At 34.5% G+C, this 72089-nt stretch overlaps 2 protein-coding genes and 1 non-coding gene across 5 annotated transcripts; 2 read left to right on the top strand and 1 right to left on the bottom strand.

The window, feature by feature from the left end:
• Positions 1–13373: 13373 nt before the first annotated feature.
• Positions 13374–19162, top strand: MEE50 (ARM repeat superfamily protein). 3 transcript variants are annotated; one of them, XM_039032325.2, is made up of 5 exons: positions 13384–13653; positions 13718–13805; positions 13920–13994; positions 17195–17882; positions 18006–19162. In XM_039032325.2, exons 4-5 carry the CDS (start codon positions 17276–17278, stop codon positions 18899–18901), a joined length of 1503 nt encoding a protein of 500 aa, XP_038888253.1. In that variant the 5' UTR covers positions 13384–13653; positions 13718–13805; positions 13920–13994; positions 17195–17275; the 3' UTR covers positions 18902–19162. The 3 variants fall into 3 exon arrangements, with proteins under 3 accessions (XP_090169581.1, XP_038888252.1, XP_038888253.1); XM_090313455.1 differs by having other exon boundaries at positions 13374–13805; XM_039032324.2 differs by having other exon boundaries at positions 13379–13653; positions 13718–13994.
• A 25228-nt stretch (positions 19163–44390) lies between these two features.
• TRNAE-CUC (transfer RNA glutamic acid (anticodon CUC)) lies at positions 44391–44463 on the top strand. The gene has a single exon. It is a non-coding gene; the product is annotated as a tRNA-Glu (tRNA).
• Positions 44464–47415: 2952 nt separating this feature from the next.
• RAB1C (RAB GTPase homolog 1C) lies at positions 47416–50696 on the bottom strand. The gene is made up of 8 exons (XM_039033025.2): positions 50505–50696; positions 49848–49920; positions 49154–49201; positions 49018–49065; positions 48756–48827; positions 48503–48658; positions 48308–48411; positions 47416–47774 (listed from the first exon to the last, which is right to left on the bottom strand). The coding sequence occupies exons 1-8, from the start codon at positions 50516–50518 to the stop codon at positions 47681–47683; spliced, it is 609 nt and encodes a 202-aa protein (XP_038888953.1). The 5' UTR covers positions 50519–50696; the 3' UTR covers positions 47416–47680.
• Positions 50697–72089: the final 21393 nt, after the last annotated feature.

Here is a 72089-nt window from a genome sequence, read left to right as displayed (position 1 = left end):
TCATCCCTTTCAAATGATGTGTTGGTTGGGTCAGAACACATCACTTGCTCTTCTTCTTGGCCTTAATTCAGACTTGCCAAGATTCCTCCAAACATTTCTTGCTCGTCCCTTCGAGCCAATTCTGTTAGTTCTTCGAGGTTTCGCTCTGACGCAGGACTGTCGGAGCTGGGCCTTGGTGAAGTGAATGGTGGGGTGCCAGATGGGGTATGCGGCGACCTAGAGGATGAGATGATGATGAGTGAACACGGCGATTGGCTGGACGCGTGTGCTTCAACTGGGTAGATGGTGGGCAAGGGTTGTATGGACAGTGGAGAAGGTGGACGCACGGCTGACGATGGTGCGTTATGGAGGTAGACTAGGATGGGGTCATGCGTCGCACGGCTGGGAGTGGAGAAGGTGGACGCACGGCTGACGAAGGATGCTGCCTTGGTTTAGAAGGGGTTTTGGGCTGTTGGGTGGTCTTAGAAGAGAGGTTTGTGGTGGGTTTGGTGGGTTTCGACCGAGATGGTCACTGGGAGGTGGAAGATGGCCCGCCATGCAGAGATTTAGTAAGGACGGTGGTTTTTGAGGTCTGTCGAGGGCTTGGGGGAGGCGATGTTGAAACAGACAAGGAAGAGAAAGAGCTTACCGGCGAAACGTCTCCAAAGCTCATTAATTGATTCTGGCTATCAGACGCTGAAGACATCCTTATCGAAGAGTGAGGCGCTAGGTTTTTTTTTTCCTTTTCTTTCGCAGAAGGCTTGAAGGCAATGGAAGAAGAAGAAAATGAAGGGTTTCAACTTTTATAGGCTGGGGAGAGAGAGAGGTGACATCAGGAGGCACCTGATGTCCACATTTACTGCGAAGCCAAAGGGACGTGTCTTGGGTTTCCAAGCACTCTAATGTTTTGCATTTTCGAGACGCGTCCTTTCAACTTAGGCCATACGTTAGACTTAAGTCTAACGCGTCCGTTCATACTCATCCCGATTATACACAACTTTTTTTTTCTTATTTAAAACAAGTAAATCTTTAACTATGAAGGCAATAACAATGAACAATCAATCTTAAAATGGAGACAAACAAACAAAGTAAACTCAAACGCATTGATAAAATACATAATGCAAAAAGAATAAGGAAAGAGGAAGCGTCCCTGGAATATGTGTCGATGCGAACGCAGGGATGCTTCAACGCGAGCCTCAGTTGACTTCGCGTAGTACGAGAGATGACTTTTGACGTTCTATGCCATCTTCAAAGTAAGGCTTCACTCTTTGCCCATTTACTTTGAACGCATTTGTGCCATCCTCCCGCGTTAATTCTACTGCTCCGTGGGGAAAGATTGTTTTGATAATGAATGGTCTTGACCACCTTGACTTTAATTTTCCTGGGAACAAACGCAATCGTGAATTGAATAATAAAACTTTTTGGCCAATAACAAACTCTTTCTTACTAATGCGTTGGTCGTGCTAACGTTTGGTCTTCTCCTTGTAGAGCTTGTTGTTCTCGTATGCGTTCAACCGCCACTACTCAAGTTCATTGAGCTGAAGTTTGCGTTGATCGCCCACGGCTTCCAAGTTTAAATTTAGCTTCTTTACTGCCCAGAAAGCTTTGTGCTTCAACTCTAGGGGTAAGTGACAAGCTTTTCCAAATACTAAAGAGTATGAAGGCATACCTATGGGGGTCTTGTAGGCAGTCCTGTAGGCCCAAAGCACTTCATCTAGCCTCTGTGCCCAGTCTTCCCGCGACTCGTTGACAACTTTTTCCAGTATTGATTTTATTTCCCGATTTGATACCTCAGCTTGACCGTTCAGTCCTTTTTCTGTCTTGAATATCAATGTCAAATTCCTGTAATAGTAGCACCCATCTTATTAATCTTGGTTTCGCGTCCTTTTTACTCATTAGGAACTTTATGGCTGAATGATCTGTATAGATGGTTGTTGATGCACCAAATAAATAAGATCTAAACTTCTCAATGCCAAACACTACAACCAACATTTCTTTTTCCGTGGTTGTGTAGTGTTCCTGAGAGTCGTTCAGTGTTTTGGACACGTAAGAGATGGGATGTATCAAATTTCCTTTCTTCTGCCCCAGCATGGTACCTATTGCAATATCACTTGCGTCGCACATGAGAATAAAAATGTTACGTCCAATCCGGTGCTATTAGTACCGGAGCTATATTAATGAATATTTCAGTGTTTCAAAGGCATCGCAGCAGTCATCATTGAAATTGTAGGGCTGGTTCTCTTCTATTAATGTGCTCAGAGGTCGCGGAATTTGAGAAAATCCTTTAATGAACCTTCGATAGAAGCCAGCATGTCCTAGAAAACTTCGTAGGGCTTTAACATTTTATGGTGGTGGAAGTTTAGCTATGACATCTATCTTGGCTTCATCAACTTCCAACCCAGCTTTAGATACTTTGTGGCCCAAAACTATTCCCTTAATCACCATAAAGTGACATTTTTCTCAATTTAGCACAAGATTTGCTTCCTCGCATCGAGCGAGGACGACCTCCAAGTTATCTAAGCATGTTTGGAATGATTCTCCAAAGACTGAGAAATCGTCCATGAAGACTTCAATGGTCTTTTCCAAGAAGTCAAAGAAAATTGCCATCATACACCTTTGGAATGTTCCAGGTGCGTTGCATAACCCAAAGAGCATGTGCCTGAATGCGAACGTTCCAAAGGGACAAGTGACTGTTATCTTTTCCTGATCTTCTGGGTCAATCAAAATCTGGTTATAACCAGAGTATCCATCAAGGAAATAATAAAATTATTTTCCAGCCAGTTTGTCAAGCATTTGGTCAATGAAAGAAAAGGGGAAGTGGTCCTTTTTTGTTGCTGCGTTGAGCTTTCTATAGTCCATGCAGATGCGCCAGCCTGGGACAGTCCTAGAAGGAATAAGCTCGTTATTGTTATTGACTATCACTGTTGTTCCCCCTTTCTTAGGAATGCATTGGACTGGGCTTACCCAGCTACTATTGGATATAGGATAGATTACTTCCGCGTCCAACCATTTTAAGATTTCTTTTTTGACCACTTCCTTCATTATGGGGTTTAGCATTCGTTGAGGCTCAATCGATCCCGACTTCCATTCTTCCAGCCTGATTTTATGCATGCAATAAGATGGGCTGATGCCACAGATGTCCACCAGCGTCCAACCTATTGCACGCATGTGCTTTTGCAACATCTGCAAAAGAGAATGTTCGTTAGGTTCAGTAAGATTCGCAGAAATAATTACAGGTAAAGTTTTATTTGTTCGACTAGGTAACGGTTTCAACTCGAGTTCTGATGGTTCCTCTAGTGATGGATGCATTGGTTTCATTCGCCGCTCACTTAGACTTAGCGGCTCGGATTCTTTCATGTTTTCCTCAAACGCGAGGACCTCGCACACTTGGGTCACTTCTTCTTCAGGCAACTTTATTCTGTTCAGTTGACATTCTTCACTGTCTGGGAACTTTAATGGGTTTAACACATTAAACTTCACTTCCTAATTGTCTATGTGCATAGTTAATTCTCCCTTATGCACGTCTATTAACACTTTCCCATTGGTTAGAAAGGGGCGTCCAAGAATAAATCGTACATCCCTATCTGCTTCATAGTCCAAGATGATAAAGCCTACTGGGAATATGAAGTTGTCAACTTTTACCAGAACGTCTTCAATCTTCCCTTCAGAGTACTTGATTGTTCTGTCAGCGAGTTGAAGAGTAATAAAAGTGGGTTGTTCTTCACCTATTCCCAATTTCTTGAAGATTGAGAGTGACATGAGATTAATGCTTGCTCCTAAATCACACGACGCATGTCTCATATCCAACCCTCCGATCGAGCATGAAACTATGAAGCTCCAAGGGTTCTTCTGTTTCTTGGGTAGACTGTTGCTTACTAATGCATTGCACTCCTGTGTTAGCGCAATTACCTCCGTCTCACTGACTCTCCTTTTCTTCATTAGAATATCCTAAAAAAATTTGACATATTTTGGCATTTGCTCCAAGGCTTCTATAAGTGAAATATTGATATGCAATTGCCTCAGGAGTTCAAGAAAACGCTTAAATTTTTGTTCATCATTCTTCTTCATCAAGCGTCTAGGGAATGGTGCGTTCAGCGGCATCGCAGGTTTTCCCGCGTTAGACGTGCTTGGCTCTGAATGGCTTGCAGTTTCAGGCATTTTTTTCTTCTTGATCTTTTAATGCCATTGAACATGTGTTGCGTTCTTTTGAAGGACTGTTGTTTCTTGGATTCATGGTTCTTTCTTCAAAATCTTTGCCACTTCGCAATGTCACCGCGTGACATTGCTCCTTCTCGTTGTTATTCTCAAGGGTTTCAGTATTGCTAGGCAAGACTCCAGGCTGCCTATTCTTCAACTCACTCGTTATTTGCCCCACATGTATCTCTAGGTTTCTGATAGACGATGCCTGGCTTTTCAGCAACGCGTCATTCTGGGCAATGTACTCCTTTAATAGGTTTTCAAGCGAAGATGCTGAGCCCGACGCCTGACCTCCTCTATTAAAGAACTGTTGGTGTTGTTGATGCGTTGGTTGGAATACAGGTGGCGTTCCTTGTCTTTGTTGTTGGTTCACCCCTGGGTGGTGCTCCTGTTGATTTCCTGTCCAAGAAAAATTTGGATGGTTCCTCCATCTAGGATTATATGTATTTGAAAATGAGTTGATTTTAATGAAGCATACTGATTGCGGATTTTTTGGGCAATCAGCATATGAATGGGGATCTCTACAACTCAAACAACTAACCATGTGCTGCACGAATGTTTCTACATGATTTACCTTCTGCTGATTTGATGTGTTCCCTAGTGATATGTTCTGCAAAAGGTTGGTCATAGTAGTCACTTGTGCAGAGAGTGTGACTATTGCAGTTGAATCGATAGAATTAACATTCTGAGATCTCCTCTTCCTTTCAGCTCTTGCGTCATACGTATCGTCCACCCATTCCATTTGTGCTTAGCAATGCGGTCTAATATTTCCTTAGCTTCAGTATATGATTTATCCATAATTCCACCAGCTGCAGCTGCGTCGGCTACCATCTGTGATGCTCTGTTCAATCCACCATAAAAATTCTCCATCTGGATAGTTAGTGGTAATCCATAGTTCGGGCAATTTTTTACCAATCCCTTAAAACGCTCCCATGCGGCGCTTAAGGTTTCGGCTTCTTCTTGCTCAACGTTCATGATCTCTCGACGCCTCCTTGCGTTGGTGGTAGGTGGGAAATATTTTTGCATGAATTTCTCCACAAACTTCTCCCAGGTTATGATCCCACCAGGCTCTAGTGAGCTTACCCATTGCTTTGCATCATCACGCAAAGAATAGAAAAACAGAGATAGCCTGATCGCTTCTGGGGTGATTCCAGGAATCACAAATGAGTTACACGTTTCCAGGAAACGCTTCATGTGGGCGTGAGAATCTTCTCCATGACCACCCCCAAATTATTCAGCAGTTTGGAGCATTTGCAGCATCACATATTTCATTTCGTATCTTGTTCTATCTGGCATTGGGTATATGATTCCTAGTGAGAAATCATACAATACAGAAGATGCATACTCCCTCATGGGACGCGTACTACTATTCGCCATTAGGATCGGATTTTGCGCAGCGTGAGCTAGTTATTGAGCTAAGTTCTGATTTGCCTGTTCGTCCACCATCTCCTGTTGCCTGTTTTGTTGTCTGAGAAGTTGTTGCCTTAACCTTCGACGACAATTAGATCAGTTTCTTCGTCGAAAGATCCTTTCAACTTTGGGGTCGTATATAAGTTCAGGAGTGCTCTCCCTACTCATAAACGTTCACAAGCTTCGGCTTAGCTCATAATACTCCCTCGGCTGAAGTGTTTCTACAAAAGATACAAGCAAAATTTCTGGTTAGTTTTGATAGTGAATCCTTAGCAACGGCGCCAAAAACTTGTTCGTTGCTATTGTGATTCGAGGTAGGAGTGTATTGTATAAAATAAATTGGAAAAATAAGTTATAAGTATGAATGATGCGTTTGATGCGTTTATGTATTCGTAATGCATTGGTGCATTGTAGATGTGCAACAGAACGCATGACACTCTTTCTATTGACGTTCAAGTTTTCCTAAATCAGACCCAAGTATAAATTCAATTTAGGTTCCTGGTAAGTCCAAGGTCGAACTCAGGGATTCAGATTAAGCTAACGTAGACCTTGCATTGTAGCTGTTGTAGGGATATCCTAAATGTATGGAGAAAATGTGTTATTTACACTAAGGTGTTGTATGTGTGCAAGAAGACACAAAGGAGTTGAGTAGAGAATGATGGGTCGTGTGGAAATGGATTTTGATGCAAGTGGTATGCGTCGGTCTAAGTTGAGTGTACACGAACTAGAATGTGATGTGAATGAGATGGCTTGCTTACCTTTGTTTATGCGTTAGACTCTTATTTGACATTTCTCAATGTGAATAACATACAAAACCTATCTCTAGGATGCATGCATCAAACACAGGATCCAGTAAAGCACTAGTAAGTTTATCTCTAAATGTACTATGCGTTCTAACTCGATGTTGGCTTACTTATTCTCTCGAATAGTCTAAGCTACGGATGCTTTTACCAATTGATCAAGTTGGCTTAAGTGTTTGAGATGGAATTTTGTATGAAGTATAGATGCATCTAATATAAACAAGAAATAAACAATGGCAAAGTGTGATAGATCAAATATATGAATTTATAAAGAAGTAGATTGTCTTTACAAAAGCAATACTTAATCAGAAGAAAGAATGAAAGCAATAAATGAGATGAAAGGAACGGAGTCAAGCCGTAGAGCACAATCTCTTGTATCTCTTTGGTTCAATTCTAGTTGTGTACAATCACTTGTATAAGAATTGGACGAAGTGTCTCTCTCAAGCTCGGCTTCCTCCGCTCCTTGATCGGTGGTGGCGGCGGTTCTCTTCCCTTCTGCTCTTCTTGGCACCACAACACAACTCTAAAGATCTAAAACTACGTCTAAGCTAATATTGAGAGTGAGAACTTGAAATTTTCTGAACTTCGAACTTTGGAGGGATTTCATCTATTTAGGCATTTATCATCTCCAGCTTGGTGATGGGCAACATTAAAATCCATGCCCTGGTCAGCCGTCTAACACTCAGAAGCTTTTCAGACGCTGCCTACTGTAGATGTCCATGCTTGCAAGTGGTGATTTGACACAAATAGCCTAAATCGATGAATCTTCCTTGCGTTGAATCCCTCCGACGCATGGCCCATGCATTAGAACTTTGCCTGTGACACTTCTTAATCATGCGTTAGCCTCTTGTTGAAATCCTGCAATATAATGCGTTAGTGCTGCAGTATTTTAGTAATAAACATTCTTTTGCATGAGTTTGCTAATGTTTGAGTAATTTCATGCGTTTCTTCTAAAAATAAGGAGAATTTATCATTAAAAACCTTAGTTGTTCCAACTTAAGAGCCAAAATAACTTGTATTTCTACAAGTTATCAATAACCTAAATAAGTCTATAGTATAAGAATTAAGGAGGGATTCCTGATCCTGATGACACTAGAAATATGGCCCACTTTGTAGAGGTTTACAAGTGTTGTAAACTACTATAGATGGTAGATCCTAACCATTCATGTGTAGACATGCAAGCGGAAGTGTCTTATACAATGATTTTGTATAAGACCGGACTACGAGATGATTCGTCTCTGTATATAACGTCGTTGATACTGGAGACTTACATCTCACCTAAACGACCATAGGTGACATGACCTCAATCCTGATTGTTTTGAAAACTCCCGTCTTTGAGGGCGGTTCTTTGATTAGTATGGATGAGAGTGGCCAGATTGCCAACTCAACATGCCTACCTTTTAGAGGACTTGTCTAATTTGGGAGCTGGGAACTCAGTTACATAAGATGAAATTCACTCCTTCCCCGAAGCAGGGGTAAGTAGATAGATTGCTCCCTAAGGGCTGATTCTGGGGCTTGAACATAGTGGCCACAGCTTCTCTTTGGAAGAAATGACTCAGTCATAGTAGGACTATGCCTTATATTCATTAAAGGGATTTGTGGTACTTAAGGAATTAGATGTAACTACAGGGGCATAACGGTTATTGGCCGAGTTGTACTTATGAGCGATCTATGAAGGGTTATCGCACTGTTGATTGTTTGATATGGACACATAATATATCTGTAGTAAGGAGAGTTCAGCTGTCGGTCTTTAGTGGAGTGCCTGGTAGTTAACGAATGGTGGATCCCGTCACTAAAGAGTTTAGTCAGTTATTCACGTACCATTGGAGCTTCGAGCTATAGATTCATAAGGTCCCCTTGGTAGCTCAATGGATTCAAGTTGAGGATCAGTTCTTGGTGTTGATTTGAAATGTTAAAATTGACAAGAGGTAATTCGATTATATATGATATGATCGGTATGATGTATGAGATACATCAAGTGGAAGGTTAATATAAATGAGATTTACATTAAGGACCATGGAATAGAAAAAGAGATATGGTTTCTATGTTTCATAAGATGAAATGTTAAAACTATAGGTTATAAATATACTATGGTAAGTTGGTTATCATGTGTATTTAAAATATTATTAATTATTGGATAATTATCTCTTTTTCTCTAATAACTAATTGAGTGGGAAGTTATTGGTGATTTCATTGTAACCGTGAGATAAAAAGAAAAATGTTTTCCTAAATTTGGTAATGTAATATTTGCAAAAGTTGTTGAATTAAGATTTCCATTCTCAGATTTTTTTCTCACGACGGCTGTCAAGTAAATTAGATTTGCTAAACGGCAGCTGAAGAGAGACTAGACGATCGTGGAGTGTTTCTATACGATAGACACTTAGTTGGCCGCTTAGCTAAACGATCGTGCAGCTTTAGCTAAATGATCACATAACGTTTCTAAACGATTGGGCATCGTCTATACGATAGACCCCTGCAATCTCCCACTTGCTCAATTGCTTACACGATTGTTCCTCCGGTCTCGTCCTCTAACCAAGTTTACACAGAGCCCACACTTCTGAATTCTCACACCGAGAATACCAAGGTAGCCATTGTGGTGGTGTCGTACTCAACTCGACATCAGTCGAGGTTTTGTGAAGGCCATTCGCTGTGTTCGTGATTTTGGTGTTCATGGAGTTCGTGGTCGTTGTGATCGTGTAATGTAGTGGTTGAAGTGATCGAGCGTTCATGATCGAGGGATCTCTGGTTAGTTTTGTGAATGTTCATATATGAATGAAATTTGGAATGATCCTTCCACTGCTCATGGAAATCCTCATGTCCGATTTCCTTCACAAAGGGGCCGAGAAGGACATGATTTATTAGTTGGACTATAAACCAATTATTTAACAGAGGATCCATGTGAGCTTAAGAAGCAAGATGTATTTACAGGGGTAAAACGATAATTTTAACCTAGCTGTAAATATGAATGATCTGTGAAGGATCGACTTACTGATTATGGTTAAATCAAGTGGACAAAAATATATCTACAGTGAAGAGAGTACAACCATCGAGCTATAGTGGTATGCCTTGGTGGTTAACGAATATTGATTGACTTGGATTAAAGAGTTTAACCGATGTTGGAGCTCATGATTTGAAGGTCCATAAGGTCTCTTTTGTTAGCTCGTAAAACATTACACCTTAGATTAGAAATGAGCGAATTTGAAGTGTTCAAAATTCAAAATTAGGGTTTTAAATTTGAAATGTTCAAATTCAATTTTAGGATTTGGATAATTATATTCGATACAATTAACATTTATATTTATCGACATTAAACGTAAATTAGAGAGTTTAAAATATTTAAATATTGATTTAAATATTGATTACATAAATAGGATTCATATTTAAATTAGGTGTTTTATTAATTTAATATTTGATATTAAATTATTAATAATTAATTAATTAATTAAATTGGTTTAATTAATTATTTAAATAAAATTAATTTCAAATTTAATAAATTTAGTTTGAGAAATTGGATTTATTATTTAAATTAATTTGAATTTTGAATTCTTGAGTGGAAAAGTCCCACATTGAGAGTTTGAATGGGGTTTTCCAATTTTTGACACCTAGGTCACGCACTAAGTGTAATTTGAAGTGTCACTTTGCTGAATGAGTGAGTGCTTACATGTTTAAGCTTGATAAATTATCAATTTATGAGATTATGCTTTCATGCAATCTGAAATTTTATGAAATTTCTGCAAAAACTCTTATATTTTCAAGTTCTCTCAAACCTATCTTGATCCCTCTCAATTGAGAATTTCCACCACTAAATCCAAGGCTGAGAATAGTAGAGAAGACTCTCTTGGTAGTTTACTAGAATTTTGGACATCAATTTCGTGTACTTTAGCAAGGATTTGAAGTGTTTCTACAAAGGTATTGAAGGAACTCTTATACAAGAGTACCTCTGAACGGAAGCGAATCGTTCCAAATACATTGTGATAGAATTTCCACATTTACATTCAAACAAAATAGATATGCAATATACTACAAATTACCCACATGCTTTCAAAAATAAATAACAAGAGAACAAGAAAACAGACCAGTTGAAGAACCTTTCTTCACCGAAAACCCGTTCTCTCCAAATGAACTGCTGCTCTCGCTCTCACTGGAACGTCCAAGCAATCGTTCACCAAAACTCTAGTTGTCTACTCACGAACGGCCTCCACATGAACACCGCAACAATGGGGATGACACTACCACTTAGAACCCTCAGTATTCTCGATGTGAGAATCCAAAGAGTAGGCTCTATTCGAATTTGGTAAAGGGAAGGGAGGATATGAAGATCATATACAACGACCAAACAAGTGGAGAAGGCTGAGTCTATCGTATAGATAATGCTTGATCGTTTAGAAGAAGGTATACGATCGTGTAGTAAATAGGCTGCAATCATATAGACGATCGTTTAGTAAATGCTCGGGTGCTAGATGATCATTTAGAAAAACTTATGCGATCATTTAGAAAGAGGCGTGCATGTATACGAACGTTAGCAACGATGAGCTATCGTGCAGTCTCTTAGTTTGCTAAGCAATAGGCTGTATAGACTTTACTTGAGCGAGTTACCGATCTCTTGCAAAATGAAAACGATTTTCATTTTATTCTTTAGTTACAAAAACTGAATTAAACCTCCCACTAACACGATTACGGAGAAAACGCGGCACAATTATCCTATAATAGTTCCATTAAAAAAAATATATAATCATATTATATTCATTAATGTATAGTTTAATATCACATATAAACTATAGTATTTTCTCCTCTATTAGATATAAATCATATTTATATCCATTTTCCTCCAATTAATGCACCTCATACATAAAGTCAATCATATCATATATAATTAACCAGTTCAATCATATCATATATAATCGAACTTCTTCTTGTCAATTTGAACACTTCAAATTGACCCAAAAACGGATTCTCAACTTGAATCCATTGAGCTACCAAAGGGACCTTATGGATCTATGACTCGAAGCTCCAACGGTACGTGAATAACTGACTAAACTCTTTACCCATGATATCCACCATCCATTAACTACCAGGCATTCCACTAAAGACCGATAGCTGAACTCTTCTTACCATAGATATATTTCTGTGTCTATCAAATATAACCAATCAATAGTATGATAACCCTTCAAATATGCTTGTAAGTACAGTTGGGCCAATTTTCCGTTTTGCTTCTATAGTTGCATCTAACTCCTTAAGTACCACTGATTCCTCTAATGAACAATACAATATAGTCCTACTATGTGTGGACACCTCTCAGGCTATGAGAAGGTGTGTGGCACCACATCGTTCAAGCCACGGGATCAACCCTTAAGGGAGTAATCTATCTACTTACCCCCTACTTTGGGGAAGGAGTGAATTCCATCTTGTATAGCTGAGTTCCCAACTCCCAAATCAGACGAATCCCCAAAGTGGTAGGTTTGAGTCGACGAACTGGCTACTCGCACCTATGCAAATTAAAGGACTGCCCTCAAAGGCAAGAGTTCCCAACTCACTCAGGATTGACATGTTACCTATAGTCATCCTAGTGAAGTGAAGTCTCTGTCATGAACGACCTTATATAAGGAGACATTAACACTTCGTGGTTAGGTCTTATACAAACTCTTTGTATAGGACGCCCCCGCTTGCATGTCCCCACATTAATGATCAGGATCAAACCATCTATAGCAAGTCACAACACTTGTAACTTTTCTATAAAGCGGGCCGCATCTGTAGCGTTACCAGGATAACGTTTCCCTTCTATATCCATATACTACAGATCATTTTGGTCATCACTTAAGACATGATCCACTTGTATGTCTCCACATACATGCTTAAATTACATAATGACAACCAGGGATTTTAGTTTATTGGTTTATGGTAAAACAAATAAAACATCCAATGCTTAAAGACAATAAGTGATGAAAATATCGCATATTATACATCACAAGTGTTTGTTCAAAACTATGTGTCTAATATGTAGTGCCATACATTTTTTTTTCTAAAAAAAATAATGTAACTATTGGCTACAAAATTTAAAATTTGAGGTTTAATTATAAACAAAAATAATTTTTTTGTCTAATACAACTGTTAGTTTTTAAGCACTTCTAATATTTTATGAGTTTTAGATACTAAATTGAAAATTTATATAACTATTGGACATTTTTAAGGGATTTATTAGAGTTAAAATTGAAAGTTTAAACTCTATTTTATAACAATTTCATTTTTTTATTTTTGATTTTTGAAAATTAAACATATTTTCTTCCTATTTATTACAATGAATTGCATCTTTATCAAGCCTATAGGCTTCAAATTCTGGTCAACTACCTAGTAAATTTCCACCTCTAACCACTAAAACAAGTCTTGTTTTTTGTGTCGTGAGGGACATGTTTTTAATATATCTGAATATTTTTTATATTTAAGAAAAAAGATATACATATATAAACGACAGATATGAGGGGACACGTGCCCCTGACTTGTTCATAGATGTGCCCGTATGTTTTTCTCTTCTTAGTTTCACTTTGAGTTTTTCCACGGTAACTGATTGTGACATCCTAAATTTCAGGTAATTCTTAATCTTTTTATCTCGAATTATTTGAAGTTATATTTTGGATTGTGGAGTCCAATATTGAATTTATGCGATATGTAAATCAATTCAAATTATGTGATAAAAGATTTGGATTATTGGATAAAAATTTAGAAGTTAGGTTTTAGATTCATGAAAGATTGGAATTTTATGAGGAAAGATGTAAGTTATTTTAGGGTTTGAGTTTGTATATAGACTAATTTTTTAAATAATAAAACTGTTCGAAATATTTTTAATATAATAAAATATCATTTATAAAATATAATAGATATGGATGATATCTTTCGTTCGTAGATAGTGATATTTGTTATATTTATTGATAAATGGACTCGTATGTATGTTGGAAAACAACACTTATGTATATAAATTTAAGTAAAAGAAATAAAGGAAAACAAATTAGGTTTTGTTTAAGCTTCAGCCGCCCTCTCTCTCGTCTCTAGCGTCTGTAATAAGTCCCGTCGCCCAGCTGCTGGTGAGTTCTGCACAGCCGCACGCACCCTGGGGTTCACCTTCGCCGCCGACTGAACTGCCATTCGTGACTGCCGGTGTCGCCGTTCGTCTCTGTGGCTTCTGGTCTGGTCGCATGCCGCAACGCCACAATTAACGTCGCTGTTGTCTTCTGCCGCCTTCGGTTGCGCCGTTCGTGCCGCTGTCTACGGGCAGGTACTCCAGCCAACCCTCGCTCTGTCACGTCGATCTCTCTTTAACCGGTTTCTGTCGACAACAGAACGCCGCCGCATGCCACCACCAATCCGCCGCTGCCATTTTTCGCGTGCCACCGCTCGTTGTCTTCCGTTACGCCGCCGCCGCTGTGGGTTTGTCGCTGCCAACACTAGAGCTCACCGAAATTGCTTTGAGTTCTTCAAGATATTGGTTGCCAAATAAAGGATTTGTCTAATTGTTGCTGTAATCTTGGTTTTGGATGATAGATTTGAGGTTTGAAGGAATTTCGGAATCGTCAACGTGCTGTCCATTGGATTTGAAGTGGTTTCAGCAAGACTTTTGTAAGTATTTGAGGTTTCAGAGTTATTTGGAATGTTAAGGGTGCTGTAAAATTAAGTTTATGATTCTTGTTTGTGGATTATGTTCAAGTTGGATTTGTTGAGTCAATTTTTGGAATGATTTTTGGTCAACCCATATTTTGGTAGGTGGTTTAAGGACACTTGAGGTAAAGTTTGATGTGAAATTATGCTCTATGGGTGAAACTAATTATGGTTTATGTTTTAAGCTTTGGTCAAGAAGTTTCATAAACAAAAGGACAGAATTGCTTGAATTTACATTAAGATAAGTGGCTCTACTACTAGTTTGCCTTTGAGGCAGACACCTTAGCTTATTCAGAATGATTTAGCCAAGTAGATTTTAGAAGCATGCTACAAGAAGTGTATGTGTGGTTGCTATGTTTCATGATCATAGAGCATGTTGAATCCTATGAGTTTTATGATATGTTTATATGGGACCCATTGTCTGTTTGATGCATGCTAGATAAGTTGGTGACTTTTAAATCTCCTATCGGGCTATGTACATCCTATGCTTGTGAACCTACGGGTTCACTATTTTTATGTATGAATGTCTTCGAGATCACTACCTATGTTTGTGTTCCTAGGAGATTACCACCTATGCCTATGACTGTCTTCCTCTGGGATCTCTTATATCCTCCAACATTTTGATTCAAACACTCTGTTGGACCATCACTCTATGGGTGAAAAGTTGTACTAAAATTTGGCACTGATTGGAGACTTCCAAAAAACTAAATGTAAAACGAGGGTCTCTATTAGACACGATAGACACTGGCACCCCATGCAATCTCACTACCTCTTTCATATAAATCTACGTCTACTTATTCACTGAATATGAGGACTTTCCTAGAATAAAGTGCGCTAACTTAGTGAGTTTGTCCACAGTAACCCATATCACTGTATGACCCTTTGTTGTCTTTGGCAAACCCACAATGAAATCCATAGATATATTCTCCCACTTCCATGAAAGTGATTTTCTAGGGTCGATGTGTGAAAAATGATACACACCTAGAGAGACTTGGGGTGTATGAAAGTGATGCATGCCCGGTGGATTGTGTATATGAAAGTGTTGTATACAGAACCATGTGTACAAAAGTGGTGCACACCTCGTTAAAGGGAAGGAGGGGCTATACTCTCGCACCCAAGTATGTGCTTTAAGGTTACTAGCTAATGAAGTAAATGTCTCTTGAGACAGAATGGAAATCGGTGAAAAAGAAATAAAGCAAGTTGTTGGTTGTGAATTGAAGATTTATTTACAAGGAATCTCAAGGTACTGGGATTACATCATACCATTCTTATGATTAAAAGACTCTAGCCTAGTTAGCTAGTTTAGGAGGGAAACTTTTGGGGGGTGTTTGGAGTAAGGGGTGGAATAGTGAGGAGTAAGGAGTTATGAAGTCGAGGGAGTTGTGAACTCCTGGGACCCACAACGTAAGTAGTTGATAAGATATAAAATTGATGCTTTTTAGTAGTGGGATTCACCAACTCCTTGGGCCAAACAAGGAGTGGAGTTCACAACTCCTACTTCCCAACTCCTTGGGTCAAACACACCCTTGGAGTTTAAAAACAATAGAATTCAATGAAGGAAAATCCCACTAAAGAAGGATTATCCAACTCGAAATATAAGATCAATTGAAGAGGTAAATAGGATCATACCTCTTGTATACATAGGTAAATAGGATTATCCAACTTCTGCCATTTTGTGAGATGAAGGAAATTGGTAAGTTGAGACTCGAAATACATAGGTGTGGTTTGATGGTCTACAATTTGTTTTGTGTGATTATAAGTCTTTGGATTTGATATAAAAAGGGGTCTTGCTACATTTTGGAATTTAGAATCATAGTTGTTCTGGTTGATGGAAATGACATAAGCTATTGGTTAGAAATCTCAATAGCATGTGAGTTTTTTTGCCCAAAACAAAAGTCCGGAAGAGATGAACAGAGTGTTGGAGTTGTATTTTGGCCTGTGATAGGCTCCTTAGATTAGTAGATGAATTGGAGGAAATAATATTTTAAGTGAAGTCATTTGGTGATGGTAGTTGTCTAGAAACTATTGAAACGAAATGCTAAGGTTTTATTTGTAGGGAGGTAGATTTTTGAGCTTGTTAGTAAAGTTTGGGAAGAATTTGATTTTGGGATCAAATTGGTACAAACAAGCCATCAATTTGATGGAAAAGGAAAATAATCATCCTTGCTTTAATATAAACTTGGGTCAACCTATAATTACAAAGAATTTAGAAGTGGAGGACCAAGTAGAAGCAAAAAAGAGTGACCTTTGTGTTTTCTTTGTTATAGATCTTACTTCCACTTGTGTTTTCTTTGTTATCAAATACTTCCATCCTTGTGTTTATGTATTTCTTTATTTCTTCTACTTTTTAAAAATCTTTGCAAAAATTTGAAAACTATCAAATTTTTTTAATTTCTTTTCCTAAGAATTCAAATGTATTTTTAATGAAAGGGAAACCATATAAAAAAAAAAATTGAGGAAGCAAGCATAGAGTTCGAAAATAGGAAACTGAAAACAAAATTGTTTTAGACAGGGCTTAGCTATCAGAGATTTATAGGAATTTGGGCAAGGATTGGAAAAGAAAAACTGAAATGACTAAAAACTGTTGTTGTATATATCCTTCCATACTGTTGCCCCATGGTATATTCATTCAGTCCAAATTTGTCTCTCTGATTCGTAAAAAAATTCTCTCCGATCTATTCCAAATTTGACATTTCAACTGTAGTTCTCTTTTTTTTTTTTTTTTTTTTGGGAAAATAATGTGACTTTCCGGGCACCTTGTTGAAGTATTGAAATTTATGGAATTTAAAATTATGGTAAGTCATTCTTGTGAAAGACAGTAATGTAAAGGAATAACTTGGTTAATATGGTGTCAATTAAAGCAGGGGAAAATATTAAGAATTGTTAACATGACCATAGAAACACATTTATGAAAATTTCCTAAAGTCTACACTATGAACAAGATTCAATATTTTGGGCCCAAACAACATAAAAGCAAACAAAATCGGAAAAACTCTGTCCAGTTTTCTCGTGGTAAATCGAACATGATTTAGTTGCTTATTTGACTGTAATCAAATTTGTCCATTGACTCTAATATTCTGAAGTTATGAAAAAATATTCTTTCAACTTGAAAAAAAAAATAGAAAAACACTGCATATACTAAGTTCTTTTGGTTTATTTAGGTGGACTAGTCCCTGGTCAACCTTTCTTATTCAAGAGCTAGCAGCCTTGTTTTGTGGCCTATTGAGTAGTTCTGTCAGCAAATGAAGAATTCACCATCACTTGAGCAGTCCATACCTGAAAGAATTACTCAACGATTGTTTATCGCATCAAACTCTTGCACCCTAGAAGCATCCTTAGAAACCCTTATTGAAGCTTCTAAAAGTATTGAGGGTCGATCAAATTTGGCTTCTCAGGATATCCTTCCTTGTGTGCTAGAGCTGATTCAGTGTGTCATTAACATTTCGGGTGATGTGCTTCTATTGTCATCCTTGAAGCTCCTAAGAAACCTATGTGCTGGAGAAATTAGAAATCAGAATGTTTTCATTGAGCAAAATGGAGTTGGAGTTGTTTCGAGAGTTTTGCAGGACGCTATGCTGATGAATGATCCTGATCATGTGATCATTAGACTAGGACTACAGGTTCTAGCAAATGTTTCACTGGCTGGAGAAGAGCATCAACAAGCAATTTGGCACAGATTGTTCCCTGACAAGTTTCTTTTACTTTCTCGTATTACCTATCATGAGATTTCTGATCCTTTGAGTATGATCATCTACAACATTTGTAGTAGACACTCTGAACTGGTCGCATCACTTTGCGGTGACTCAGGGTTGCCTATTATTGAGGAGATTGTGAGGACTGTATCTTCTGGTAAACTCCTGGATTTTCTTTAACTTTTCGATCTATCATTTGTTTATATATATCTTATCGTTATTTGTTTTCTCTTTGGAATATCTCACTTGTTTCCACACTTCATTTTGGTGTTTTTTGCAGTTGGTTTTGTCGAAGATTGGGTGAAGTTGCTTCTTTCAAGAATCTGCTTAGAAGAACCTTATTTTCCAAGGCTTTTCTCTAAATTACGCCCTATTGATACTTATAAAGATAGCAATAAAGCTGAATATAGAGACGTTTCCTTTTCATCAGAACAAGCATATCTTTTGACAATCATATCAGAGATACTGAATGAGCAAATTGGAGATATTGTTGTTCCCAAGGATTTTGCAGCGTGTGTGTATAGAATATTTCAGAGCTCCATTTCTATCATAGATTCTACCCCAATATGCAAGAGTGGTCTCCCAACAGGCACAATTGCAGGAGATGTTCTTGGGTACTCGCTCACTATTTTAAGAGATATTTGTGCACAAGATAGTAAGAAAGGAGATAAAGATGTCTCTGAGGATGCAGTCGATGTGCTTCTCTCTCTTGGACTTATTGATTTGCTTTTAGGCATTCTCCATGACATTGAACCTCCGGCTGTACTAAAGAAAGCACTTCAACAAGGAGAGAATGAAGACAGAACAAGTCTTCCAAACTCATTAAAGGCGTGTCCATATAAAGGGTTTCGAAGAGATATTGTTGCCGTCATTGCAAATTGCTTATATAGAAGAAAGCATGTACAAGATGACATTAGAAAAAAGAATGGAGTGTTTGTGCTATTGCAGCAGTGTGTTGCTGATGAAAACAATCCTTTTCTAAGGGAATGGGGCATCTGGGCTGTGAGGAACTTACTGGAAGGGAACTTAGAAAATCAAAAGTTAGTATCTGAATTGGAAGTTCAAGGTTCTGCAGATGTGCCTGAGATTGCTGAACTCGGTCTTCGAGTTGAGGTGGATCCGAAAACTCGAAGGGCTAAGCTTGTTAATGCCCCACGACCATTCCAAGACTCTTAAGGTAATTTGGTTTGCTGAGAACTTGCTACTGAATATATTTTTGACAGTGTAATACTTCTGAATAGTGTATGTTGAAAAATCTCATTGGCTTTGAGATGATACAAACCATTTGTTAATTTAAGATTTTGTAATTTAGAGATCTTGCCTATCAAGCTCATTAGATGTACTATAGAGAATTTTAATGTAGGGAGAAAGAATAGGATGTCATTATTTGCCATAAAGAAGTAAATAAACAAATAAATATGGTCTCTTATTAGTTCATTTCACAATGTAATCTGGGTAGAATTTTGTGGAAGTGATAATTTATCATAATATATGGTATGTTTTCATTTGGTCTGAGTCGAGATTCATTCATTGAAAATTTATACAAATGGGAAATTCTTATAATAGAATTCAGTCACAACTAAGTAACATCTCTTTACAAGTTTATCGATATGATAGCAGTCTATCATGGATGGATTGCATATTTTGTGATAGAAGTTTATCGATAGTAGACTTATATAATTAATGATAGATTTCAACAATAAAGAAATTCATTTGCAATCCTAATCTATAAAATATAGAATTTTACTAGTGATAATAATCTATCAATTAAAGGCCCCTCACTTATGGTGGTATGTCAACATTATTGTACCCTTTGTATTTAGTTATTGAATATTTTCAATGATGCAATGGTATATCAACACTATTGAGGAGTTCACCTCCATTTTTGGTAGAATGCAATGGTCACTAATAGACATCTCTCTCTTAATTGTTTTAAAGATGGATTCTCCTCCTTTAGGAATAGTGTTCATTACTCCGTCCAATTGTTAAACAAATAGTTAAGAAACACAAACTAAATATGATATATATCAATATAAACTACGAAGATACAAATAAAATAAAAAAAGAAATTTTATAGTATATTTATTATGACCGAAGTCTATCGGTGATAATAAGTGATAGAAGTTCATTGTCGATAGTCTACATGTTTTGTGATTGAAGTCTATCACTGATAGACTTCAACAATGAAAAAGTTGACTATTTCAACGCAATGATTTGGATTATGCAATTGGGTTTGGTTATTTTTGGCTTTTTAGTCTTTTTATATGGGTTAAGCTGATTTCTTTACCACATTTGCAAAATGTTTTACATTGTGCAATAGTTGCAATTATTTTAGATCTAGTTGTAATTTATGCAATCATCTTTAATATTTAATGTAAAAAAATGTGCATGATTGAAGCTTATGAATAATGGTAGTCTATTATTGATAGACTTTTATTGTTGATGGAAACTATTGATTATATATTGCTACCCACATGTGGAAGTATAGTGATATGAGTCTATCACTGCTAGCAATCTGTAGGAGTCTATCACCGATCTAATTAAACTGAGGGCAACACAATAATTTTTGAATTTTTGAGAATATAGAAACTTATTGATAGAAATAGTATTTAAACCTTACTTATTTAAATTATTACTTTATAATTAAAATAACTTATTGGAGAAAATTGGAAAGATAAAAAAAAAATGAAGTGAAAAAAACCTGAGAGAGAAAACTAAAAGTATGGATCTTAAGAGTCAATGTATCGTCGTCGGAGTTTTCTTTTTCTAGTGTTAGAACTTCTCAATTTAACACGTCGTTTAACCAAAAACAAAAAGTAATACACATACAAAAAAAACACAAAAGATCATATTAGTGATAAGGAAATATTAGTATATAGGCCTATCAATGAGTATGTTCTGCTGATAGAAATTTATCAGTGATAGTGTGCTATCATTGATAGACTATTATATTCCCTCAATGGGATCATATCATCGATATGAAAATACTAGTGATAAAGTCCTATTAGTGATAATTTGCTATCATTGATAGATAATTATATTTTCTTAATAGAATTATATTAGTGGTACAAAAATATCGATGATAGAGAGCTATCAGTGGTAATGTGTTATTACTAATAGATCAGTTATATTCCTTTGGTCGAATCATATCAATAATAGTGGACTATGACTGATAAACTATTATTTTCTTTTGATATAATATCATCAATGATACGAAAGTATCAGAAATAGAGACCTATTAGTAATTGTGTGCCATCACTGATGAACTATTGTAGTCCCTTGATAGAATCATACTAGTGACACAAAAATATTGGTAATAGAGATCTATCAATGATATATGCTCTCATTGATAAACTTTTAAATTTTCTTTATATAATCATATTAGATATACAAAAATATCGATATCGCTGATAGAGACATATCGGTAATGATGTGTTATTACTTGTACATAAATATTAGTGACAATACTATTCCATTCATGATAGAAGTGGTAACTAAAAGAATTTGGGAAAATAATGTTATTCTATTTGTGATAGGAGCATACCAATGATAGCAACACCCTTGTTTTAACATATGGTGAATGGTACGAAGTCATTAAAAAAAAAAAAAATCATGCAATTGCTATTTTTAACCTAAAAGTTTTTTTTTTTTCCACTTTTCAAAGCTAACATTTTTTAAACAAAGAAACAAATAGCAAACTTTTCTAACCTCTTCTTAAATTTTTCAGGTTGCACATAATGATGCACAAAAATACCCTGCGAAAACTAAAAAGATGGGTTTCTTCAAATGGATTTTCCATAAGATTTGGATCGTTCTCTCATAAGTTTTCTCTTTTTATTCTAAAAAATTAAGAATGTAAGGAAAATTATTTCAAATGGTAAAATTGTTGAAAAAATTTATAAAATATAGTAAAATTTTAGAACTATTAATAATAGATGTGGATAAATATTGATATATTTCTATATTTAAAAACAACCCTAAAAAAACTAAATTTGAGATTCAGAACCAAATCTTTAACTCTTATTATTTTCCTAAGTTTTGAGTTTTGGGATTTTTTTTTTAATCTAAAAAATAAGAATGATAATCTTAATAAAAAAACTTAAAACTTACAGAAAAATGTGTAAGATTTGGAACCAAATTCGTAAGAGACGGTTTTTTTTCGTGAGTTTTGAGGGTTTGTTTTTTGAAAAGAAAAAATCTAAAAAAGAATAGTAATTAGGAAAAAAAAAAAAACTTATAAAACTTATTGCTCACGTGAAAACAATTTTTTTCTTAAGATTTGTAACCATTTTCGAAAAGAAAAAAATTGGAAAAAAATCCGTAAGATTTGGAATCGCTTTCTTGTAAGACTTGTTTTCAACTTAAACTAACGGACTTAAATTTAAGTTTACAAAAATTGGAATTAATTTAAGTCTTCAGAAAAACGAGGAAATGGAGTATGTAGCAAGATTTTGAGTTTCATTTGAAAAAATGTCAAAACTAAAAATTAATAAGATTTTTAGTATATCATGTGCAGATCACATAATGGACAATTTTTAAATTTATGATTTACTCTTTATAGGTTTAGAAGGAGTTATAAATACAATGTGATTGTTAAAGCTTAAATAAGTATGGAGTTACGAATACAATGTAATTGCTGAAATTTCAGTTATCAAATTATGACCTAACTAATTCAATAAAAACAATAAACGAGCGTACCTAATGATTTTTCTCTCTCAAATTATATTTGAATTTATCTTTTATTATCAAATTAATTTTATCCAACTAAGTTTCAAATTATTTATATATTTGTCACGGATTCACTTTTTTTTTTTTCATTATTTTATACATATTTTTATCAAATAAATTTTATTTTATTATTTTTTTCTTCATATTTTCATATTTTCAATTTGTGCGTGTATATATATTATTATTATTAGATTGAGTTTTTTTTTTTTAATAATTTTTCAAATTTTCATGTATATTCTTATCATATCTTTTATCTCATACTATGATTGTCGAATCTTGAGTGTCGTTGGCCGAAATCAAGCAAGGTGCTTCTCAATTTGAAGATATTGTTGTGATCTTTTGAAAATTTCTATCTAATATACAATTTCACAACTTTGATTTTAAGACTATCTTCATCAATTTGACAAAATAGCGAACAAATTTTGAGAAGCTTCCAACAAGTTGCATTGTACTTCAAGAAATATGCAAATTATAGTAAAAAATGTGAATGAAGCCGTCTTAATTTTAAAACAAAAACGAAATGGTTATGAAACGAGACCTTAGTTATTCATATTGTTTCTATTGAGTTGTTGTGAAGTCTCTCTCAATGTATCATGTCTATAAACACTTCTCATATTTTCAATTAATAAAATGAGGAGAGAAGTTATATTTCTTAATTGTTTTATGGTATCTCTGACTCACATCAAAGTTATTTTCTTCACGCATCTGAATTTTTTTTCTTCTCTCTCCAGAAATTTTTTTAGTATTACAATAGTATCATACTCCTTTTATTCACACTATAAATTTGCTTTCATAAATTTTTGTGGACTTTACATTAATGTTAATGGATCCCACTTTATTTATAAAAACGCATTGACGTGACACACACCATCACATAGTAGAAATGGTCTTGCCTATGCTTTTCAAATCCTTTGTTTTTACTAAATTTTCGTATTTTACCTTTGCCACAACCACTTAATATTAACAACTCCACTTTTTGAATGTCTTTTTTCTTCTTATTCATTCATTCGGGTCTTTGGTTGTGCTTGCTACCCTCTTTTACATTTTTATAATTCCAACAAACTTCAATCTCGAACTACACGATGTGTTTTTGATAGAAACTTTTTGGTGTGGCCCCCAAAAGTCCACTTAACCAAATAAATTTATAACTCCGATCTATATTACTCCATCACAAACTTGTACTAATATTCTAACTGAGGAACCAAGCTCGTTTATACAAATAGTCAAAATATGATGAAGAAAAACTTGCAATAAAAGATAAATATTCTACTTTACAAAAGCAAGAGACTTGGATCTTAAAACCTTTACAACCTGAAAAGAGAGAATGTAAACTTCCTTGTGCACAATGTTATATCATTTCAACACTACGAGGTTAAGTTGCATAAAAAATCCCCGTATTCGAACCTGGTTCTTATCAAGAAAGCACTCTTACAAAGTTTATACTTTGACTTTATTAGAGAAAACTTGTGACAAATGTATGTTTTGCCTAATTTTGTTCGTTGAATTTTCTTTTTGGTTAAGCCATTTAGAGGATTGTATCATTCTATTATGCTTTTTTTTTCCTTATTTAAGATTTAAAGTTGTTTGTGTTTGAGACTTTTACAGTTAAAATGTTAGATTTCAAGTGTATTATGCGAAAAAAAAAGTGTAATTTGGGGAATATTTGAAAAAAAATAAAGCATGATTTAGAGGCTATATGTGACTTGAGTTTGATCGGGAGCTTATAAATGTGATTAAATTATGAATTTGAATCTATTTTGAGCTAAATTGTGATTTGAAGCCTTAATTGTTTGAATAAATTGTGACTTGGAGGCTATATTAATGTGATTAAAGTTTGATGTAGAATTTATTGTGTACTTAGAAGGTTGGTTTAGAACCTATATTTGTGTGATTAAATAGTAGTATTAAGCCGAAGAATAGTTAGATTGATTTTGAATCTCTTGTTTGTGATTAAAGTTTGACTCTATCATGTTTGTGTAATTTAATTTGAAGTCTATTATGTGATTTTGATAGTGATGGCAAGGAATTTAATGATAATAGGATATTGTTGGTTTATGTTTGTTGCATAATAAAAGTAGTCTTTTAATTGGTTAAATTTATTATTCCTTTGCGTGATTTTACATTTTATCTAATTGTTTTCTCCACTAATTAGGAGTAGATGTAATGTTAATTTAAATAATTCACTTTCAAATGTTTAATTTCTCTAAATAAAATGAGGTAGAAGTTGTTATGATACATAACTAAATTAATGATCTAATCCCGTCGGATTATAGTTTATGTATTTTATCTATTTTTTTTAGTTTCATTTCTTGTTATTTTGTCTGGTTCAATAATATTGCTTATCTGAATGAGTTTTACGGGTCAATTGGATTAGAAACTTCTCAAGCTCAAGTATTTACTTTTTTTAAAAAAAAATAAATAAATAGAAACTAACGTCTAACGTTGGATCTGCTCAAGGGCCTACTGGTTTAGATAAATATCTATTATCTAATGTGTTCTTCTATCGGAGAAGTCAACTATGAGGGAGAGATTATGCGTTTTTGAGATCTATGTATTTGAACTAGCTAATTGCACATTAAATGTGATTTGAATGTAACTTTTTGACTCATTTAACAATAAATTATGTTTGCCAAAATGAGCATAGCTGAACTAGCTTAAAACGTGAACTATTAACCTGTCAAGTCAAAGTTTTGATTCACCTCCAAATATATATAAAATTAATTAGTTTTGATTCACCTCCAAATATATATAAAATTAATTAATTAATTAAGTGTTTACAGCGGGTGTTATATTTTGAGCTTACTAAATATAATTATTTAGCTTCTTTGCTCTCTCCATTAGAGTTTATGATTATTTTGAAATGTTGAATGTTGTTAGAAAATACAATTCTTCAACTTTTTTTTTTAAAGCAACAATTCCTGTGTTTTTCAAAAATTTATTAATATCAAATTGCTATAATGGATGACTATAAAATACTATAAACTGTGCGGTAGTCACAAGTGGTAATAGTCACTGGAGGTGGTGGGTGGAGTCGGTCGTTGGTGGTGGTTGCCGGAGCGGTGACAGTTGTTAGAGTTGTCTGGTGGCGGTGGCCGACAGTGGGGTCGAGGTGTAGAAGTTGGGCGACGTGGGCAATGGTAGCTACAACAACATAGTGGAAATGAGGTTGATGATATTGGGGTATTTCTGTAATTTTAAGAATTATACAAATTAGGAAAAAATTAACCATTAAACACTTAAACGCATTAATCTAAAAGTTGATTTGGAGTGTTTATCCTAAACCAACTTATTTTATAATCTCGTTTTTTCCAAAATCTATTTTAAGTGATTGTCAAACACTTAGATTTTTTCAAAATGACTTTTTTAAAAAAAAAAAAATTAAAAACTTGAAAATGTATCATAAACACATCCTTCTGTACCATTGATTTTGTGAAATTTATTTTTTTGCAACCATGTTTATATTTAGTTTTAAATTCTTGAAAATGATTTTCATATATTTAGAAGTGATTTTGAAATTACTATGTTTGGTTCTAGAAGTAAAATTTACGAAAAAAATATTTTCTATTCAGAAAATTATTTAACTAAAAAATTATGATATTTTTCTATTTTTTTTTAATTTATTTATTAATTTGTTTTATTGTTAAATTTTTATATTCATGATTGGTATGTTTAATATGAAAAATGTGTATAACAAATATTGAAAAAAAATTAGAAACATATATCTTATTAAATCTAGTTGTTTGTATCATTACAAATATTTAAACTAAGGATGTTCAAAAAGCTGGATCAACTCAATCCAAACTATTGGATTATAAAGTTGTTTTGAGTTGGATTGGGTTCAACTAAAACAAAATTGTTTAGATTGATTTGGTTCATGAATTTACCTAAAATTTTGAGTCAGTGTCGCTTCGAATTTAGCTGTAACACTTAATCATCTATTCTTATTTTTTTTGCACAATTGAGTGGTAGATTTTGATAGGCTAAAGTATAAAAGAAAAATAAAACATATTGGTCTTTGTTTTTTATTTAAGAAATATCTCTAATGTTTCAAAACTTGCAACATAGCATTGGGTAAGATTTCTGACATTATAATGGATCTCTCACTAAAGATAATTTTTAAAACATTTTTTAAAAGATCAAGAGTAATTAGGTTGTAATTTTTAGAGATTAGATGATATTTTCGAAATAAATGATAAAATTCAAGGGTTTTGTTTTCTTATTTAACCATTTTAATGTGTGCTTCCTAAAGCTACATGTAGAAGTATTTTGTAACACCCTGAAAGTTTTCTTGTAAATATTTATTATTTATGTTGGATTTGTTTGGAAGAAATCGAGTTCAGGATTTAAATAATTGGTTAAATTAATTTTAATTTTTTTATTTTGAATTAATTGAGATTTAATTTGACTTATGGTTAAATTCAATTATTTTATTAAGATAATTATTTGTGAGGACAGAATATTTAAATTATTTTAGAGGAGAATTTTGGGAAGGATTTGAAAGATTGGATTTGAATTCGTTTGGATTTAATTTAAAAAGAGATTGGAATTTAAAGGATTTTAGAATTTGAAGATTGAAATAGGGAACTTGGAATTTGAGTAGGAAAAGGAGAAGAAAAAAAAAGATTATTATATATGAGTTGTAGTTAGGGTTTTGTAAAGCAAAGGAAAAAGAAAAGGAGAATTTGAAAAAAAAAAAAAGAAGAAAGAATTTAATTAACTCTCTTTCTTTCCCGATATCCTTGTGTGTAGGGATGGCTAAATTCCCCGCGAGGTCGGGTCCCATAGGTCCCCAACCCGATCGTGGTGGAGAATCCTCGATTTGACCGGGTACGGGGGTCAAATCGGGTCTCCAGTCGGGGACGGGAGGGAATCCCTGCCCTGTCCCCGACCCCGAACCCGATCCCCGCCCCTGCCCAATTTTTTAAATTGTTAATATATATATATATATTTTAATAATGTTACTGACTTTTTTAGTTTTAATTATTATTATCATATATATATATATAATAAGAAATTGAGATTTTTCCTCGCAGGGATCCGAATTCCTGAACGGGGATTCTCGGACCCCAAAATGGGGAATGGGGCAAGGATTAAAAATCTCCACGAGACGGGGATGGGGAGTGCATCCCCGCCCCACCCCGACCCTGTTGCCATCCCTACTTGTGCAAAACCCCCTTCCCCCACAATCTTCCTCGTTCTCGTGCGTCACCACCACTAAGCCCGTCAGATCGAAGTCGAACCACTGTTGGAACTCTGCCGCCACCCAGCCTTCACACTGCCGCTCTCACCGGAGTCACGTTGCACTATTCCTCTTTAAGTCGCGCCAGAATCCCAGATCTGCCGCCAGCCTCTATCTAACCGAGTCGTTTGCTGTGCCACCGCCTCCAGCCTGAGTCGCCCGATGCTACTCAATCGCTGGAGCCCAGTGCCGCACCCAACCATGCATTCTCTCCACTAGCCGTGCACCATCAGTGACCTCCTCCGCTGGTCAGCCACTGTTTCTGATGCCCAGCCATTGTCCTTTGCCAGTTACTGCCTTTTTCCACCGTTGTCGCCAAATCTTGGTTTGTGGTGGAGTTTTGGGTGAGATTGTTGGATCTTAACGATTTTTCGCGGGGTTTTTCAAATGCCATTAATTGTTTATCCAAATATTATTACCCTCATTTTTTTGGTTCAAGGATTGAAGGATATTGAGGTTTTTTCCACAAGTTTGAGTTTGATTCCAACATAGTTTGAGTAAGTGTTTGGACATTGGGACTATTTTGGGAGTGTTGTCGGAAGATGTAAATTGGTTGATTGAGAATTTTGGCCTTATTTGTAAATCCTAAATTTTGTTTATGACTTAGTGTTAGGGTTGATGCCCTAAATCTCGTAAGATCTCATAGTTTGTAATTGTAATGTACAAACATTTTATTTACATAATAAAATATGTGATGTTTTATTTAAAAGTTAGTTACATTAATCACAACCAATGAACAAACATCCATGATTATCTTTGTAACTTAAATATGTATGTAGACATACAGGTGGATCATGTTTAAGTGATACCCTAAATGGTCTATAGTAGATGGATAAGGTTGGATACCTTATCCTGCTTTGTAGATGTTACAATTATTGTAAAGTGCTACACATGATCTGATCCTGATCATCCATGTGGAGACATGTGAGCGAGGATATTCTATACAAAGAATTTGTATAAGACTAGACTACGAAATATTTAGTCTCATTATATAACATCGTTCATAATAAAAACTTACATTTCACCAGGATGACCATAGGTAATAGGACCTGAATCCTAAGTGAGTTGTGAACTCCTGCCTATGAAGGTGGTCCTTTGATTTGTATGGGTGAGAGTGGCCAGATCGCCGATTCAATAACCCTACCATTTTGGGGATTCGTTTGATTGAGGAGTTGGGAACATAGCTACACAAGAAGGACTTCACTCCTTTCCCAACATCGAGTTAAGTAGATAAATTGCTTCTTTAAGGGCTGATTCCAGGGCTTGAACAATGTGGCGCCACACCCTCTCTTGGCCCTAGAGGAGTTTGGTCATAGTTGGGCTATGATTTATTATTCATTAGAGGGATCAGTAGTACTTAAGGAGTTAGATGTAACTATAGAGGCAAAATGGTAATTTTCTGCACTTACAAGCAATTTGTGAAGAGTCATCATATTGTTGACTGGTTATATCCAATGGACACATAAATATATTTGTAGTGCAAAGAGTGTAACTATCGGTCTTTAGTGGAGTGCCCGACAGTTAATGAATTGTGAATAATTCAATTAAAGGAGTTGAGTTAATTTATCACGTATCGTTGGAGCTTCAAGAGCTTCAAGCTACAAATCCATGAGGTCCCCTCTGTAGTTCAATGAGAATTAATGAGAATCAATTTTTGAATTAATTTCAATCATTCAAATTAATTGAAGGAATTAGTTATATGTGATATAAAGTTTATTTGAGAAGAAATAAATATTTGAGTATGATTCAAATATTAATTATATGAATTTGATTCACATAATTAAATTTAATACAAATGGGATTTATATTAAATGTCATTGGTGAGAGAATAGAAACTATAAGTTATTTTGTATTTGATACAATATAGAAACTATAGGTTATGTGTTATATTTGATATAATATATAGTTTAATATATATTATATGATAAGGTAGTTATCATATAAATATATATTAAATTGATTTATGAAAATAAATCATTTTATTTTATTTTAAAAATCATTCTAAGAGGGAGCTGTAACCTTCCCCCCTTCTTTTCTCTCTAAAACGTGGTAGTGGAAAAGTAACAAAAAATATGTGGTTCTTCTTCTTACTGAATATCATCTCTTCCTCTCAACACTCTAAAAAACACTCTCTTCCAAAATAGCCAGAGCCCACAAAACTCCTGTATTCTCATCCAAAGAATACAGAGGAGACATTTGTGGTGGTGTTCTCATTGACGGTTAGAGGGTTCGAGGTTTCTTAAACCCTTTTATTATTATGCAATTTATGTTTTTAAGCATGATGCAATTATCTTTTAAATGCATAATCTATATGTTTTTACCGTAAAATTTATGTTCTGTAAATTTTGGGTATTCGGACCGATCCCATGCTTCTGCTTAAGGACCTTCAAATGTTTTCTTCAATTGGAATTAGAGCGCGGTTTCTGGCCAAATTTTTCCAAAATTTCGAATTAATTTTACAGTGTTTTGGTGAATTTTTTCATTCTGTGATTCATGTGATGAATATTATGTGGAATGTATGGTTTTGCAATTATGGGATGTTTTTGGGATTGGATTGTATTGATTTATCGCTTTCAATTTACAATTTGGTTTATAAGGGCCCATGTTTTTGGGGCGTTCAAATGCGATCAAGTCTATATTTAAAGTTTTGAGTCGCTCATACTATTCTCGATGTGTTTTCTGGAGAAAATGAAAACCATTTTGGGAGAACAAGAAAGCTCGTTCGATCATTACTTGGTGATGCCTGCTGTGCGATTGCACTTGGTGTGAGGTGCTATATGATAGCACTGTGCGATCGTTGCTATGCGATAGCACTGAGCCATCGTGGCTATGCAATAGCACTGAGCCATCGTGGCTATGCAATAACATTGTGCAATCGTGGCTATGCAATAGCACTGTGCGATGTTGCTATGCAGAAGCACTATACGATCTTTGCTAAGCATGGCGTTGGATGATCGTTGCTATACGATGGATGTGGGCGATCTTTGCTGGGCCGTTCGGATCGAGCGGTTCAAGATCCAGTTCACCTATTTCGAACCAGATGGATATTTATTTGTAATAGTTAGATTTAAATTTCCTTTTAGGTGTCCAATCCCGGTCCATTAATTGCTTTTAAATTATACATGTGATGTATGAATTCTTTTATTATTATATATCATATTGTATGCCATATAGTATAAAATCCCACCATATGTTATGCATTTAATTTTCATACATCATTTATATTATAATTGTTATAATATATATTTAGATGCATGTTTTAATATTACCATATGCTCATGCATCATATAGTATGAGTGTTATAATATATGCATGCATGCATTAATAACATATACATGCATCATTTATATTATAAGAGTTATAATATATAGAATGAATGTATGTTTAAAGTATGTTATTAATAATTTCATTACTTTACTATATAATTGTTATGTATATTAGTAATGAAATGAAATTGCATGAAGCATGTCACCACTTTAGGGTAATTTATAATTTTTATAAAATTACCTAAGTATTCTTTACATGCAATGAATGGTTTTAATGTATTTCATTTTCTTATAATTGTTATAAGAAAATGAAATTAGAAATTAAAATTAATAAATCAGAGTTGCATGCAAACCTTAGGTTAAAATCATCTTCTAAAATTTTTTTAAAACGTGATTCAGATAGACCTAAGATCACATTTCTAATGAGTTTAGAAATATAAGTTTAATCTTTTAATCAGTTTAATAGGATTAATTTGATTCTTAATAAAAGATTAACTATGTAACAAATGTATCTATAAGGGATCTTTTGTCTAAGGCGAATTCTGTCTAGGCTAGGGTATTTAAGTTAACGGAAATGTAACACCCCTACCTGGGAGCTTACCTGGAAAAGTGAATTAGATAGATTTGTTATATGCATGTAAGTTTGATTAAAGTTTGTTAAAGAGTTTAACAAATTTTAATCAAAATTGTTTAACTATCCAAAGGCAAAAGTTGTTTTTGGGTAAATTAAACAATCTGTCACACCCCGCCCCGAGCTCACACTCCTGAGCCCGAGGAGAGGCATGATATTAACTGATGTTACTTTGGTTAACCTACTAGTTTCTTTTAAATAACCTTACTTATAACAGCAGCGGAAAAATATTACATGCTTTAATTAGAAACTAGTTTACAAATTCAAGTTACATTTACATGAAGACATTATCCCGACAACCAATCTCATTTAATACTATTTCTAGACTTGTGGCAGACCTTGACTAACACCACAACCTGGACTCGTCAACTACCTGCAAGAGAAACACAGAGACAAACCATGAGCTTTACAAAGCTCAGTGAGTGGTAAAACAAATACAAGTCTTTTACAAGCATTATCACGAGGTTCCCACGCGAACCTCCAGCATACCATGAAGCTTTCACAAACCCACCTACACACACGGTAGATGGTTAATATTTCATAACTAAAAATATCAGCCTATGTGCACATAGTTCTCCCTTTCATGGGCTCAGAAGCTAGGCCCGTCGACCCTCTGACCATCCCATTCAAGGTTTTCTGTCCCACAGGCTCAGGAACTAGACTCCTTGGTCCCCTGACCATCCTGTAAGGATTGATTTTGGGCTCAGGCTCTAGGTCCACAGACCCCCAGACCATCCTAACGTCATACTCATCTCATAATATAAACTATAGCATATCAACTCAAAATATGCTTAAAAAAGTAAAAGAAGTAACCACTCACAGTGATCTGTTCAGATCTTTCTTCCCAGTTCACCCGTTTTCCCTTATTCCTCCACTGAACCTTATTTTAGGTTTAAATTTAAGCTTAGATTACTCACTCTTTCGGGCCTTATCTCAAGACATTCCCTTCTTAAAAAATGTGTGAAAATGTATTAACTATAATACCTTAAAGTTTTGCCGTGAAATTCCTTGGCGAAAGTTCCGAGTCTCAAGTTTATTCCTCCTGGCCCAACTGTCTCCTCACTGGTGAGCACCTCTCGATTTTCCTTGAATTTGATAGCCTTAGAGTTAGAATTGTGTGAAGGTAGCTCTCACACTGAAACTAAACTTAATTTAGAAACTTCTGGTCCAAATAATTTACACAAGTAGTTTAGAAAATCTTCTTGTTTGAAGTTAGCCTTTGCGCCTGCCCATACGACCCTGTTCCCTTCAGCACCTTTGCTTGTACCTTCGTCCGAACACTGCCTTCCCTCCTTCGAATATCTCTTATTCTTTCCTTTCTTTGTGGTTTTTATGTACTTAACTGATGTGTGGGTTGAAGTGAGGCATTCTACCCCTTTTATAAGCGTTCAATCCTTCTCCTTTGCCCGACACCTCTTCCCTTGATCACATCCAAGTGTTTTCCTTATCTTCTGCCAACTCCCAGCCTCTTCCACCTCCTGCTTGATGTGTCTTCACCCTACACTATCAACGCATCCCTCACATCAACGCAATCTTAAGTGTCCCCCTCCTCCATAGCCAGCACTTAAAGCTTAACTTTGCATGTCTATTCATGCACCCACCTCATTTACTTAAGGCCTAAGACTCCTTCTTAACAAGCCACATGTCTGGATGACGTCCTTGGATGCGTCCATCCACCCTCATATGCGTTCGTCCAATTTCATATGAGGTCATCTAGCCACAAATGCACCCAACCAATTGCTGCAACATTCCTATGTCCGGACACCACCAATTGGCGCATGCGTCCATCCTAGCTCATCTTACCGTCGCATAGTTCATTGTCTAACGTTGTTGCCGCATACTACCAACGCATAACGTTGCCGCATAGCACCGACGCATAACATCACTGTGTGACACCAACGCATAGTGTTGTCGTATACCATCGACCGCACACCTTCGCATCGTCGCATGCCCTCACCCCGCATGCCCTCGCGTAGCATCACCACATGCCCTCGCACCGCATGCCCTCGCGTAGCATCACCGCATGCCATCACGTAGCACTGCCGCATCCATCACCGCATGCTTCCATCGTCGCATGCCTCATCGCCACATACCTCTATCATCGCATGCCATCCATCCATCGCGCCGCATGCGTTGTTCTTGGCCATACTTCAGCCTCTCTTAATGCTCAAGTAACCTCTCAAACTTCATGGCTAACGCATGGTACCACACCAATGCATTGTCAAACACTTAGTCATTTTTCTCCTTAGCTTCCAACGCATGGTTATACTTAGCCAAATTTCACTAGTTATGGCTTATTTCCAAAGTTATTTAACAAATCTTTTTAATCACCTAGAAATTTTCTATTCTCTAACTTAAGATCTAACTCATACTTAGTTAATCTCTATTATTTCCTGCTTAAAAGGGAAAGTGGAATTCCGGGTTTCACACAATCACTTAGATAAAATCAATAGCCAAATTTTTCTAAGTTAATTAACCTTGGTAAAACGTTCAGTGGAAGAAAAATGGGGCATATGATACTTCATTTTATCATCTTCACGTTTCTCCTTAAAGTTCACACCGTGAGATCTATACTCGACCTTGAGACACCATGGGTGTCCCCCTATGGGTGGCATTTTTATAACTCAATATCAAGGTGAATGAAGAGGGTGTTTATAGTAAATAGGAGCAGGACGTGTAAAAACACATCCGTCGGTCTCTCTCATTAGTTTGAAGTAAAGTTTCATGCATGGCTTCATGGCACCATGGGTGTCCCTATAAAGGATGGCATTTTTGCATGACGCTTTATTCAAACTCCAGCAATGGATAGGGTTGCTTTAGTTTCATGTCCCAATCAATTTTTCCTTACGGTTGGCTCATTAAGACGAAACTCTATGACCTAAAATGAGGGGTTGCACTTACAAGAATTGTTAAGCGTGTTTAACGAATTCTGGACCAAAACAATGGTGACTAATAGTGACAGTAACAATGAGTTATTCTATCTATTAGTTGAGATTGTCTCATTTTAGTAAATGGGCACTTGATCACCCTATAGTGACTTTTGTCCTCTCTCACTGAAACATCATTGCAAAATAGATGTCACTTAAGGTACACTACACTATTTTGCTAAAATTGATTGGTTGTCTTGTTGGTTTAAAGCAAATAAACTAATAATAAATAATTTGTATGGTTTCAACAAATTTTTTTCACAATGATTTCCACGACCTTAAATCTACTCGTCGCTGATAAATTAACAGGCAAAAACTACACTTCATGGAAAAATATGATCAACACAATACTTATCATCGATGACCTTTGTTTTGTCCTGATGGAGGACTATCCTCCCATTCCAGCTCCAAATGTTTCTCGAAATGTTCGAGAAGCATACGAGTGTTGGACACGAACAAGCAAAAAGGTCCAAGCGTATATCTTGGCGAGTCTTTTCGAAGTCTTGGCCAAGAAGTATGAACCCATGCTCACAGCCCATGAGATCATGGAGTCTCTAAGGTGAATGTTCGGACAACCATCCACACAGCTCAGGCATAATGCTCTCAATCACATCTTCAATGCTCGTATGCAAGATGGGGCATTTGTTCAAGAACATGTTCTCAACATGATGGTCCACTTCATCGTAGCAGTAATGAATGAGTCCGTCGTCGATGAAGCCAGCCAAGTTAGCTTCATTTTGGATCTTTACCTGAAAGTTTCCTACAATTTCGTAGCAATGTTGTTTTAAACAGGACTGACTGTAACCTGATCACCTTGCCCAACAAGCTACAGAACTTCCAGTCCTTGATGAAAAGCAAGAAAAAGAAGGGTGAGGCAAATGTTGCTTTTTCCTTTAAGAAATTCCATAGAGGTTCGACCACTGGGACAAAGTCTGTACCTTCTTCCTCCAACACCAAAACGTGGAAGAAGAAGAAAGGTGGAAAAAGGAAAGCTAACCCACCAGTTGCTGCTCATAAGAAAGCCAAGGTTGCAAAGGAGATCTATTTCCATTGCAACTAGGAGGGACATTGGAAGAGGAATTATCCCAAGTACTTGGCGGAAAAGAAGAAGGTCAAGCAAGGTAAATATGATTTGCTTGTTTGGAAACATGCTTTGTGGAGAATGATGATTCTGCCTGGATTATAGATTATGGCGACACTAACCACGTTTGTTCTTCATTTCAGGGAATTAGCTCCTGACAGCAACTTGATGCCGGTGAAATGACGATGTGTGTTGGAACTGGGCACGTCGTCTCAGTTGTGGCAGTGGGAGGTCTCCAGTTAACTTTACATAATACATTTATTTTACTAGAGAATGTTTATGTAGGTTCTGGTTTAAAAAGGAACCTAATTTTTGTAAAGTGTTTACTTTTGGCTTATGTCGAGATATTAATTCCTTCACATAACAATTTGCTTCTTGTATCGACAAATTATAAGAGATGTCTGCATTGAATCCCTTACAAACTAATGGATGTAAACAAATAGCACGTAAATCTTGTTAACTTAATAAGGAATTTTCTTTCTCTAACCCACTTAAGAAGAGTGACAACTATCACACATGAGTATATACACCCATAAGAGGTAGTTCAATCCTGGTGTTCATTCAATTCATATGACCAGAAAGTCCCATCTATGAATACCTTCTTCTTAATCAGACAAGTAACGCGATGAACTGTAGGCACTATGATGTCTTATTATGTGACTGCGCAAAGAGTTAAACAAACCTTACAACGTTACAAAAAACTGCGGGACTATTGTATCAACTTCCGTGTTATAAAGTGTTTATTTCCAAAAATGGTGTTGATATTTGTTCTGCGAAACTGGAAAATAACCTTTATGTGCAAAGGCCGTTAGCAACTAAAACGCTCCATAATACTGTAATGTTTAAAACTGCAGTAACTCTACATAAAAGACTTAAAATTTCTCCTAAAGAAAATGCCCAACTTTGGCACCTAAGATTATGACACATCAATCTCAATAGGATTGAGAGATTAATGAAGAATGGACTTCTAAGCAAGTTAGAAGAAAATTCTTTACCTGTGTGTGAGTCATGCCTTGAAGGCAAAATGACTAAAAGACTCTTTACTGGAAAAGGTCCCAGGGTCAAAGAACCTCTAAAGCTGGTACATTTAGATCTCTGTGGTCCGATGAATGTTAAAGCAAGGGAAGTTTTAAATATTTCATCACTTTTACTGATGATTATTCAAGATATGGGTATGTTTATTTAATGCAACATAAGTCTAAATCTTTTGAAAAGTTCATTATACTATTAAGTCATTTCGATCTGATCGAGGTGGAGAGTTTATGGATCTGACATTCCAAAATTATTTGATAGAATATGGAATTGTATTCTAACTCTCAGCACCTGGTACACCTCAACAGAATGGTGTATCGGAAAAGAGAAATCGAACCCCATTGGACATGGTTCAGTCTATGATGAGTTATGCTTCTTTATCTAACTCAGTTTGGGGTTACCATAACACATTTGGAGTTATGGAATGATCATAAAGCTAGTTTATGTCATTTCAGAATCTAAGGTTGTCCAGCATATGTGCTTGAGGCAAATCCTAAGAAACTGGAATCTCGTTCAAAATCGTGCCTATTTGTAGGCTACCCCAAAGGAACGAGAGGTGGTTTCTTCTTCGATCCTAAGTAAAATAAAGTGTTTGTATCGACAAACGCTACTTTTCTGAAAGAGAATCACATAAGGAAGCACGACCGCAGTAAAGTTGTGTTGAATGAACTTTCCAAAGAAATTACTAAATCTTCAACAAGAGTTTTTGTAGAATCCAACACCTTAACAAGAGTTGTTGAAGTTGGATTATCTAGTAGGTCAAATCCACCTCAAGTGTTGAGGGAACCTCGACGTAGTGGGAAGGTTGCGAACTCACCTGTCTGTTATATGGGTTGAACGAAAATTCTAGCTATAGTAGCTGACGGAGATGTTGAGGATTCATTGTCTTATAAGAAGTCAATGGAGGATGTTGATAAAAATGAATGGATCAAATAGATCTCGAAATTGAGGCAATGTACTTTAATTCAGTTTGGGATCTTATAGATCTGCTTGATGGGGTTAAACCTATAGGTTGCAAATGGATCTATGAAAGAAAATGAGGTGCTAATGGGAAGGTGCAAACTTTCAAGGCTAGACTAGTGGCAAAGGGTTATACCCAGGTTGAGGGAGTCGACTACGAGGAGACTTTCTCACTTGTTGCCATGTTAAAGTCTATTTGGATCCTCCTGTCCATTGCCTCATATTATGACTATGAGATTTGGAAAATGGACATTAAGACTGCCTTTCTGAATGGCAATATTAAGGAGAACATTTATATGGAGCAGCCCGAGGGATTCATAACCCGAGGTCAAGAGTAAAAGGTTTGCAGGCTTAATTGATCCATTTATGGATTGAAGCAAGCTTCTCGATCTTAGAATATAATGTTTGATACTGCGATCAAATCTTATGGCTCTAATCAGAATGTTAATAAGTCTTATGTATACAAGAGGATCATCAATAGTTCAATAGCTTTTCTAGTGTTATATATAGACGATATCCTACTCATTGGGAATGATGTAGGTGTACTGATTGAAGTTATGAATTGGCTAGCAATCCAATTCTAAATAAAATATTTGGGAGAGGCTCAATTTGTTCTACAAATTCAGATCTTTAGAGATCAAAAGAATAAAATGCTAGCTCTGTCTTAAGCATCGTACATTGACAAAATACTTGTCAAGTATTCGATGCAGAACTCCAAGAGAGGTTTGCTACCTTTCAGGCATGGAGTAATATTGTCTAAGGAATAATATCCTAAGACACTTCAAGAGGTTAAGGAAATAAGACAGATCCTCTATGCATTGGCTGTTGGCAGCCTGCTGTATGCGATGTTATGTATGCTTGTGTATGATTCTAAGGATCTGAACCTTACAAGATACATTGACTCTGATTTTCAGATTGATAAGGATTCTAGGAAATCCACATCGGAATCAGTGTTTACTATTAACGGATGAGCAGTAGTCTGGAGGAGCACCAAACAAGGATGCATTGCTGAATCTACTATGGAGGCTGAGAATGTAGCAGTTTGTGAAACTGCTAAGGAAGTTGTTTGGCTCAGGAAGTTTTTGACTGATCTAAAAGTTGTTTCAGACATTTCAAAGCCCATCATACTTTATTGTGATAATAGTGGTGTTGTGGCTAATTCTCGAGAGTCTTGGAGTTACAAACGTGGGAAGAATATAGAGTGGAAGTATCATCTCATCCAAGAGATTATGCATCAAGGAGACATGATCGTCATACAAATAGCTTCGAAGCACAATATTGTTAATCTAGTTATAAATGCCTTTACGGCTATGGTGTTTGAGGGTCACCTGCAGAGTATGAGTCTATGAGACAGGCTACGTTTAGACTAGGGAAAATGGAAAATATGTACTGGGTGGTTTGTGCCCTAGTTTATTGATTTGTGTACTTTGTATTTAGTATGACTTTTAAATTGTACGCTCTACTAGCTTTAGTTCAAGTGGGAGATTGTTGGAGTTGATGCCTTCAATCTCGTAGCGTCCTATAGTTTGTAATTGTAATGTACAAACATTTTATTTATGTAGTAAAATATGTGATGTTTTATTTTAAAACTAGTTGCATTAACCATAAACAATAAATTAATATCCAAGGTCTGTAGTAGATGGATAAGGTTGGATACCTTATCCTGGTGACACTACGAGTATGACCCACTTTGTACGTTGTAAAGTGCTTCAAATAATCAAATTCTGATCATTCATGTAGAGACATGTGAGCGAAGATATTCTATACAAAGAAGTTTGCATAAGACCATACCACAAAATGTTTAGTCTCATTATATAACATCGTTCATAATAGAGACTTACATTTCACCAGGATGACCATAGGTAACATGACTTGAATCCTGAATGAGTTGTGAACTTCTGCCTATGAAGGTGGTTCTTTGATTTGTATGGATGAGAGTGGCTAGATCGCCGACTCAACAAGCCTATCATTTTGGGGATTCGTCTGATTGGGGAGCTGGGAACACAGCTACACAAAAAGGAATTCACTCATTCCCCAATGTCGGGGTAAGTAGATAAATTGTTCCCTTAAGGGCTGATTCCAAGACTTGAACAATGTGGTGCCACACCCTCTCCTGGCCTGAGAGGGGTTTGGTCATAGTTGGACTATGATTTATTGTTCATTAGAGGGATTAATGGCACTTAAGAAGTTTGATGTAACTATAGGGGGACAAAACGGTAATTTTGGCCCAGCTGTACTTACGAGCAATTTTTGAAGGGTCATCATATTGTTGACTAGTTATATCCAATGGACACAAAAATATATCTATAGTGCAAAGAGTTCAGTTGTCGGTCTTTAGTGGAGTGCCCGACAGTTACAAATGGGGAATAATTTAATTAAAGAAGTTTCATTAATTAATTATTCACGTACCGTTGGAACTTCAAACTACAGGTCCATGAGGTTCTCTCTGTAGCTCAAGGGGAATTAATGAGAATCAATTTTTGGATTATTTGAATTGTTCAAATTAATTGAGGGTTTATTTTTATGTGATATAATTAATTTAATCTAATGGTATAATTACTATAATGTATTTTGATACATTATAATATAAAGTGAAAGGAAATAAATATTTGATATGATTCAAATATTAATTATATAAATTTGATTCACATAAATAAATTTAATAAAAATGAGATTTATATTAAATGTCATTGGTGAGAGAATAGAAACTATAGGTTATATTATATTTGATACAATATAGAAACTATAGGTTATGTGTTATATTTTATATAATATATAGTTTAGTAGATATTATATGATAAGGTATTTATCATATAATATATATATTAAATTGATTTACGAAAATAAATTATTTTATTTTATTTTATTTTAAAAATCATTTTGGGAGGGAGTTGTAACTCCATCCCCCTCTTTTCTCTCTAAAACGTTATAGTGGGAAAGTAAAAAAAATAAAAATAAAAAAAAAAAGTGTGATTCTTCTTCTTCTTGGTGTGATTTTTCACAACAAATAAATACACAGGAAAAGTTCGGTGAGAGAATTGTTGAATATCATCTCTTCCTCTCAACACTCTAAAAAACTCTCTCTTCTAAATAGCTAGAGCCTACAAAACTCTTGGATTCTCATTTAGAGAATATAGAGGAAACAATTTTTGTGGTGTCCTCATTGACGGTTAGAGGGTTCGAGATTGTTCGTGACAAGATTTGGAGAAGGAATCTCGTGAAGAAGAGTTCTTCAAGAGTAAGGTTTCTTAAACCCTTTTACTATTATGCAATTTATGTTTTTAAGCTTGCTACAATTATCTTTTAAATGCATAATCTGTATGTTTTTACTGTAAAACTTATGTTCTGTAAATTTTGGGTATTTGGTCTGATCTCATACTTCTGCTCAAGGACCTTCAATGGTTCTTTCACATAGGACTTAGTTTGTAATTTTTTGGACAAACTAAACTTCAGGTTGTTTTCATCCAGACTAAAACTTGAGGTAAGTGACTTTCTTCTGGTTCTCCTTCGAACCAGTCGTCCCTACCAATTGGACTATTTACCTAAGATTACTTGGACTGTTTCTTGAGACTGTCAAGACTGATTTGACTGTTTATTCTATAGACTATTTGGACTGATAATTTATGACTGGTTGAACTACATGATTTAATGGCATTGACTGATTGGATTAGACTGTTTTGACCATGATGAATGTACTGTTGATTGCGGATATACTTAAAATTTTACCTCTAAAATGAGCGACTATCAAACATGACACAGGAATTCTGTGAAAACTAATGCATGCTAAGTTATAAGGTTCTTGTTAGATTTTCTTATCTGGGCAGGTGTACACTTTTGACTATATATGTATACATTATGATTGATGCATGTTCCCTCGGGTTTATGTTTACGACTGATTTTTAGACCTTTGGGTTACACACTATGATTGATGTATGTTCCTTCAAGATCATGTCTACAATTGGTTTGTGTATCTTCGGGTTACACATTATAACTGATGTATGTTCCTTCGGGTTCATGTTTACGATTGATTTGTGTACCTTCGGGTTACACATTATGGTTGACGCGTATTCCTTTGAAATCCCGTTTATAGCTAATAGGTGACCCTTCGAGATCACTATGACTAATATGAAATGGGTGTACATCGGTGCCTAGATAAGTTAGCTGACAGGTAACCTAGAGGGCCCAATAGTGGGTCACTTGCTATACTCATCCTTTCTTCTTTTATGTATTTCAGGCAACAACATGAATGGACCAGTGAGGATGGAAGGGACCCGAGATAGAACCATACGGGGACAATAGAAAACGTTTCCGCACAGTTCATATTTTGTTTCATATATTTTAGTCAGATGTCTTATTTTTATTTTATCTAAGTTTGACATGTTTTTATGGATTTGTTTTTGGATTATTATTACTATTTTTTCTTTCTTTATAAATGTTTTATTTGGGATGCCGACTAAATATTTTGATTTTTGGGTTATTATTGAATTAACATTTCAATTTAAAATGGTCTTTTTATGTTTTCACCAAATTAAAGTTATGACGGTCAAAATGTTGAAATAAGAATGTGTATTATGTCATAATGGTCCATGTTTGAGTACTCGAAGGGTTGGTTATTACATAATTAGTAGATTAAAAGAGAAGATTTGGAGTTCAAATTTTTAGGAAAGTGTTTGAGATAAGATACGACTTATAGATATATAATCGCGGCCAATGTAGAATACAAAATGTCCGATGAAAGACACATAAACATAATAATCATAAGATATTTACCATATTTATATTTGCATGCTTTAGATATTAATACGTTATATTAGCATGCCTTATATATCTAAGAATAATCATGTATATTGTAAGGTGATAATGATATTACTTTATCATGTTTTTAGGCTTTAAATATCTAAGGGTTTGCATGCGTCTATATTTAACGGAAGGATATCATATAAAGTGAGTTTCAAAAACTAAAATCATATTGTTGTAGAGATGATATGGTGAACAAAAAGATGAATATTCACAATTTTTTTTTTTTTTTTTTTTGTTGTAGAGACAATATGATGAACAAAAAGATGAATATTTACAAGTTTTTTTTTATTTCTCTCACTACAATGGTTGTATTTTTCCTTTTTGTTTACTCTTATAAGTCGTGCTTCATCTTTTACTCATTTTTAAAATAGTTCTTTCATTTTAATGAAAATCTAACTTTTATTTTAATTTGATGTAGATGTGGAAGTGAGGTAGGACATTCACAAGCAATATTTTATGATTCAATTTGGTCGGGTACTAACCCTTCTGAAAATGAACAATCCCAAAATTTGTGTTTTCGAAGAAGATTTGGAAATGGAAGATGCTCTGAAGATTAAAAAAAACAAAAAAAAAAAACATTATTTTTGTAGCCCTTTAGAATTATTGAAAACATCCATATTCTTCTTAGTAATGTTATTATACATGATTAATCATGTATAATAAAAATGACTGAAATATGGCCCTTTCTCCACACACAATGCATGGAATATTCATCATGACTAAAAAGAAACGTGGAATAATAATAGTGAGTAATGGATTTTCTATATATGTATCAATTTATCATTCTAAAATTTTATGAACAATAATTTTATTTATTTATTTATTTAGAATAAATATACTCATCACTAATATTTTGATGTAATTTTACCGCAATAGACTACTATTACGAAAATTTTATTATATCATATAAATATTTTGATTCATTTTATTATATTTGAATATAACCTTTAATTTCACCTCAATATATTTAAAATTCTCAGTCAAGCAATTCAACCAAAATTTGGTTGATGAAAGGTTAATTTAAAATAATGTGTACTATTATATACATTTGGACTGAGAGCTTTAACATTTGATGAAGTAAAAGTATTACAAATTACAAATTGAACTCCTTTATTCAAAGGAGGTTTTATTTTAAAATTGAAATGGATTTAATTCTTAAACTACAATTTTTTTTTTTTGGTTATATGCAAAGATAAATCTCTTGACACCATGATTTTCAACTTTTAAGTGACAAGATCATTAAAATGTCAATAGATCACCTAATGCTTGCTAATTTCATTGGTAAAAATTGGATCTGCAAATGAAATGTCACCATTAGACATCATGACGGTACACAAAGAAAGACTACATTTTAAGAGGTCATGTTGAAACGTTTTTTAAGATTGAGACAAGTAAATCATGTATTTTGCTCTCACTGTATTTTTTGAACCTATCCTAATGCACTTTCCAAAACATGATTTTCATCATGTTGGAACACAAAAAAATAGAACTCTAGATCTCTTCTATTACTCTCCAATATTCTTTCTTTTTCCTCTATCACCCGAGGGAGAGAATCGCAAAAATTTACTGATTTTCTTCATTTTAATCTTGTGGGTATTGTTTCCATAAGGAAATTTTTTAATTTCAACTTTAGTTCTCCTAGTTGTTTTTGGATCTTCTCTTATTTTTAATATATGTGGGGTTTTTTTTTTCAATTGTTCACAAATTTCATTAGAAACAAACGTTAGAAATGACTTCTTAACATAGAACCTCATCCAAAGACAAGATTACGACGAGATTTGGGCGTTACAATACCGAATACATTAAATCAATTTTTTTAAAATTCATGCCCTGTTTTTAGTTTTCTGCCACTAAAATATCCCATGAAAAACGTTCTTACTTTTATTCTAAACGACATGTATTTTTTAATTTACAAAAAAGAACTTGCATTTGTGAAAAAAGAAAAAAAAACAAACTTAATTATGAAATGATAGATATTTAAGAATATCTGCAAATAAAAGATCCGTTGTAGTCTAGTTGGTTAGGATATTCGGCTCTCACCCGAAAGACCCGGGTTCAAGTCCCGGCAACGGAATTGTTTTTTTTATATGTATTTTTTATTTTATTGATTTTTTTTTAGAGTCTCTTCATTAAGGTTCTTTTATTTTCAAAGTTCAACGCGATTACAAATAATCAACTTTAATATATTGCTCATATAATGTAACGCTATATAATTAATGTTTTGTATTGAAAAAAAAACATTTAATCCTAGATTCTATAGAAATAAGAAATAAATAAAGAAATTATTGTTTAAATCAAAATTAGAACTATGTTGAGCTTTTGTTTAGACAAAACTCAAATTTTTTCCTTAATTATCAATTAGAACCTCAAATAAATAGCGGTAATAATTGATCTATGAACTCTTAACTATTTGATTCATTGATAGCTCTCAAAAGAGCTATTTTTATATTCTTAATTTTCTTTGCTTGTTACATTAAAAGTGTTTAAATTTCTATTTTTGTAGGAATTGAGCAAATCATGTATTTCGGAGTGTTAAGGATCATTAGGAGTTGATTTGGAGTTATTGGAAGTGAAATCGAGCACCTAGAGTTTCAAAGACGCAAAATTACGAAAATATCCCTAAGCTAGTGTAGGGGTATTACACCTTACATTGTGTGCTACACCTGAAGGTAGAGAGCGCAGCGATGCTCGGATTTTGACGGAACAACAAAGCACCCGCGTACATGCAAGCGCAGTGAGCGAGTGCTGCGACATTCGAGACTTGCACTTCAACAATAGCCTAGAGCACAGCTACGCTCCCCGTCAGTGGCAGCGACGCTCCCTTAATGACTACGTATAATCTTCTTTTTCTAAGGTTTTTGATGTGAGATTTGATGGAGGATAAAGTAGAATCCCAAATATCTCTTTTCTCCCTCTATTTTCCAGCATCTTTAGGATAGATTTTAGTCTCTTTTGGGTTGTAATTATGGATTGAAGCTCTCTCCCATACTCTTTGTCTATGGATTGTAGAGGTGTGTAATTTTATTTAATTTTGATAGCAAGACTTATGTATTTTTCTTGAGAGTTTTGTGGTTGGACTAAATGTGTATTAATTTCTGCTTTCTTTCAACCTATTTTAATTTCTAAATGCATGTTTATGAGTTGGCTATTCCCTTATATGCATGTGTTGCCCTTGCTATTGATTTGTAGCTTCGTCATGTTCGCATTCAAATGACTAGCTCAATCATCTAAGTAGCAATTAGTTAATCATGTATTTTATGACTATCCTAGAATGCATGTATAGTAGTTTAAAGATCAATTTGATTTATCAGTTAGGCTATCTAATTGGTTTAATTAGACAATAGAATCCTAAAGTTTAATGCATATGTTCTTAATTCTATATGGATGCTATTGGATCCAATAGACTTAGGGCGTGTAGTTTAACTAAGGCTTGACTTAAGACTTTAATTATTAATTAGGGTGCTTAGTTTAATCGAACAATTCGACTGCTTTAGCATCGTTGAGTGAGGTTAAGCTAACTAAGTTGTTGTATACGCATAAATCAGATGCATCTTTAATTAGCAGAAATCGATGATTGAAATTGCATAGGATTTCTTTTCCTCTCAAAACTAGATAAACCCAATCTTAGATTACATTTACCCATTACCTTTATTTTCTTGCACACTTATCACACTATCCATACTAGACCTCTCACCCCTCCCATTTACCCCTCTAGTTATGCTAGCGCTTCCATACAAATCAATCCGGGCTTGTTGCTACGTCATCATAATAATAGTAGTAAGATTCAATATTATAAATTTTATTTGAATTTTAGTTTTATGTGAGCGACGGTAAAACACTTAGATCATTCTTACATTTCTCTTTAATTTACATTAATCTTTGTCTTAAGAAGTATTATACATGTGGAGAGTCCTATAATGCCTAAGTAAATTCACTTTAAAAAGTTCAAATTTATGCAATTAATTGCTTAGATTTTAGTTTCAAAAAAAAAAATTAAATTTTACTCTTAACAATTTAAACCATAAACTTTTATGAGTGAACTTACACATTTCTTAAAAAAAAATATAACTCATTTTAATTGAACTTCTAAATTATCAATATTATCTTTAGAAATCAACTATACATTAAGTTTTATACACATGTAGACTCCTAATAAACATTAGAATTGATGTATGAAAAATCTTAAATATAAATCTAAATTATTCGCTTGGAATTTAAATGATAAAATGATGATCTAACACAACGTTTATCCTATAAATTGATATTATCCTTCAATTCTTTTCCCTTCATTATAAAGAAACAATTCAACCTTAAGCAAGAGAAAAAAAGGTCCATATTGGATTAAATCCTATAAATCATGATTTGCATTCTATTTCCTAGAAAACTAGGAAAGATTAAAAGATCCATTAAAGCAAGATTATGCCCCTTTGTCTAATACTGATGAATAAAATAATCCACACACTTATTTCTTTTAGTAAAACGACAGACAGCCAGATACATACAATTGTTGAAAAACAATGAGACAAATACAGCCATTCTGCACAACTAGAGCTAAAAAAGCTACAATATGCTTACATGAGTGGAAAATTCTGTAATTTTTCATTTTTTCCATGAGAGATATCTGCAGGATTCAAATGTTAAAATTAGGTTTGTTCCATAACAGACGAAACAATTAGTTTAGCCAAATGAAGTTAAAAATTCTGAGCTTCGACTGGTGTTAGCTGAGTAGATGATAAGATGATGACCTTGACACTCATAAAGTACATTAACAATAACACTCAAAACAGCATTTTCCCACCACACAATCAAGAAAGGAAAAGGCACTTAGACAAAGCTAAAAACACCTTTTATCTTCCTAAAAGTTAATCTAAACTCAGTCTTAATGCCTATTACACCAAATCATACTAATTGAAGGAAGGAAAGAAAGAGCTACATCATCTAATGGAAGTCTGAAATTGCAACAATACTCAAAAGAAATAAGAATGAGATATATTATTATGAATGAATGAATGAATAATAAAGAAAATGATGCAAATACTCTACTGTTCATTGATATCTAAATTTTACAACTGAATAATGTTGATCCAGAAACAAATATATTGGAAAGAATGGTAGAGTTAACAAAGTTCTGACGACAAAAGTCCGAGAGAATAAAAGGCAAATCATGACGGACGAATCTTTCCATACGAAAAGCAATAGAGATAGGGAGAGAGACGACTAGTTTTACATGTCATGGTCCATACATAATCACCATCACCATCAGTCAACCATTCAATAAGAGGCATGCATCTTTAAGAGGAGCAGCAACCAGATTTCTGATTCACAGGTTGTCCTCGAATATTCACTGTCGGTGGCCTTGCATTGTTCATCGGTTGTGTTGCCATCCTATAGAAATGAACCCGAAACAAGCAAATCAAGTAAAGAAGGGAGCTTGCTGTTTCATGTAAATGGAACACAAGATTGCACCAATCTATAGACAAATAAATAAAAGACAGCTAATGAATCTAGCCGCCTAAAAGTCGAATGGAGCTACTGTGAAGTCAGTGAAGAATGGAGGTAGAATGCTTAGAAGTCGTCAAGACCTTACGGGTGGTTAACCAATCCCCATTTTCTACCTCTCCATGATGACTACTGACAGATCATAGTGCTAAGAAGGTAGGTTTATCCAAGCTTGGATCGAGAACTAATCACACCAGCTTAGTTTAGAGATCATAGGTGCGACTTAAAAGGAATAGCTCCAACACTTTGCGTAAGCTAAGTAGGACACTCATGAATATTATAATAGTAATTTAAAAGGAAAAAAGAAGAGAGAGAGAGAGTGTAAGCTTGCGGACTGTCTCTACCCTGATTCGGTAAAATGAAGAACTGAGAGACTGCCACAAAGTTGAAGTAATCAGAACAGTTGCTAGTGTTCATACCTGTTCTTTATTTCAGCAGCCATGGCCATGAAAGCCTCTTCCACATTGGTGGCACTTTTAGCACTTGTTTCCATGAATGGAATCCCAATTTCATCCGCAAAAGCCTTTGGAAAATTATTGTTACAAATTTTAGTCTTGAAATTCATATTAAAAATCCAAATTCATAATTTACAGACGCCCAAGTAATATTCCTACCTTGGCTGTCTCATAAGAAACGACCTTATTTGCAGTGAGATCACATTTATTACCAACCAGAAGCTTGTTCACATTTTCACTTGCATATCGGTCTATTTCATTCAACCATTGCTTAACATTATTGAAGCTCTCCTGATCTGTAACGTCATACACGACCTACAAGGCAGAACAATGTATGCAAGCAGACTTCACTTTTAGAAGATGGAGAAGGGCAGGAAAAGAAAATGAACAATGAAGAGAATGTAGCAATTACAATTATTCCATGAGCTCCACGGTAGTAGCTGCTAGTAATTGTTCTAAAACGTTCTTGACCGGCAGTGTCCCACTACAGTTAATAGTGAGAATTACCAATTAGCAGCAAAGACTAAAAATCCACTGAAAGCTTCTTAAACAAGCAATAAATTTTATTTAACCAACAGAAGATCATGCTTCCAGACTAGAATTTTTAAGTCACTGGAGTAACTTATCCTCTAGGCTTAGAATAAAGCAAGAACAATTGAGAAACTCAAACTTACAATTTGAAGTTTAATTGTCTTTCCATCTTGTTCCACAGTACGGATTTTCTACAAGTAATAATGTATTTCAAGAATTAGAGCTGAAAAGTTCATGTAGTCATTATCAGTAAAGAAAACCAAACATGTGGAAGCTTACAAAGTCAACTCCAATGGTGCTAATGTAGCTATCCAGATATGAATCATCCTGATTTGAAAAACAGAAGGAATTAGTTAAGGAACAAGGGCATTTAAGATACACATAATCCACAACTGCCTTCGCAGTTCGCATGAACTCAATAAATGCCAATCAGCAGTGACACAAAATCCTCAACCGATACAAAAGTCATGGGATTCACTATTACACATCGCGAGAATTTCTGTAAATATATAAAGATAATAAATCACTGTGAACAATTTATTTAGTTGTGCCAACAAATACAGTTGTTCAGAAGATCATTTGGTGACCGAAACTTATATATACATTGTCCAGCATGATCAATATCTCTGCCCACCTCGAAAGGAAAGGAACAAAGAAATTCTGTTGGACATATAAAAAAGTGAGACAACAAATGGATGAGGCGTTAACTACTGGGAAAAGTTCTCATATTTTAGCAGAAGGCGAACTGTGGATGAAACTCATCAAAAAAACACGCAGTTTTCAGCGCATAAGTAGGCATATTAGCCACAGAAATTGTTCTTTATTAATTTGGTATGACGAAGTCACGAAGATATATGTATTAACTAAAGCTACGTCAACTATTTCAACAGCCAACAGATAAGAATGAAAAGGTTGGAAAAAAGGTTGGGGAGAAAAAAAAATTATGGGGAGAGAATTAATCCTGACAACTTACAGCAAACCTCAGTAGAAGACAAGATTTTCCAACTCCGGAGTCTCCGATAAGCAGAAGCTTAAACAAATAGTCGCTGCAGATACAAGAAAAAAGGAGTGAAAAATTGCACCGAATTCGCCACTATTAAAAAGAACGAACTACTTAATATTTGACAACTCCTACAACGAGAGAGGAATAAATTCTTCGAGGATTCAAAAATTATATAGCACCGAGCAATTAAATTTAAGAAATTAACGAAATAACTACAGACAAAATAAAAACCAAACGAGTCAAGGCCCTTCAGAAATTCAAGCTCATATCACAAGTTGATCATCAAAATAAACCAAATTCACATTCAAACACCTTCAATCATTACAAGAAGAAACATGAAATTCAAAGGGTCGCCAAATAAATTGAGATCTCAATTGGATCACCCAGATTTCAACCAAATCATAACAAACAGAATCACAATCTCAAAATCCTCGATTAATTCAACCATCCAACATAAAAACATCTCTCTAAAAAAGAAACTTCCATCCTTCGCATCGACCAGATCTAACCCAATTCATCAAAAACGACAACAAAACAAGGGCTTCCAATCGAAGAATTCAACTCAAAGAAACGCAAGCGTAAAAAAACAAAAACCAAAAAACAACGAAAAGAAGAAATCGAGCTTACTATTCCGGATTCATGGCTAATTAGATGGCGAAGTTAAGTATACGAGGAGAGATCGATGCGATGAGAGGACCTGCCGGCAAAAACTTGACCGGAAGAAGATCGGTCGCCGGAGAAGAGGAGAGAGAAAGAGAGAGAAGGAGAAATCGAAGAAATGAGGAGAAGGGGAGAGGGGCGCGTGGTTTATAAAGGCCCGAAAATGTCGTGAAGTATGTGAACCTGGCTAATACGACGGATGACGTGGCAACACATAGTAATTGCCACGTGTCTTTTGTGTAAATTTATTATCTTTTGTTTCGTTGTATTGTTTGGGAGAACAGTAACATGCCTCGTCGAAAAAGGAACTTTCTGTTTTTTTTTTCCATTTTAATTTTGGTATTATAGAAACGACGTCGTTTAGGTGGGGAAAATTGTTAGCTAAAATACAAACTTGGTTTTTGAGATTTTTTAGTTTATTTTTAATGCATAATTAAGTTTCATTTTCGTTAAAAATTGTTCAACTATATTCATGTTATTGAGCATTGTGTTTCATATTTCATTGAACTTTAAAATATATTCTATAAATTTCTAAGATCTTATTTTTTTAAAAAATGGTTTTTGAAAATTATTTTAAACACTATTTTTATCTTTAATTTTTTTTATGTCATCCACTTTCTAATAATGTTTACAAAAATCAAATCAAGTTTGAAAATATTTCTTTCGAGTTAAGATCCCAAATTATCTCATCTTTTTTCATTGATCCTACCTTGGGGCATACTGAGGGTTATCCTCGACATCTAAAGTTATGAAGTTCTCCTTAATCACTATGTCTTTGCAATGCCTTTATCATCCAAAGAGCCTTTATTCTTTTGTTTTTGAAGCATTCATTAACCCCAAACAAGAGACTCTAATTATACTCTTGACGAGCAATCCAATGATCTCTATCAATCAATGTAATGTTTAATTGCACTCCTAGCTCTTCATCTGTAACCTTTTAGAAATTTGTCTTTACTCGACATCAGGCTTCTCCAAGTGTGTGAAGGGTTGTTGCCCATCTAGACCATGAGAAAGTCTCCATCTTCGATATGTTTACCCTAAGCTTCTAGCCAAAAGACTATTCTAGTTATTGATGATGCGTCAATTTATCTGGGCAAGTATGATTTGGTTAAATTTAAAGAGATCCATGAATCTAGAGATGTCGACATTCTTCGCTGGAAATTTGCAGGAATTGGGTTTTCCATGAAAAATATACCTTTTTTTTTTATTCATTCTTCTTTTTTTAAGCAAACTTTCACTTATAAATTTTTTAGGTCTTTAAACGGACCATTTTCAATACAATTTCCCTTTAATTAAAACATTATAAGATTTTCTAACAAAAACAATAATATTCTAAATGCAAAGATATAATTAAAATAATCTAAAAAATATATATTGAAATGTTAAATCTCCATCCTTTTTAAATTTTAAAATTTAAATATTGCAACATTATAAATTTTCCAACTTAAGTATAATTACAACATTCATGGTTTAGGGGTTAGGAATTAGAAGTGTTCATTTCAAGGTTTATATATGTTGTTTTTTTGGCTCTTAATTTTAATTAATTAATTAATATTTTAATAATAACAAACGCGAATTAACTTAATAATAATTTGAGGTTTTTGAGGTGGTCATAAAAAATGATTCCAATACAATTTCAATAACTCAAACGAAGAAGATATTTCATATTGTGAGGATTGATTCGTTGAGTGCTACAATTATAAATCTACTCTATTGTGAAAGTTGTTTGTTCTTTAAACTAATGGTTCATATTTATTTATTTAGGTTGATAGAATTGTTCTTTACACATCCATTACCAATCTTGTTATTATAATTAAATAGGATGTTTTGAAATATTATTGTCAATTTCTTGTTTAAAGTGAATTTATTTGCATAAAATTTTTATTTAAATTACTTGCTAGTAAAAATGTGTTAATTTGTTTAATTGGACGTACAATAGAATTTTTTTTTTAATTAATTTGATTAAACCTATTTACTCACTTTAGGGTTGTCATACCAATCTCTCTCTCTATATATATATTGTTGGGGTTGATGCCCTAAATCTCGTGGTCTTTAGTTTGTAAATTGTCTTTGTACAAATATATTATTTATTTAATAAAATAAGTGTTATTTTATTTGGCATTTAGTTGCATTATCCCAAAACCAATATACTAATATCCAAGGTTATTCGATGTTAGCTTAAACATGTATGTGTAGACATACAAGTGGATCATGTTTAAGTAATAACTTGAATGGTCTGTAGTAGATGGACAGTATTGGTTACCTTATCTTGGTGACACTACGGATATGACCCACTTTGTAAATGTTATAATTGTTGTAAAGCATTACAAATGATATGATCCTGATCATTTGTGTAGAGACATGCAAGCGGGGGTATCGTATACAAAGAGCTTCTATAAGTCTGAACCACGAATTGAATAGTCTCTCTTTATAACACCATTGCTAAAAGAGACATACATTTTACCAGGATGACCATAGGTGAATTAACCTTAATCCTGAGTGAGTTATGAACTCTTCCTATGAGGGCGGTCCTTTGATCTACATGGGTGAGAGTGGCTAGATTCGTTGACTCAATATGCCTACCATTTTGAGGATTCGTCTGATTGGGGAGCTAGAAACACAGCTATATAAGAAGGAATTCACTCATTCCTATTGTTAGGGTAAGTAGATAAATTGCTCCTTTAAGGGTTGATGATGAGAATCAAGGTATTCTGCACATTCCGGTTGGACCAATTACAAGATCCAAGGAAACAAAGATTCAACAATCATTTATTCTTCATGTACAAGATTGGAGGGTCGGTTCATCCTCTATTTCATGTGGAAAATGTTGATCCAATAGACGAATGGCCATTTGGAGTATTAAAGATCAATATTTGCTTGGATGGTGTGGAATATGGAGTAGACATTAAGTTTTCATGAGTTCAAGCACTTTGACAAATTTTTATATTAAATTCACAAACATGTTATTGTAATTTCAGCTTTAATTTTATTTCTATGACTAGTCAAAGATTGAGGCTATCATTAATGATGTTACATTAAAGATGGTGATTGGAAGATGGAGAACTCTTTTAATGTTTTATCTTGACTTTCTCTACTTTACATTAAATAGGCTTAGAATCTCTACAAGGCTATATAAAGTCTTCTCTCCATCCACTAAAGACCCAACTATACTTATAAGCAATTTGTGAAGGGTCAATGCATTGTTGATTAGTAATATCCAATGGACACAGAAATATATTTATAGTACAAAGAGTGTAGTTGTCAGTCTTTAGTGGAGTGTCCAATAGTTAATGAAGGTTGATTAATTTAATTAAAAAGTTTAATTAATTAATCAAGTATCATTAGAGCTTCAATTTATAAATCCATAAGGTGCCCTTGTTAACTCAATAAGGATTAATGAGAATCAAATTAATTTTGGAAATTAATTTGAATATTGTTCAAGTTAACTAATGGAAATTAATTGAATATGATACAATCAATATAATGTATATGATGCATTAGAATATAAAGGTTATATGAGAGAATAATAAACTATAGGTTATATTATATGTGATATAATGTAAACCATAGGTTATATGTTATATGTGATATAATATATGGTTTAATATGATATATATTAAATTAATTAATATATATTATTAAAAACTCAATTTTGAATTTTGAAAATTAAAAAAAGGGGAAGGAGTTATCAACCCCTCTTTCTCTCATATATGTGAAACACAGATGGTGTGGAGGTTCAGTTTTTATGATTATCTTTTTCATCCTACTTCCTCTATCTGTGTAATTTTCTCAAAAAAGAAATTCCTTCCTTTACCAAAATTAATACTCAGAAGCTCACATCTCTCTGTTGATTCTCATCTTGAGAATAACTCGGGTTCACTTATGTGGTGTCTCCTTATTGTCGTTCACTGGGTTCATGTTGTTGTGTGAGGGAGGAGAAGAAGGTTAGACCTGTTCGTGACCTTGGCTGTGGAGAGGATACATGAAGAGTTTAGTACTTCAAGGGTGAGTTTATATTTTCCATTTCGTCTCTATATTATTTCAGTAGAAACATGCTTAAGAATAAACTGGTTTGTTCTGTTAGTTTCCATCCTCTGCATTGTAATGTTATGTAAAACGAAATTAGAGACATAATGCATTCAATTGCTTTCGCTTCAGGGAATTTAAATCTCTTCAATTAGTATTAGAATTAGGTTGTGTCTTTGATTTTTGTTTTCAAACCTCAACTCAAAGTTTTTGGTGGCTGTTCATGACGCATTATGAATATATGTTGGTTTTGGCACTTGGATGTTTCAAAAATTGGCTTAGCTTTACTGCTTTATTCAGTCGATTTGTAAGGGTTCGATTTATTTTTTGGCATTTTATTCTTGAAATCGAGTGTATAAGTTCACGTCACTCATGGTAAAGAGTTTACAAAGATTCAAGCTTCAATTTAGAGAAGTTTGGAGCAAGAACATAGCAAAATGGATGAAGGATCGAAGCAAAGGAAGCATTATGCCCTAAAACGTAACATACAAGGTAGTGACATTGTGCATTATGCTGTAAGACAAAATGTCCAATGTAGCTACGCTCAGCAGCAACATTGTGGCACTGATGTAGAGCGTAGAGACGCTGCATGCAATGTAAGGCTATGTTGTGACAACTCAAAAACCAGTGTAGCAATGCTACATACAACGTAGGGCTATGTTGCGGCAAAGCAAAAGCCAGCATAATGACACTAGTGCAAGCGTCGTTACGCTCCGAGGACAGTCCGCTCGCGCATCAGATGGCTTATAGATCGTGGCTTCGAGTCTTCTAGCATGCAGTAGAAGACTGTTTTGCTTTATTTAATTATTAATTTGTGATAATTAATTAATTTATTTATTTGTATTTTCATTAATTAAACTAATATAAAAGTTACACTAATTTAATTAATGTTTAGGATGTCAATTTCTAATCAAATTTTTTTTGTTATTTTATACATGTGATGTATAATTTATCTAATTATATAACATATTATATGTCATATAGTATAAAAATCCCACCACATGATAAGCATTATTTCATGCATCAATGTTAATATAAGTGTTATATTATATAGTTGCATGATTTTATTAAGCATGCTCGTGAATCATATATGATTGCATGCATTAATAACATGTCCATGCATCATATTATATTATAATTGTTATAATATATAGTTTGGATGAATGGATATGTATGTTTTCATTACTTTATAATATAATTGTTATGTTATGTAATGAAAATAAATATGCATGAAGCATGACACTACTTTAGAAAAATATAATCATTATATTCTTAAGTATGCCATTAGATGCATGTACAGGTTTTAATTATTTCATTAATGTTTATAAATGTTATAAATTAATGAAATTAGAATTCAAATCTATAATCAAGAGTTGCATGCAAACATAGGTTAAATTAACCTAGACCTATGTTAACAATATTTCTAACGAGATTAGAAATAGGTTTAATCTTTTATTTTCCTTTCAATAGGATTAAATTGGTTTCAAGTAAAAGATTAAATTTATAACATAATTATCTACAAGTGACCTTTGTCTAAGGAAGATTTTGTTTAGGCTGGGGTATTTAAGTTGACGAAAATGAAATACCTTTACCTGGGAACCGACTTGGAAGGTGAATTAGACAATTATATTACAAGTATGCAATGAATGGTTAAGGTTTATTAAATTATTTAATGAACAAGACTTATAATTGTTAAACTATCCAATATAAGAGTTATATTAGGCCAAGTTAACAATCACTTAGTTAAATTATTAACCAAAATTTTCTAAGTTAACAAATCATATGTTTAAAACACTGAGTGGGAGGAAAATGATGTATATATGTCACCTCACAAGCTTACCTCTTTCACTTAAAAAGAGGTGCGAGGATGGCATATACCACTCTTGTGTGACACATACAGTCCACTTTAACTTGTTTTGCTTACTAATCTCATAGTCAAGTAATTAAAAACAACAACTCTTTGGCTTAACTTATTTTATTACATACCAAATAATGTTTATACAACTTAACAACACAAACTCTTAATTATAGAAACTTGTAACAATAAATTTAAGTCTGAAAGTGTGGCTGCAGTGTGGCAGACTTTGACTTCAGCAGCACCCTGAAACTCCTCTTTTTCACTACTTGGGAAGAAAAACACAAGAGAAAAGAATGAGCTCCAAGGAGCCCAATGAGTAGTAAGCATCTTACTCTTACAGGGTCTTTTTCAACCCTTCAGAGCTGACAGCTCAATCAGCATATCAATATGTGAGTTTGATACTGTACCTCAATCTTGAGCAATTCAGCTCCCTACTGTACCTATACTCACGGTAAGTAATTAAACATATCTCTTTATACCTCTATGTGCACATAGGTCCACCTCTTAAGGGCTCAGCAACAAGATCCATCGGTTCCCTGACCATCGCACGCGAGGTTTCTTTTCACAAGCTCAGGAATTAAGACTTATGGCCATCTGACCATCCCGTGATATTCCATAAAAAAAAAAAACTCAAGATTTAGGTCTTATGGCCCCCTAACCATCCCATTGTTGGAGCTAGCATGTAATTAATGCAAGTAATCAGGATCATTAAGCACTCTAGTTCATCAATTTTAGCAACTAAGAAAGCATGTTCAAGAACTTAAAATAGGGTTTGAAGATATACCTTTGAAGACTTCATCTTCTAATTTGAATTCAGTTTGATTCTTGACTCCAAAATGTTGTAAACCACCACTTGATCTTTTCTACTATTCTCTTGGACCTTAGATTGGGTGGTAGAACCCAAAATGAACTAAAATTTGAGGGAATTTTGTAGAGGAAAACAGTGGTTTTTCAGCTAAAGTTGAAAAACACTTCTTCAACCCTCACCAGCAGAATTCAACTTTGCATGCCTTTCAATCTTAGCTGAATCAATTGACTTTTATTCAGTCTATTTAGTGCCATCAAATTGCATAGAAAAATGACACCAAATCCACAAGGAATGTGGAATTGTGAGTGTTTAAAATGGGATAAACTCACTTACCCAATTTTCATTTTTCAAATTAAAAAACCAATTTTATTTAAAAATGATTAAAATTAATTTATTGACTTTTCATTAAAATTCAATCTTAATTTAATTTTCCAAAAAATTAAATTAATACAAAACTTATTTTCAAATTTTGAATTTTCAAATTTTTTAAATAAGACTAATTAAAATAATTTAATATCCAATATTAAATTATTAAAAAATCAATTCCACAAACATGAATCTCTATTCATGTAATTAATATTTAAATCGTATTTAAATATTATCTAATTATCCAATTTGTTTAGTTTGTCAATTAAACGTTCAATTCGAATTTGAATGTTTCAAATTCTCTCATCACGCTATTCTAAGGTTTAATCCATTTATGAGCTAATAGGGGGACCTGATGGACCTACAGATCATGGGCTCCAACGATCTGAAATTAACTCACTAAACTCTTTAACCCCAACTAATCAACATTCGTTAACTATCGGGTCACTCTACTAAAGCCCAGTAGTTGTATTCCTTTCACTATAGATATAATTGTGTCCACTTAATATAACCATAATCAGTAAGTCAACCCTTTACAGGTTGTTCATAATAATAACTGGGTCAAGATCTGTTTTACCCCCAAGTTTACATCTTGTTCCTTAAGTCCCATTGATTCTCTAATGAACAATTGATTTTTTATTCAATCACTAAACCAAGTCCCTCTCGGACTAATGAGAGAGTATGGCCCCTCATTCAAGACCCGGAGTCAGCAGTTAAGAGAACAACCTCTCTACTATCCCTAAAAGCGGATAGGAGTGAATTTCATCTTGCACCCTACGTCCCCAACTATCTATCTGATCTTACCCCTGAAATAGGAGGCCTATTGAGCTGGTGTTATTGAGTCAACCATCGCCTATGCAAATCTAAGGATAATCCCGAATAAACAGGAGTTCATAGTTAGCTCAGGATTAATGTCAAGTTACCTAGGTCATCTCTTTAAAATAGTCAGTTTTAAATAGTAAACAGCGTTATAAAGTAAGAGTAACTTATTTCTTGGTCCGATCTTATATAAACTTTTTGCATAGGACACCCCCACTCTCATGTTTCCACATGAACGAATCAGGATCACTTTGTTTGTAGCACTTTACAACAATTGTAACATCTACAAAGTTGGTTGCATCCAATAGTGTCACCCGAACAAGGTACCCAACCTTATCCGTATACTATCAGAATAAGATACTCAGCCTTATCCGTATACTATAGACCATTTTGGCTATTAACTCGAACTTGATCCACTTTTATATCTCCACATAAAGTTCAAGTACTCATGTAATAACTATGGATCTTAGTTTATTGGATTTAGGTTATTACTAAAACGAAATGAGCAATTCAAACATTCAATAACAACTTTATTGAATCAACCTTTAATAACATCTATATTGATTAACAAAATAAGTTTATTGTTTACAAACCACAAGTTTTAGGACATAAAACCTAACACCCATGATATTCCATCAAGGCTCAGGGATTAGGACTTATGGCCCCCTGACCATCTCATGATATTCCATCATAGGCTCAGAAACTAGGACTTATGGCCCCCTAACCATCTCGGGTGGTGTTTTCTTCGCAACTTACTAGTTGTACATATATAGATATACATGAATGGAATTTATCAATAAACATCCAAAGAAATACAACTCAACGTTCACCAACGAGAATTTTCTTTTCCATAGGCTCCTTGGCTTCCTGGTTTCTTCTTGGATCTCAAGCCTTGGATCACCCTAGAACAATTGTGGGCATAGGATAGGCTTTCCTTGGAGTAGTTGGGCGCATGGCAGCTCTCCTCAGGTCAGTTGGATGCATGGTCCACCCTGTTGGACACATGGGTTTCCTTCTCAACTCATTTCAATCTCAGTTGAGCGCATGGTATGTCACCTCAATGCATGGTTAGTGAGGTTGGACGGATGGCATTCACATAATACCTTAAATTCTCTCCAGCTCTTCCCTTTTTAAGTCTTCTTTGGGAAAACTTAAGTTGTGAGGTGAAATGAGGCTTTTTCCTTAAGGTATTTATAGGAAAATTCCAACCATCCTTGTCATCCTCTCAACTTCCCTCCACAAGACACCTCCTACTTGCATGAAATCTTACTTGTCACTACCATGCAATGCCAACGCATGGTCTTTTGCCACCACCTACTTGTATGCAAACTTAAGTGCCTTTACTTAGCAATGTCCAACACATACTTTTGAGATGGCCATCCCACATTTTGCATGTTCAACTTTGCTTCCTAGGCTTCTACCACCTACTTGGACTTAGTCAAGATCTCACTCGATTATGCCACATATCTCACCATACTATCAACTTGATCCTTAATGCCTAAGATACACAAGTCAACGCATGGTCCACTAGGTTTGGATGCATGGTTCCCTAACTATGCTACCAACTTATCTCCCTTTCATATCATAGTTTTCTTCCTTGGGTTCATAGCATGGTTATGCGTCCAATATGCTTTTCTTCTAAAATATGTGTCCAACTATATCAAATTAGTTTTTCTTGGTGTAACTATTTTCCAAGGGATTGTCTCATGCTTCTATCTTGCTCTTCATAGACCCAAAATAAAGTCCTTTTATGAGTCTACATGGCCATCTATGCGCCCAACCCTTATGTCCCTAGGGTTTCACCACTTGTTGTGTCATATGTTGTCCAACACTTAGTCAAAATCTCTCCACGAACATCCCTATGCATTCACCCTACTTGTGTAATGCATCCAAATCCTCATAGTATGCACCTAAGTAAGTTCACTCCCATCCTAGTATGCATTCAAATCTTTCTTCACCTCTCATAATGTGTTCAAACTTAAAATGACTTATCCAAGGTTAGACCCCTACTCTTCATATTCCTAGCACTTAGTCAATACTTCACTCTCCTTGACCTACTTATGCCTTAAAGTTCACAGCATAGTTTCTCATGTTCATAACATAGCTCCTCATGCTCACAACATGGTTTCTTATGCTCATATCATAGTTCCTTATGTTCGTAGCATGGTTTCTAAGATGTCTTCTATGCGTCTAAGGTGACTTCTTCATGCGTCCAAGTTGTCCAACTAGGGTTACTTGTGTTGGAGATAATGTCCTAAATCAAGTGTATCTTGTAGTTTGTAAAGACAAAGTATATATCTAATAAAACAAAAGATATTTTATTAATGTTTAGACTGAATTAATTCAATCCAATAAACTAAGATCCAAGGTTATTTTGTGAAGCTTTAACATGTATGTAAAGACATACAGGTGGATCTTGTTTAAGTAACAACCTAAATGGTCTGTAATAGATGGATAAGACTGGGTATCTTATCCTTGTGACACTATGAATATGACCTGCTTTATAGATATTAAAATTGTTATAAAGTGCTATAAATGATCTGATCATGATCATTCATATGGAGACATGTGAGTGGAGGTATTCTATACAAAGAGTTTGTATAAGATCGGACCACAAAATGAATATTCTCTCTATATAACACTGTTGCTAGAAGAGACTTATATTTCACTAGGATGACCATAATGTTGGGGTTGATGCCCTAAACTCTCGTAGGATTCTATAGTTTGTAAACATCTGTATGAACAAACGCTCGTGATGTAATAATATAAGATATTTTCTTCACTGTTGTCTATGAAATATGAGATATTTTATTTGCATTTATCATAAACCAATAAACTAAGATCCCTAGTTGTCGTTGTAACTTAAGCATGTATGTGGAGACATACAAGTGGATCATGCCTTAAGTGATAACCTAAATGGTCTGTAGTATATGGATATAGGAGGGAAACCTTATCTTGGTGATATTACGGATATGGCCTGCTTTGTAGATAGTTACAAGTGTTGTGACGTGCTACAGATGGTCTGATTCTGATCATTCATGTAGAGACATGCGAGTGGGGGTGTCCTATATAAAGAAGTTTGTATAAGACCGGACCACGAAGTGTTTAGTCTCATTATATAACGTCATTCATGACAGAGACTTTCATTTCACTAGAATGACCATAGGTAACATGACCTTAATCCTGAGTGAGTTGGGAACTCCTGCCTATGAGGGCGTTCCTTTGATTTGCATGGGTGCGAGTGGCTAGATTGCCGACTCAAGCCTATCACTTTAGGTATCGTCTGATTGGGGAGTTAGGAACTCAGCTACACAAGATAAAATTCACTATTTCTCTGAAGCAGGGGTAAGTAGATTGTTTGCTCCCTTAAGGGCTGATTCCAGGGCTTGAATGATGTGGCACCACACACCTTCTCATGGCCCAAGAGTTGTCCACTCATAGTAGGACTATGATGTATTGTTCATTAGAGGGATCAATGGTACTTATGGAGTTAGATGTAACTACAAGGGCAAAACAGTAAATTGGCCCAGCTGTACTTACGAGCATCTGTGAAGGGTTATCGTACTATTGACTGGTTATATCCGATGGACACAAAAATATATATGTAGTGAGAAGAGTGCAGCTGTCAGTCTTTAGTGGAGTGCCTGACAGTTAACGGATGGTGGATTTCGTGACTAAAGAGTTTAGTCAGCTATTCACGTACTGTTGGAGTTTCAAGCTACAGGTCCATAAGGTCCCCTTGGTAGCACGATGGACTCAAGTTGAGAATCAATGTTTGGGTCAGTTTGAAGTGTTCAAATTGACAAGAGGGAGTTTCATTATATATTATATAATTAAATTGGTTCAATTATATATGATATAGTTAACATGATGTATGAGATACATTACTTAGAGGAATTTAATATAAATATGATTTATATCAAGTAAAGGGGCAAAGAACTATGGCTTAAATGTTACATATGATGTGATATTAAAACTATAGGTTATAAATATAATATGATAAGTTAGTTACTATATTTATTTATAATTAAAACAATTATGAGATAATTGTGGGTGGTTTCTCCTTTAATTGTGCGTGAAAGTGGGAGGTTGTATTCAGTTTTCATAACTGAAGGTTAAAATAAAAAAATGTTTCCATTTTGTAAAGAAATTGCTTCATTAAGTACACTGCTAATCATTTAGCTCACGAGGGACTACACGATAGCCTTCAAGTGTTTGTCTAAAAGAATCGTGTAACATTTTACTAAACAATCAGGTGGCAAGCGAGATTCACTAAACGATCGTGTAAATATCAAACATGTTTTTCTAAATGATCGTGTACCTATTGAGATTTACTAAACGATCAAGCACACAAGTCTATATGATAGATAGTTCATTCTCCCACTTGCTTGGTCGTATAGTGCGATCGTAGTTTCCTCCAACCCTCAACCAAATTCATAACATAGCCCAAACCTCTTGGATTCTCACTCCGAGAATACCAAGGTTACTGAGCGGTGGTGTCCGAGAGGTTACTTGTTCGTAGAGAAGATTATTCATGATTGACCAGACGATTTGCTAGACGATCATAGCGACAGCAAGACGTGTTGGTCCAAGTCTTCATGAGAGAAAGATTTCTGTAGAAGAAAAGTTCTTCAAAGGTATGTCTCTCGTCCCTTTGTATTTATTTATAAAAGCATGTCGTAATTTATTAGAAGATGCATAACTAGTTTGTATGTTTGTGAATATTTGTAATTCTATCACAATGAATTTGGATCGATCCGTGTTTCCGCTCATGGGTTTTCTTTTATAAGAGTTCCTTCACATAAGTAACTTGACTTTAATCCTGAGTGAGTTGTGAACTCCTGTCTATGAGGGCAATCCTTTGATTTGTATTGATGAAAATGCCCTTATTAACCAACTCGACAAGCCTACCATTTTGGGGACTTGTTTGAGTAGAGAGCTGGGAATACAACTATATAAGATGAAATTCACTCCTTTCCTAACCATAGGGAAAGTATATAAATTGCTCTCTTAATAACCGATTTCGAGTCTTGAAGAGGCCTCAACCTCTCACTGGCCCAAGAGATGTTAGTTTTGTTGGAGTTAGTGCCCTAAATCTTGTAGGGTTCTATAGTTTGTAAACATTGTTGAACAAACTCATTATGTTTTTAATAAAATATTTTGATATTTTATTCATTGTCTATAAAATATATGATATTTTAATTGCATTAACCAGAAACCAATAAACTAATATTTGAGATTATCTTTGTAACTTAAATATGTATGTAGAGACATATAGTTGGATCATGTTTAAGTGATAACCTAAATGGTATGTAGTAGATGGATAAGACTGGGTACTGTTGCGTGGAAAAAGAGAGAGGAAACTAAATGTGTCTTATGTTATGCGTTGATCTCCATGCGTCAATGGTCATGCATTGGACTAGAGAATATACAATATGCGTTTAAGCATGTATGCGATGACCATGCACTCCTGTCTCGCTTTTTTGCCAAGTATAACGAGAATGCAAGTTTCTCGAGATGATCCAAGGTTGAACACAGGGACTTGTAACTCAATAATGTTTATGAAGTAATGCGTTTGAGGTGATGAATAAAATTAAAAAGAGAAAAGTTAAAGGATTATGTGCTACTCCTACTCCTAACTAAACAGATTGAGCAATGGAAGTTTAAATATGAGAATTGGTAGAGATGCAACAGTTGTTAATGCATAATAATATTCATTGTGTTAGGTCACCCGAGTAATCCCAGGTCGCCACACTAACGCATCGCACACCTCTCGATGGCCAGCCACATGCCTATATCTCTATAATGCATGGTTGCGTCAAGCATAAGGTCGTGCCTATCTCTAGGAACAATGCATACTTTGCTTTAGTGTGTTCCACTACTCACCCTCTCAGGTAGTTAGTTGCGGCTAATTAGCTCATAGACAAGCATTGCGACAGCTTATGGACAAGCGTTGCTACCGCCTCACACCAAGCAAAGAAGATTAACTCACTATACTCCCGCAATGCACACCTCTCAATAGGTTGCTACATGCGTCCTATCTCTAGGCTGCACGATTGAGTATGCGACTACCTTTGATAACTAAACGATGATAAAGAAGATGAAGCTGAAGGAAATAATAGATGCATTGATTATAAAATGTATTAATTTCTTAAGCCAAAATGTAATACAATACAGAGATAAGAGGAGAGGTGGAAGGCTAGATGCAAGCAATCTCTTGCTTTTCATCGAAAATGCGTCAAGGTTGCTGGTGGCGCCATAGATGGATGGTGGAGAAGTCTGTCTCAAGCTCTATCTTCGGCATAGCTCCGGTCGTCACTCGGAAGGGTCTATGGAGGTGGAGAATCCTCAAAGAGTGTCTACTTATGCTCTCATCTGTGATTACAAGGATCTGCCTCAAGGCAGAAGCTCAGATGCCTTGAATTTGAGCTCTAAGGCTCTATTTATAGAGCTCAAACGCCAACAGCATTGGTGATCCCACTCTGAATCACTTCCACTTCTGACTCGGTAAGTGAAATGTCAACATCATCTTATCTTTTTTACAATCCCAAGGTATGCATACATGCTTGCTTCTCTTGAAGTATCAACGCATTCCACTTACTTTGCAATTAATCGTCTATCATGGTTATTACTCTGTAGTTTCAGCATTCCATGCGACGAATTGGTCTTCATGAAGACACATGCAATCAACTTTGCGATGGTCTAGGATCAACACATGCGATCGAATCCTGCGATAGCTACAAAAATAGACATTTTGGCGCAGAATAACGCATAATATAGGGTTAGTAGAGATTTTCAGTGCTGATCGATGCAAGCTTACTTTTCACATGAATTCTTAGTATTATCAACGCATATTTTACTTGTTAGCCCTCATAATTTTAAGTAAAAGGCTACAATAGCTTGTATTTCTACAAGCTATTAGGTACCTTATCCCGGTGACACTATGAGTATGGCCCGCTTTATAGGTGTTACAATTGTTGTAAAGTGCTACAAATGACCTGATCCTAATCATTCATGTATAGACATGCGAGTGGGGATATTCTATACAAAGAAGTTTGTATAAGACCAGATCACAAAATGTTTATTCTCATTATATAACACCATTCATAATAGATACTTATATTTCACAAGGATGACCATAGGTAACATGACTTGAATCCTAAGTGAGTTATGAACACTTGCCTATGAGGGCGATCCTTTGATATGTATAGGTGAGAGTGGCCAGATTGCCGACTCAACAAGCCTACCATTTTGAGGATTTGTCTGATTGGGGAGCTAGGAACACAACTACACAAGATGGAATTCACTCCTTTCCCGAGGCAGGAGTAATAGATAAATTGCTCCTTTAAAGGCTAATTCCAAGTCTTGAACAATGTGACACCACACCCTCTCTTGGCTCGAGAAAGGTTTAGTCAAAGTTGGACTATGATCTATTGTTCATAGAGATCAATGGTACTTAAAGAGTTTGATGTAACTATAGGGGAAAATGGTAATTTGGCCTAGGTGTACTTCAGAGCAATTTGTAAAGGGTCATAGTATTGTTGACTGGTTATATCCAATGGACACAAAAATATATCTATAGTGCAAAGAGTGCAACGATTGGTCTTTAGCGGAGTGCCCGACAGTTAACGGATAGTGAATAATGTAATTAAAGAGTTTAATTATTATTCATGTACCGTTGGAGCTTCAAGCTACAGGTCCATGAGGTCTCCTTAGTAACTCAATAGGATTTAGTTGATAATCAATTTTTGGATTAATTTGAATTGTTCAAATTAATAGAGGAATTTAATTATATATGATATAATTAAGTTGTTTCAATTATATTTGATATAATTGTCATAATGTATTTGATACATTATAGCTTAGTAGAAGGAAATAAATATTTGAATGAGATTCAAATATAGTTTGTATGAATTAGATTCATAGTTGTTAAATTTAATATAAATATGATTTATATTAAATGTCATATAATAGAGAAACTAAACTATAGTTTATATTGTATGTGATACAATATTAAAACTATAGGTTATATCTTATATTTGATATAACATATAATTTAATATATATATATATAATATGATAAGTTAGTTATCATATTTATATTTATATTATTATTGTTTTTTTAATAATAAGGAAGGGAGTTACAACTCCCTTCCCCATCTTTTCTCTCCACCCACATCAGTGAGTGGTGGTTATTTTTTATGGCAAGGAGAATAAAAAAATGTTTTTCTTCTTCTTTTGTGATTGTTGTTATTTGAACAATTGATTGAGAAAGAAAATGACAGAAGTGTTCTATGGCTTTTGTGTTTTGTGTGAGAGTTCTCAATCTTCCTCCTCCACCTTAAGCTTTCCCTCTTAACTAAAATAGTCAGAGCCCACCACTCCTAGATATTCACCTTGAGAATACCAAGGTATCCATTGTGGTAGTGTCCGATTTTTGTTCGTGGTTTATCTTGAAGAAGGTCTTCAAGGAGTTCGTGATTCATTCAGGGGAAAAAGTGAAGAAAAAAGTCTTCAAAGGTGAGGTTTCTTGAAACCTTTTTCTTTTAAAGCATGTTGTAATTTAGTTGTAAATGCATATTTTGTTGTTTGTTCGATCCACTTCCGCTCAATATTTGGTCGATCCACTTCCGCTTAAGATTCTTTCATTAGAACTCCTTCAAGTTTATAGTTGGACTATAAACTGTTGTTCATTAGAGGGATCAGTTGTATTTAAGGAGTTATATAATGACCCGAGTTCAAGAGGGGTACATGAATGAACCGATATCATATCTGAATGAGAGGGATCCTGAGGACATGAAAGTATGGTCAAGAAATACTTAAAAAGAATTGAAAGTTACTACCTATACCAATAAGGTGCACCTTCCTTTTCGGTGGCTCAATCATAAGAACTCCAAAGTTAAGCGTGCTTAGCTTGAAGGAATCCTATGTTGGGTAACCTCTTGGGAGTTTTCCTAGGATGCATGTGAGTGGGGACAAAGCATACTAAGTTATTTGATTAAATTATAACTAGAGTAGGAATAGAAAAGGCTAGGAGAATGGGTCACCCCTTCTTTCTATAAATAGGTCTCCATGGCGCATGTATGTGATATAGTTGAATTGTGAATTTCGTACTACTTCTCTCAAAATCTCTCTTCATTTCTCTACTACTTCTTCTTCCTCTTCCAAGTCTTGGAGACCACACATACAGTTCTTGACATTCTAGAGAATAGCAAGGTTTCATTTACAGTGGTGTCCCTTGATCATTGAAAAGACGTGGAGGAAACCATGAAGAATTTGAAAATCTACAAAGGTAAGTTTTAGCTCTTCCCTCTTTTCTTTTCTTAAATGCATGTTAATCTTGATTGTTTATCCATTTGTTATTATTTTTATATCATATTTTGTTTATGTAGAATAAAAAAACAAAATTGCAAGACGATTACATGCTTCTGCTTGGGATTCGATCCCTTCAACTTGGAGGTCTTCTATGTGTCCAAGTTACCTCCCCTATGCATCCAACACTTAACCATGCTATGAGTTTGGCTTCCTTAACTATGCTACGAGTCTATGCTATGAATTGAACTCTCCCAACTATGCTATGATTTTCTTACCCAACTATGCTTTGACTTTTCCTACTCAATCATGCTATGACTTTTCTTACTCAACTATGCTATGACTTTCTTCTTCAACTATCAATATCAAGGTGAATTAAAGGAAGTATTTATAGTAAGTGGGAGAGAAATGTGCGTCAACGTATCCCGCAGTCTCTATTATTAGTTGACATCATGAGATTTATGTTTGGCCTCGAGGCGCCTTTGATGCATCCCCCTACGGATGGTGTTTGCATGGGTTAATAACAAAGTTAACTCTATAAAAAGATAGGACTATTATTTTTTTTCTCAATATTGTTCTTCCCTACGGCAGAGTAATTTGGGCAAAAATTTTAAATTCCAAAATGACTAGTTATGCTTACAAGAATTCACTAAGGTGGTTAATGAATTTTTGACCAAACTAATGGTAACTAAATATTATAGGAATAAGAGTTATTCTAGTATTATATTTGGTTGAGAATGTCTCAATTCAGTGAATGAGTAACTTACTGCCCTATGGTAGCTTTTATTTTAAATCACTAAAGTATCATTGTAAAAAGAATGATTAGGGTTCATTACTATTTTGCTAAAATATGATTGGATTTGCTTTAAGAGTTATACAAGATTTCCGATATAAATGAATTAATTTGGTTTTAGAAAATATGTCAAGTTCAATTATTTCCTGATTAGCTTCAAAAAAGTTAACTATTAAAAATGATACAACATAGGAAACTTTAATTAATACAAAGTTAGTGGTTAATGATTTAGAATTCGTCTTGTATGAGGAGTGTCCGCAAACTTCTGGTCCAAATGTCAAACGATATGTTCGTAAGGCTTATGACAAGTGAAGGAAGGCTAATTAACAAGCTTGAATCCACATCTTGGCAAGCATACCTAATGTCTTGGCTGAGATGCTTAAGCTTATGCAAACTGCTCATGAGATGATGGGATCTTTGCATAAGGTGCTCAAGCTCATTCACAATGTAAGATTGGAAGAGGGAACATTTTTTCAAGAATAAGTGTTCGATATGATGGTCCATATAATTTTGCTGAAATGAATGGAGTTGTCATAGAAGAGCCCTTGATTGACAAGGACGGGTCCAAAATAGGCAAATCTGATTTACTTATTTTGGAAACATGCTTAGTAGAGAATGATGATTCTACCTAGTGCTTGATTTAAGAGCCACTAATCATGTTTGTTCTTCATTTTAGGAATCTGATTCCTTAAAAAAAATTAAAGGTTGGAGAAATGACAATGAAAGTAGGGACTAAGGAGGTTGTCTCAATTGTTGTTGTAGGGAATGTAAAGTTATTTTTTTTAGTAAGAATAGTTATTTGTTATTGAATAACATCTATTTGGTTCCTAATATTAAGAGGAATCTTATTCCAGGTTCTGCCGATTGAATATCCTTTTAATGTTTCATTTCTTGGTAATAAAGCGTTTATTTCAAGAAATGGATTTGAGATATGTTTTACCAGTTTAGAAAGTAACTTATATGTGCTAAGGCCGTTAGCATATAAATCACTTCTTAATATTGAACTGTTCAAAATAGAAACTTCAAAGACTAAAAGACGAAGAGTTTCTTTTGAAAATGATACCTTTCTTTGGCATATACGTTTAGGTCATATTAATCTCAATAGGATTGAGAAATTGGTAAAGAGTATAATTCTAAGTGAGTTAGAAATTGACACTTTACCAGTATGTGAATCGTGCCTTGAGGGTAAAATGACTAAAAGACCTTTTACTGGAAAAGGTTATAGAGCCAAAGAAATCATGGAGCTTATACATTTAAATCTTTGTGGTCTGATGAATATTAAAGCTAGAGGAGGATATGATATTTCATCTCATTCATAGATGATAATTGTAGGTATGGTTATCTTTACCTAATGCAATATGAGTCTGAAGCTCTTGAAAAGTTCAAGGAGTATAAGATGAAGTTGAAAACTTATTAGGTAAAAAGATAAAAATACTTCAATTAGATTGAGGTGGAGAGTATATGGATTTGAGATTTCATAACTATTTGATAGAACATGGAATCATATCTCAACTCTCAACATCTGGTACACTTCGATTGGATTGTTGAAGATTGTGCCCTAAATCTCGTGGTTTGTAATGTATAAACAAAGTTCATTTATTTAATAAAATAAGAAGTTATTTTATTTGACATTTAGAAATGTCTAACTCAATCCAATAAACTAAGATTCAATGCTACTGTATGTAACTTAAATAAGTGGATCATGTTTAAGTAATAACTTAAATGGTCTGTTGTATATGGATAAGGTTAGGTGTCTTATCTTGATGACACTACGGAACAGCCCATTTTCTAATTGTTACAATAGTTATAAAGTATTACAAACGATGATTAGTCTCTCTTTATAACACAGTTGCTTGAAGAGGATAACATTTCAATAGGATGACCATAGGTGACTCGACCTTAATCTTGAGTGGGTCATGAACCCATGTCTATGAGGGAAATCCTTTGATTTGTATGGGTGAAAGTGGTATGTTTCAGCAACTCAATAAGCCTACCATTTTGGGGATTTGTCCGAGTAGGGAACTGAGAACATAATTACACAAAATGGAATTCATTTGTTCCCGTCTTTAGGGTATGTAGATGAATTACTCCTTTAAAGACTGCTTTCGGGTCTTGAACAATGAGGCGCCTCACCCTCTCACTCGCCAGAGAGGAGTCTAGTTTATATTTGGACTACAACTAATTGTTCATTAGAGAGATCAATGGTACTTAAGGAGTTAGTTCTAACTATAGGGGTAAAATGATAATTTGACCCAGTTGTAGTTACGAACGATTCATAAAGGGTTGACTTACTGCTGATTGGTTATATCTATAGATACAGAAATATATATGTAGTGCGAAGAGTGCGGTTATGAGTCTTTAGTGGAGTGATCTGCAGTTAATGGATGTTGATTAATTAATAAATATTTTAATTGATTAATCTTATATCACTAGAGCTTTTAATTTGTAGGTCCATTAGGTCCCCTTGCTAGCTCACTAAGGATAGAAAAAGGGATAAATGGTTTTGAAATAATTTGAATTGTTTAAATTGTTTAAGGGAAATTTTATATTAATATAATTAATATAAAGTATAATGTATATTGATACATTATAATATATACTTAATTATAAATATAATTTATAATTAATACTATGTATAAGAGAGACAAAGATTTCAATAAGATTCAAATTAATGTAATGTATATTGATACATTATAGTTCATTATAAATATGTTTATAATTAATAAGAGAGATAAGTATTTGAATGAGATTCAAATTAATATAATACATTGTAATATATAGTTAATTATAAATCTGATTTATAATTAATATTATATAATATATGAGATTAATATATTTGAATCAGATTCAAATATTAATTCTATGAATGTGATTCATATAAAAACTACAAGTTAAAACTAATATGAATGAGATTCATATTAAAACTATAGGTTATGTGAGAGGATGTCATTTTAGTATGATTAAATATATGATATTTAATTATTAATTAACTAATATTATTAATATATTAAATAGGATTTAATATATGTTCAATTAAATAAGAATAACTTCCAGTTAACTAGAAGGGAGTTGCAACTTCCCCTCCATAATCACTCTCTCACATTGGACATTCATAAGTTATTTCTGTAAGAGTTACAGAAAATGACAGTGAAAATAATCTATCTCCAAAAGAAAACTTTCTGCAGTTCCTTTCATCTTCCAAAACACTAGAGATCCCACAATCTTCACTCCTTGTCTGAGAATAGCAAGAAATTCTTTTGGTGGTGTCCCCTATTCGTGACTGGTCGTGTTCATTGAAAGATCTTGTAGTACGTTGAGTTCGAGGGAGATATTGTTCGTGTTGTCCCAGAGGAGTAGAGGAGTTACGTGAAGAGTAGTCTTCAAGGGTAAGTTCTGTTTTATCCTTTCTCTTCTCTGTAGCATGTTGTACAATTAAATATTTATCATGTTTTCATCTTTGTATTTCTTTGAATGTTGTGTTTTTCAAAATTATTTAACATTGGCACTATGTTCAATACTTCCACTAAGAAATTCAATTCTTTCAAGATAGTAGTACAACAAAAAAAACTC

Source organism: Benincasa hispida, chromosome 5, assembly GCF_027475165.1.
Source record: "Benincasa hispida cultivar pf3 chromosome 5, pf3_genome.v1.1, whole genome shotgun sequence".
NCBI lineage: Eukaryota > Viridiplantae > Streptophyta > Magnoliopsida > Cucurbitales > Cucurbitaceae > Benincasa > Benincasa hispida.
Note: the sequence above shows the minus strand (reverse complement) of the source record. Positions and strands in the feature narration are given on the sequence as shown.

What these genes read in the sequence shown, in the direction of transcription:
- MEE50 (XM_090313455.1), top strand. Translation starts at nt 17,276, where the DNA reads ATGAAGAATTCACCATCACTTGAGCAGTCCATACCTGAAAGAATTACT. An exon ending in TGTGAGGACTGTATCTTCTG is followed by an intron (nt 17,883 to 18,005) that starts GTAAACTCCTGG and finishes TGTTTTTTGCAG; the next exon opens with TTGGTTTTGTCGAAGATTGG.
- RAB1C (XM_039033025.2), bottom strand. An exon ending in AGACAATTAAACTTCAAATT is followed by an intron (nt 48,828 to 49,017) that starts GTAAGTTTGAGT and finishes TATTAACTGTAG; the next exon opens with TGGGACACTGCCGGTCAAGA. An exon ending in TTTCTTATGAGACAGCCAAG is followed by an intron (nt 48,412 to 48,502) that starts GTAGGAATATTA and finishes AATTTTCCAAAG; the next exon opens with GCTTTTGCGGATGAAATTGG.